Source organism: Camelus dromedarius, chromosome 31 (genome assembly GCF_036321535.1).
Source record: "Camelus dromedarius isolate mCamDro1 chromosome 31, mCamDro1.pat, whole genome shotgun sequence".
In the NCBI taxonomy this organism is placed as follows: Eukaryota; Metazoa; Chordata; class Mammalia; order Artiodactyla; family Camelidae; genus Camelus; species Camelus dromedarius.
Genome location: NC_087466.1, coordinates 5,768,112 through 5,829,059, shown reverse-complemented (window position 1 = coordinate 5,829,059; position 60,948 = coordinate 5,768,112). Strand labels below are relative to the sequence as shown.

The following is a 60,948-nucleotide window of genomic DNA, read 5'->3' as shown; positions in this document are numbered from 1 at the left end:
CAGTTCAAGTCCTTGACCCTGGACCCCAGGGGACCTGGGATCCTGCCCAGAAGAGCCTCAGGACCTGACACACTGGCCAGGGACACGCTTGATGTCATCATTTTATTCACTTTCTCTTTTTGAAAATAAGAGTAAACATACAATATATAGCTCTATTTATATATATCAGACATCATTCCTGCAGGGCTCAAGAAAACCATCCTCAACCACTTGGAGGCAGTTTTTAATCCTGACATTTGGTGGAGGGGGAAAAAAGTGTCCGTGATTGCCAAAAGCAGAATCTTTCTTTATTATTAAACAGCAATAACAGGAAAACCTAATGCTCCGTCAGACACAACTGCAACTTGGGAGGCCCAGAGGTGGGTAGCAGACGCTAAGGAGAAACCCCAGACAGGAAGCAGCCCCTTGCCCACGTGCTCCTCCCTCAGGCCTGTCTCTGCTCTGGGAACCCAGGGGACACGGAGGAATGTATCCAAGGCAGTGACCGTCCTCACAGGCAAGATGGGGAGCGGGTGTGCGCGAAACTGCCAGGGGAGCCGGAGCCCGCGCAGAGCCCTGGGAGCTTCTGCCTGGTCTTCCTCGTGCAGGTCAGCGCTCGGGAGGGTGGGGGTGCAGGCCCCGGGAGCCCCAGACCTGTCAGAGCAGCTCTCCCAGGACCAAGGGGACCCTCCATGCACACCACAACAGCCTGCCAGGGCCCATCCCACAAGAGGGGTGGGGGGGGCCTACAACACCAACCCAACAGAGGCTGTGGGGGGCTTCCCAGGCTGCACGCTCATCCTCGGGCACTGGCAAAAGCAAGAGAAGAACCTGGGTCTCCCCGTCCAGCTCCTGCTGCAGCTCTGGCTCTGGCTACTTTGGTCCCCTCCTCACCTGACCCCCAACGTCAGCAGCAATGGAAAGAGGAGAGTCCCGAGCACAGGAGGACACTGAGGTTTCACTCTAGGAGGGCTGCTGCCCCACCCCGAGGACCCAGGTGGGCCCTGAAGTCAGGACCAGGGGCCTTGCCCCGCCCCTCTTGGGAGAAGGAGGTGCTGCCACCTCCCAGGGGGCTCCCGGACAAGGCTGGCAGAAGGCGGGGGCGGATGCTGGACGGGACCTCAGTTCTTGAGGATGGTCTCGTAGGCCTGGTACACGTGCTGTGACACCTCTGGTGCTCGACACTTCAGAGACAGCTGCAGGGAGAGTGGGTGGGGGGACAGGGAGCGCTCATTCCCGGGGCTCCTCCCCGGGGCTGAACACTGGGGGAGGGAAGACAAGGCGGAAACCAGATGGGAGAGTGTGGTGCGCACATGTGGCCTGGTGGCAGCCGCGCGGCTAGGGCAGATGTGCGGTAAAGGAGAGGGGGCGGCCATCTCAGCCAGCCCGGCGCCGACCAAAAATACCCGCAGCCCACACACCCGCTGTCCCGCCAGCCGTCACGGCACCCAGCGGGCAGCGTGAATCACAAGTGGAGGCTGCAGGCAGTGCCAGCCCCACCCTGTAGGCTGCTGGGCCCCCACGGCCCAGGGAGGGCGAGGTCCCTGAGGAGGTACGGGGGCCTGGGGGTGGGACAGTGTGGGCGCCAGGGGTTCTTTCTGATTTCCTGCACTGGAAGCAGGCACATCAGACTTGGCTCATCTCTAACTGCAGTAAGAGCCCAGAGAGCACAGGCAGGAGAGACAAGCGCCAAAATCACTGCAATTTTGGCAGAAGGGATGCGATCAAGAAGGGGGAAGGGCACGTGGCACTCCGGAAGCCAGGGCCCTTGGTCTCTGGAGGCCTCTGTGCACTGTGTGTGGGAAGTCGGGCACCAGCACCTCAACTGGGGCCACCAAGGGGGTCGGCAGGGGCAGCCTGTCCTCTGGCCTGCAGCCTGCGTGCGTGTCTGCCCAACTCTGGGGAGCAGCAGGGGGAGGTGAGGCCAGGAGAGCCAGGCCAGGAGACAGGTGTGCGAGGTGTGGCCAGGGAGGGTGGAGGGGAAGAGGAAGAGAAAAGCAGTCCGCTAACCTCCAAGTCCTGCACCATGGGCACCAGCAGGGAAGGTGGACATGCAGGGAAGGTGGACATGCAGCGACCAAACACAGGGAGACGCAAATTACCACCACTGGAGCCTCTGCCACAGCCCCACCCAACCGCGGGGCCCATGCACCCTGGCCGCCAGCGTGGCCGGGGAGCAGCGTCCGGAGGCTCATGCCTGCCCAAGACTTGGCTCGGGTGCAGGCTGAAGCAAAGCCTGGGCTCTCTGGGCCTGGGAGAGCAGCACGGCCTTAGGGACAAGCTCATGCTCTGCAGAATCCATGTCCTGACCAGGGTCAGACAAGCTGCTCAGAACCCACGTCCTCCGGGGAGGGCTCTCAGGCAGGGAGGAGTGGCAGGCGCGGGGGCCCAGCAGGGCCACTTCCCAGTCAGGCAGGCCTCTGGTCGACTGTGCCACCCCACAGAGCCCAATTTTACAGAATCTTCTAGTCCAACTCACTGTTCTGAGATCCAATTTGGTATCTTATCTGGGTAACTTCATGGGATTGTGCTGGAAGCTTTCTAAGATCAGATTTCTGGTGTGCATTCATACTAGGCTCAAAAGGACCCCAGTCCAACTGGGCTAGAGTGTTCCCCTCAGAGCTGACCCCTGGCCTGGGAAGGAGGGGGCAGGAGAGGCTGCCCAGGACAGGAAGGCAGAGGCCCCAGGGTGGGCAGGCAGGAGTGGGGGCCTCACCGTGAAGCTGGGGTTGCCAGGCTGGACGCGCAGCTCTGCCAGCACCCAGATGCCATTAGTCAGCTTGAGGGACTGGTAGAGCATGTCCTGGCCCTCCACGTTCCTCTTGGCAACTGTGAAGATGTTGCTGCTCTGCAGCCTGCTGCTCACAGCCTCTGAGGGTCAGAAGGCCCCCCAGTCAGTGATGAGAGAGGCCTGGGGTACAGGTGAGGGGCAGAGTGGACTAGGGGCAGGCTCGGGAGCCCTACCGGCATTCAAGGGGCAGTCTCTGATCTGGAACTGGGCTTCATTCTCGTTGGGAATGTCCTTCCACGTGGCCAGGAACATCTGCCGGTCTGGAGAGGGTAAAGGTGTGACCGCGATAAACCTGTGGCCCGGCTCGGTAACCCTCAGCAGAAGTGGGTCGGGGGCGGTGTCACCTTGCAGCTGAGGACAGAACTAGCTCTGCCATGGTCCCTCCCGCTTCCCTGAGCAAAGCCTGAGCCCTGGGAGGGTGGCCAGCGGTGCTGTTCCCAAAAGACCCCAGCTTCCCACCTCTGGGCCTTAGATCTCTCCCCACCACGACCCACATCCACCCTCCTCCTGCTCTGGCCCCAGGCAGCCTGCTCATGAGTCAGTCTGCTTTACAGGGCTTCTGTGGGGACAGAGATGATGTGGGCAGGAGTGAGCCCTCTGGGCGTTGGGTGTCTTCTCAAGGGTTCCAGCCGGGGCATAGAGGATGGGCATCAGGTGTGAGGCATGGCCTGGGTTCCCTGCCTCGGAGGGGCCTGTGAGATGACTGTCTAGAGGCTGCAGGCAAGGCTGAGGGGCAGAGCAGAACCCAGGATGAGATAGCTCCCACATGGCATGGTCACCGGTGGGCAGAGCTGGCCAGACAAGACCCCGGGGGCCCCGGTGAGGGTATGACCCTCACTCCAGGCTCTGCAGGGGAGCCAGTGATTATGGAGTCCATCATGGGGCAAAGCCAATCCATCCATTCTACAGACCCCAAGGGCGCCCTCATGACTCACCCATCTTCCCGTCCTCCACAAAGAGGATGTGCAGCGGGTACAAGGTGCTGAAGTAGAAGACGTCAATGTTGTTCTTTACGGCCACCTAGGAATAAGGGGGTCCCCAGTTAGCCCCTGATGCTCAGCACCATGTGTGAGGCCCCAGGAAGCACCTGTCCCCTGTGAGCCCACGGGAGCCAGTTCCCTCACGCAGCTTCCCTGGTAGCCACGACCCTCCACCCCGTAACCTGGCCTCCCCTGCCAGGTCTGTGTCCAAGAGTGCGACTCCACAGCCCAGCCCAGCCCAGCCCAGCCAGGCCCCAGACTGCTCCCCGAGGCTCCTCCTCAGGGCAGACCGTTAAGGACTGTGGTGCTTGGTCTTGCCCGGAACACACCTGCAGGTTGTTCAGAGGCTCCATCTTCATGACCGAGCCCACCGTGTTGAGAGGCAGGGAGATCTCCACAGTCTGGTTGGGGCTGAGCGGTGCATGGACCTGGAGGGGGGCGGCGGGGGCCAGGCCAAAGCTGGGGAGAGAGAAGCCCCCGTGGGGACGGTGGGGGAGCAGATGCTGACACAGGACAGGTGGGCTCTGGAGCCTGGGCAGCAGCTGGCAGCAAGCCTCTCCAGTAAGCTGGCCTCATCCTAGGCCTTGACCCAGGCCAGGAGGACAAGCTCCTAACCCTCCCTCCACCCTCAGCGGCCACATGGACAGAAAGTCAGCCCTGGGCTGGCTGCAGGCCTAAAGCCCATCTCTGCTCCTCTGTGTCCTCTGGGTGGCTCAGGTAAGTGCGGCCCAGCCCTGACCTGCCCTCAAGGAGCTCCACGTAATACCAGGGGCCTATAAGCTTCTTCTAACTTGAAAGCTCTGTGACCACTCAAGACTCGGGAGCAAACCCCCACCTCCCAGGAGGGATCCGACCGTCCCAAGCGAGATGCTGGTTTTACTGACTAGGCCAGAGCACATCATAAGATGACCACAGAGAGATTCAGGAAGCCCTACTTCTCGGTAAAGCAGCAGGTGGACACATCAGGAAACTGCCCAAGAGGGTGTGGGTGAGAAACACCCCAGCCACAGGCTCTGGGAAGGTTAAGTCTCCATAGTATTGACTGAGACCATGAACTGAGTGTTCACTGGGCCCAGGCTGGGCATTTGATATTAGAATAGTTCCTGTCATCATAAAAACAGCAGGAGGTATACAATCTCCCACCATCCAGGACACGGAGACTCAGGGAGGGGCAGGCCTATGCCCAGACCCTACAGGGTAAGTGGCACTGCTGAGATTCAGCACTTGAGCTGCCTGATCCCAGCCTGTGCTATGCCCATGACAGCGATCAGGCCTGCCTAGGACACAGCAGGAGATGACCTGCTGTGGGGGTGGGGGAACCCCAGGCCATCATGGTGGCCCAGTGCCCCAGGCTTTCCTGGGAGCTCTACCACTGCCCACTGTGTGACCTTGGGCAAGGCATTTGCCCTCTCTGAGCCCAGGTGTCATCACCTACTAAAAGGGAGGTAATGGCATCGACCTCACTGGGTTGTCAAGGTCTCAGCACAGGGCCTGGTACCCAGACAGTTTTCAACACACAGTAAGTTTGTTATGAGCGATAATCAGGACCACCCCTTGGAGCCTGGAGTGTTTTGTGGCCTCTAGGGTCACCTGAGGGTAAGTAGCAGAGCTGCCACCACCCTCCTCGGTCTGACAGAGGGTCGGGAACCACTAGCCCACAGGCTCTCCCTGAGGAAGCAGCCCCTTCAGTCAACTTCTTAGAGGCTCAGTTTGCTCATCACTAGAGCCGCTCAGGAAGAAGGATCATCAGGAGAGGCTGCTTGGGTTCCCCAGAGCCCTGACCTAGCTGGCCTGGTCCACGAAGACCCTGGGTGCCAAGCAGGAGACCTTCCCCACGACACTGGGAGCCTGGAGCAGCCACCACTCCCAGGGGCCCTGCCTGACGGTTTAATCCTGTCATGTAGGGGAGGCTGGCAGGCAGGCCTGCTCCACATCAGCCTTCTCGGAGCTGATGCAAGCCACTCAGGCCTTCAGAGGAGGCTCTGAGCTCCTGGTATGTGGGGTGCTTACAAAAGGTAGATTCCTAAGCTGGAGCTGGGGATTTTGTCAGTAAAATACCCCTCTGGGCACTGGGGGAAGGCAAAAATAAAGGTACTCTGTTGTCCACATAAAGAGGTCATAGGGGTGTGGAGGGTATCACTGCTTTAGAGAATTTTGACCTGAGATGTGGTTGTGAGGAACATTCTTCTTCATGAGAAAAGAGGCACTGGGCCCCGGCAGCCCTCAGCCCCTGCCTGCTCTCACTGGCATGGGCTCCAGACAGGCAGCCTCGGGGAGCTCACCTATTGCGGTTGAACTGGATGGCGAAGTCGGTCATGACCTGCAAGGCTTTGTTGGTCAGCTGTAGGTCCATGGAGATGGAGCCCACCTGGCGAGTGAAGGTGCCCGAGATCTCCAACCCTTTGGCCTTCATAGCCGGGAGCCAGACCTGCAGAGAAGACAATGGGGAAGGGGTGGTGTTCACCATGTCCCCAAACTCGACAGCCCATCTGAGAGTCCCTCCCCTGCCCCCTTCTTCTTCCACCTAAAAGGGCCTCTCAGGTCGACCACATCTGCCTTTACCATTAGGGAATGACTGTGTGACTCCTGGGATGGGAGGGAGGACTCTGCATGGCCCGCCCAGGGCCCCCACCCCCGTGTGGCTGGAGCAGCGCTGGGTAGGGAGGCGCTTGGCATGCCCGAGGGCTGACCTGAGTCTCCGGAGGTCAAAAAAGGAACACTCAGAAGTAGGGCGGAGGGAGGCGATGAGACAAGCGGGCCCCTGCCAGCCTCCTGACGAGCCAAGGAGAGTCGAGAGCCCAACGGCACCCTGGGCCTCAGGCTCTGGCTGCCACAGCCTTTCCTTCCTCGCAGAAGGCAGGGCTGGCCTTTTAACTGCACAAACTGGTCTGGCCGAGGACAGTACCTAAGGGGACCCCTCACCTGGCAGGCCTTCTGCTGTGTGCTTTGCTGCCCTTGTCATTTGAGTCTCAGCTCAAGAGCCACCTCCTCTGGGAAGCCCGTCCCCAGGCTCCTTCCCTGGGCTCCCACCTCAATGACGTTTTGGCAGATACACGGTCTCCTCTGTGCCCAGACAGCTCTTTGAGGGAAGGGCTCTGCTTTTCTGTCCTTGGATCCCTGCTCGGAGCTTGGTGTGGGACTGGTATTCAGGGGCTGGTATTCAGGAATGTTTGCTGAGCGAACAGCATGTGTTAGAGCCCTGCCCATGAGAGACACCCACGGGGCATCATCCTGTGGATGCGAAATGCCTCTCAGGCTGTGATTCTCACCTGGACGGTTTGCAGGCCCTCTCTGGTCAAAATGCTCAGGCCCCCAACGGCTTCACCAGGGTGCCCCCTGTCGGTGAATGTGCCACTGTCTCTCAAGTTGCCCACGTCAGGAACCAGAGCATCTGGGCACCAGTCCTCAGCCCACCTGGACCCCCACACCACAATCACATAGCCCTGGTCCTGTCAACGCCACCTCCTCCCATCTGCCACCAAATCCTCCGCTCTCCCCTCTCCACAGGCGCCACCATCAGAGTTCTCCAGGTGAGAAGGCAGCTACCCATGCAGCTGCCCAATTCTTCTGCCCCAAATTTCCACAGTAGTGAAAGCCATCTTCTAAAACGCAAATCCGATCATGGTGCCTTTAACTCGCCCACCCCCAATCCTGCAAGGCTTCCACTGCCCATGGCCTCCTGGCCTGGTGCCCTGCCCTCCCCAGGCTCAGTGTGAACCAGCTCCTCTGGCCCCCTCTCATACACTGTTCCCTCTGCTGGGAAAGGACTTCCCCACCCTCGCCCCGTCACACTTGGTAACCCTGATCATCCTTGGCTTCCCCCAGACAAATCTGTGAGGGCAGAATCTCATGGCCTTAGTTCTGAGCTGTGACTTGGCACACAGACAGCACTCAGGCTCCCATGGTGACGTCCCTGCTTCCTGCCCCTCCACCAGGCTTCCTTTCCCAGGTTCTTGCAGAACTGGCTCTTTCTGGCACTGTGACCATCATGACTGCTGAAGGTCGGGACCTTGACTCTCTCAGTCACTGTAGGTTTATGGAGTCTAGAACTGTCAGCACCCGCTGGCCCAGATGCTTGAGGAACTCCAAGTTCTTATACAGAGAGCCTCATCCAACCTCCACCAGGGGGGTGGAGAATGACAGGTGGGTGGGGAATACACTTGCAACAAATGATTAGAGGTAGTCACTGCACCATGAGGAAAATGTGGCCCACATAACTACTGCTTCTGGACACACCCACATCCCAGAACCCTCCTGTAACTACAGTAGCGGGAGACAGTCCTGTCCATGTTGTAAGGACTCCTCCTCCAGGCAGCCTGCCCTGATTACTCCTAACCTGGCGATCCCCTCACCTCTTCCAGTCAGTACACTCATCTGGCCCTCCACTAAGACAAAGCAGGGATATACCTGTTAAAATGAACACACAAGCAGAGGGCCAGCTGATTCTGACAACCCACGACATTAAGGCAGGCTCATGGAGGTTCTCAAACACTTTGAGAGGTGATCACGTAAGGGTCAGGGGCAGAGGCTTTGGTGCCACAGTCCTACATTCAGTTCCAGACTCTGTCACTTACCAGCCACGTGACCTTAGGCAAAAGCACTCAGTTTTCTTAACTGCAACAGCACCATAAGCTGCTGGGAGAACTTGGTGGGAAGGTGGCTGTGCCTGGCCCTTGCAGTCCCCGGCACAGAAGTGTGTGGCTGCAAGCACTAGACTCGCCATCTGCTGGGTGCTCCTCAGGCCCAGATCCTGCCAGGAGGCCTGCCTGGGGGCTTGGGCTACCACCACTGCAGGGGTAGCAGGCACACCCGGGGAGGCTAGGCCAGGGCAGGTGCTGGCTCACAGCTCCCTAGTCATGAGGGAGATGTCACTGTGCTCCTGAAGCCCTGCTGTGTCCTGCTCTGGGGAGGGGACCGCAGAAGAGAGAGAGGCTCACTCTGGTCGGGAACGAAGCGGCAGATGTGGGGTCTGACCTGAGGGTTTGCGAGGGGATCACGCAGCTTGCTCGATGCTGAGGACACAGCCTACGCTGTGCTATCTTTTGTGCCAGGCCTGCGTGCTCTCACACCCTGGACTCAGCCTCCCTTCCTTTGCCCCGCCCCACCCAGCGAACAGCACTCCCCTTGCCCACTGCTCAAACCAGACGCCCCTCCCCACCAGCCCTACATCCTGCCCTTCCTACCTCCAGTCCAGCCTCTTATCTCCATCCCTAAAAGTCCCTTCCTTCCTTCCTTCCTTCCTTCTCCGGGCTGCCATCAGCCCTCGTTAGGGGAGAAGGGGTGCTGCCCTGGGTGGCCCAATGGGCAATGCGGGGCATCTTCACGCAGCCCAGTGTGGGGAAGGCACTGCATTTAGCCAGCCAGGGTCAGGGATGCTGGACATGCTGTCTTGGACAACAGTCTTCACAATGAGCCACTGTCCTGTAGCCCTTGAGTATTTTCTGCATGGTTTCAACATGCCCTGAAATTTCCAGGAAACTAAAGATAGTGAAAATGAAGCAAAGCCTGTTCTTTGTTTTGTTTGGAACTTTACTGGGAGTCAGTCACCATTTCAGAAACTAATGGCACCTCTGGCCACACCACTCCTGACACCCGAGCCACAAACGCTCCCTGTAGCTGTGGCATCAAAGTGACTCTGCACTTCTGCCCACACCCGACAACGTCATCAGGTCTTCTGGGGTGGGCGGGCCCAAGCCTTCACAGCACTGAAATACGTAATTCTAGTCTCTTTTATGTCTCCTTTACACAGTGACAGCATCTTATCATTTTTGAAATTCTATGTGTAGGTAGGATACATAGTCCACACATCTTATTTAATAGGAAAGGAGAGGGTGTTATAAAATGCTTATTATCAATAAGGGGCATTGGGTCAGACAGCACCGAGAACCACTGACCCAACTAGCTGAGACTTCCACCAGTTTTCTGGAAGGTGCAGGCTGTCTCTCAACCCAGGCCTGGAGCCCTCTCCCCATTTCTGCCTCACTAATTTTGACTTCATCAGCAGGCCTGAGCTTCAGTGACAGCCCCTCTGGGAAGCCTTCCTCAGGCCGCCACTCCTGACTCAGCACTCCTTCCCTGGGCTCCCACAGCCTGTGCCGCCCTCGGCATCGCACTGGCCAACAGCTGCTCCAGGAGCCCGTCCCCGCCGGCCTGAGCCGATTCCCCAGGGTGGGCCACTTAAGGAGCCCACATGTCAGCCTCTAACTTCTCTCTGCTCCTGCCACGAGAGGAGCATAGTACTTACTGCTTTGGGAGCCACATACGATCCTGACAAGGTGCCCACACCACTGGTCAAGTCAAAGAGGTCACTCAGGCCACTGCCCATGGGTGCTCCTAAGTTGGCTGGTACTGTTGCTGCTGGGGGTGCCACGAAGTTGGGGGCCCCGATCTGGAAAGGAAGGGGAAAGCATCAGAGGCAGACAGCAAAGGCAGGGACATTAGGGGCCTGGGATGAGTATGGCCACCTGGCCCTCTAGAAAATGGGTAGGGCAGAAGGGGGTACCACAGGGCTGCATTCATATCAACTCTAAGTCGCAGAAACAAGACAGAGTGGGGTGGGTGGAGAGGAGAGACTGAGCCCTCCTGTGCCCTGCAGGCCTCGAGCCTTTGGGGTGACCTCTGGGAAAGGGCTGGCGACACCCACAAACTAACATTCAGCCCACAGATAAAAGGGGTACCTGAGACACTGCTTGGAGGGGTTGTGCTCAGCAGACTGGAGCATGCCCTCCAGGATGTCAGAGACGGGGTATGGGGACTGAGAGGGCCGGCAAGCCTCAGGATGACAAGGCAACTTTGTCATAGGGTAGTGAGGACAGGGTGAGGAATTAATGGATATGGGGGCCCGGTGGCAGCTGGACGCCAGGCAGTCAAAGCAGAGGCTTCCAGGACACTGGACAGAGGCCAGGGCTAGCAGGGAGGGACTGCGTTGACATAACCCGACCCTTGGGATGCTGGGTGGGGGATTAGGAGCAGGGCCGAAGGCTTGGTGACACAAGGGTTGAACCGTACCCCTTCAGGCTCATCCCCCATCTCCAAGCAGAAGCAGGCAGGGTGAAGAGAACAGGCAGCCACATGCAGAGAGAAAAGTCAAGAAAGAAGACACAGAGAGATAAGAGAGGGAAAGAGGGAAAAGATTAGTCACTGCTGCTCCACCCAAAAGGGGCCTGGAGCAAGGCTGTGCGGGGCCAGGGGGGCCCAGACCGTCTGTCTCTGTGTAGGACTCTACCCCCGGGCCTCACTCAACCATCTCTGTCCTGTGTCAAAGCCCTTCCTACCCTTTTCTGTGCTGCAGCCTTGGGGACCTGAGCCAGGCATGGCCAAGTGACAAGGGACCTGCTGCCCCCTCCACCTGGCTCTACTGGCTGCCCGAAGAAGTCCCAGGGCAACACCCAGGCCAGTCTTACCACCCTCTTCACAGGGGAGGAGAGACTGGCTCTGATCTCTCATGAGCCCCTCAGACCTGCTGGGCTGCTGCCTCCCACCGCTGCAGGGTGCGGGGCGAGTGGACACAGGTATGGCTCTTCCAGCCTTACAGGGCCAAGGTGCCTGTGGGGCTGGACTTGGGGGAAGAGGGTAGGACAGGCCCTACCCTGTCCCAGGTCTCTTGCACTTCAGCAGCCAGGCAAGGGGCTAAATCCTGTGTCTGCCATTTAGCAGCTGTGTGCTCTTAAAGGGAAGGACATGACCCCTATAAGCTGCAGCGTCTCACCTACGTGTAGAGAGCTACATGACCACATCGAAGGCAAATGTACCTGAAACCCATGGTTGGCGTCTGGCAGAGAGGGTGTTCAATGATCACTTGCTCCTCTGAAGACCATTATCAACCTCACCCAGAGGGGGCCCCGGGACGTACCAGGCTGTCTAGGCCACCGCCAAGAAGGTCCACAGCTCCCATCTGGACCGAGGAGGTGGCCAGGGGTGGGCCACTCACTGGCGGGCCGAGGTCTAGGTTGAGGAGGTCGCCCAGCAGGTCACCCTGGGTGGGGATGACATCCAGCTGCTCACCAGGGGGCGCTCCAGCAGGGGCCGTCTCAGGGCTCTCTGTGCTCTCACTCCTGCCAGGACACGGGGGAGAGGTTCAGCAGGGTAGGGGGTCATGCTGTCCCAGGGAGGCCAGAGTTCCCAGTCTCCAGGATCCACCCCCAGGACAGGCACCTGGTCTCCTCACTGTCCCAGAAGTCTGTGTCCCCCTTCCTCCCTACTTCCCTGCCTGATTCATCTTTTCGGCTCTCCGAGAGCCAGCTTCAAGGGCTGAGTGAAGGGAGAGCCGTCTGTATTCCCAGCACTCAGCCCACTCTAAAGAGAAGGCTAGATGCTGGTCCCTGGAGGCCTGGACAACCAGGCCAATGACCCCCAGAGTGGCAGGAGGAAGACGTGAAGAACAGGGCTCTAGAATCAGACAGAATGGGGCCTGAGCCCAGCTCTGCTGCACCGGACACCGGTGCTCTCCATGCCTGTTGTCCCCGTCTGTTAAGTGGGGACATCTCTCAGAGCTGCTGTCCCCTAGTCAACACCTGGTGTGTAGTAAGCAGTCACTGAAAGGTCGCTAGAATTGTAACGTTTCTCAGAGTTGGGCCTCACAGGGACATCACGTGAGGCCTGAGTGCCCATGCTCTTGAACGGAGGCACAGGGGAGGCTCTGTCCAGCGCCCAGCCCGCTGCACTCACGAGGCGGTGCGGGGTGGCAGGCTCTTGTGCACAACGCCCCGGCCTCCCTCCACGAAGGCGCTGGGCGGCTTGTGGTAGACAGAGGCCAGCGTGCCGATGTAGCAGATGAGCTCGTCCAGCAGCGTGGGCTCGATGAGGTCCGTCTCCTCAGAGATGAGTGGCTTCTCGGCCAGCACCACCTCCTTGGCAGCCACAGGGTCCGTGGAGAGCAGGCGCCAGTAGATGTAGCCGCGGTCCCGCAGGTCCGGGTTATCTGAGTCCTGGGAGGTGACGAGAAGACCATGAAACTCAGGACAAGCGGGTGAAAGGAAGCGGAGCGCCCTTCCTGTAGTCCCATGACACTGGCAGGATCACAGGGCCTCTGATGACAGCAACCTGAGCACTCCTGGGAGCCTGTCCCTAAGCTGCTTGAACAGACACAGCCCAGCCAGTTTCCACTCCAGCCCGGCTGCGAGCAGGCCAGCCCACCTGTCTCCATGTCCTACCCTCTCCACTGTCTGCCTTCCCTGCTTCTCACCCACTTCTCTCTCCTCCCTCGTTTATGGTCTGGCTCAGTGTCACCACCTGCCCCTGCTCCGCCTTGATTTGTTTGTGACTGAGCTTCCTGAGCAGGGATCTGGGGTTGCTCTGGGGACAAACCCCAGTGGTGCCAGTTTTAGGGGCAGGATCAGCCAGGTCTGGCTCCTTGGACCAAAGCTGCCTCCGTGGAGCAGGGGCTGCGCTGGGCACAGGGGGGAGGCTGTGCACCCACCTGAGTGGCCAAGCTGAGGACCTGCTGCACCAGCTCCTGGGTCTCTGTTGGTTTCTTCAGAAATAGTTTCACAATGGCTGTTAGCAGCTGCAGCTGGACCTGCGGGAAGACAGAGAGGAGATGGGGAAGAAGGAGTGTGAGTTTCCCGTGGGGTCAGTAGGAAACCAAATGAGGACCTCAAAAAGGGAAAAGGGTGTTCAAGGGCAGAAAATTACTTTTCTGGGCTTGGGGTTGGCCAGGCAAACAGGCCAAGGCCAGCAGGGGTGTTGGTTGTGTTGAGTAGCCTGGACCTTGGCGTCACCACTCAGGAAGCTGGCCTTGGTACTATCTGGCAACCCCAGGCAGGCTGGGGGCTGCTGCCCAGCCCCAGGGTCCCAAGAATCTGCCACAGCTCTGGGACCCATAGTGCCTTCAGGAGCTCACAGCTTACAAAGGCAACAAGTGTGGTGTGCCTGATACACTTATAAAAGACCCTTGGTCAGCAAGTGGAGAGAGTGCCAGGGAGCCCAGTGGACGGGTCAGCAGGGCCCGCCCACCAGCTGGTGACTGAGGAACTGTGCTGTCACCTGTATGTCCCTCCTGTTGCCCCCCGCCCCACTTCTGCAGCCTGCTGCACCCCCTCATTGGCGCCACCCCACGGTACTGGAAATGCTTTCCAGCCACTGGACTGTCCCATGGAGAGACAGGGACTGTGCCTGTCACTGCTGCATCCCTGGTTACTGTTCATTCCAGTGCCTTGTGCAGAACAGGCACTTGAGAAAAACTTGCTGACTGGGAAAATTCCTCTGAAAGAACAATTCTCTGTACATAGCCCTTCCTTAGCCTCGTCTCATTTTTGTCAGCCCTGGGACAGGAGGACAGCCTGAGGCTCCTGAGCCTGGACTGTGCCAGGGACAGGCCTGGGCAGGGTGGAAATGGGGCTGATGGCACCTCCTGGGCCTGTCCAGCAGGAGGGCACTTACAAAACAAATGGCTTAACTGCCCTGATAACATGGGGTGGGCCGACAGAGGGAGGCAGGACTGAGGGGACTGAGCATCCAGAGTCCCTGCGATTGGTGACACCCAGGCCAATGGCAGAGGAGCAGGCTGGCTGTTTCCAAGGCAGGAGGTGGCTCAGGGACTGGCTTCCAGACCTGACAGGGTGGCCGAGGAAAAGCCATTTACCCACAGTCAGTGAGGGAGCTGCAGGGCCTACCTTGGGGGGTTCTTGTGAGCTGAGAAGATGGCAACTCATGGCACCTTACTTGGAGCCAGAGTTAGCTCACGCCGCATCTGAACTCTGATCTACCGCTTCCCCGCTGGTGACTCCGGACATGTTATATAACTCCTGAGTCTGTTTCCTCATCTATAAAATGGGTGTAGCACCTCACACGTTGACGGGAGAAGTCAGTGAAGAACCTATCATGTCCCCTGCCCAGGGCACAGCAGCTGTCATCATCAATGTCACCACAACCACCACTCGGGGACACTCTACCAGGTTTTCCCCAACCCCAGGCAGCCACTGTGCTGCCTGGGAACAGGCCGCGCTCAGCTCCCTCCCCGGCTCTCTCACCCCAGAGCCAGTTCAGGGCACCCCCCTGCAAAGATGCCGCCGCCCCTGCCCTCCAGACAGGCCAGACAGTGCTCCCTGCCCCATGGCTGGAGAGGACGACCGGGCTCAAACAGACAACCTAAAATAAGTTCTCCAATTTATTATCTTACAAAAGCTCTGAACTCTGCTGTGAACCCAAGAGGCAAAGGAAGCAGGCCACCTAATTAAAACATCACCACCCAACTGCTAAGCACTGGAGCGGGCAGTTTACATACATCATCCAATAAGCTTTGCTAGAACCCTGTGTGAGAAACAAGGAAATGGGCCTAGTGGGTTTAACGCTCCAGGACCCAGAGCAGGGGAGGAGCCACGGCTAGAAATGCCCCCAGAGGGCATCCTCTGCAGCCAACCCGACAGGACTTGATTGCAGGAGCAAAACCAGCCCAGGTGGGGCTTTGCTTCTCAGAGACAAGGGAGGGAGGCTGGTGGGTGGAAGTGGAGGCGGCCCTGGGGGAGCCTGGCAGCTGGACTTGGCAGGTGGCAGTGGGAATCGGTGGGAATTACTACTCCTATTTTGTGATGGACACCTGTTGTTTTTGCCCACCCAGCATCCAGTGAATCTTCTGGTAACAAAAATGCTGGCTTTCCTTCATCCCTCTCTATGCCCCTTAATCCACGGAGACCGGATATGCATCTGACAGACCTGGCCATCCCAAAGTCACAGTGACTGGCTCAGGGTAATGCGAACAGGCCTGGACTGCTGCTGGAACTTCGGAGGCGAAAGCAGTTACAGGGCCCACTAAGCGGTAAGAACACAGCCTGCAACAATGACCCTTCATAGGCCCCACTGGTTGGAGCCTGACCAAGGGAGATGCCACCCAAGGGAGGCTGCCACCATCCAAGCACCTTTCACCCAGGGGTGCAGGAGAGAGTGCACTCCTTGGACTTAGCTACAGTAACGTGTCAGTCCCCTTTTCTGCCTGGGCAAGTATGCTTTTAAACCAATTCTGACCAACACCACCATTAATGAGTGCTTATTATGGGCTGTGCATGTGCTGGGGACATTACACAAAGCATCCCACTTAACTTTCAGAGCACAAGATGAGGGAAAGTCTTATGATCCTCATTTTGTAAATGAGGAATCCAAGGCTCAGAGAGGCAAAGGGTTAGCATAGAGTCACCGAGCCAAGGGGCAGAAGCAGGGTCTGGACTCTAAGGTCCCTGATTCAGAGTCCAGGCTCTGATCCCCTGGGTTCCACTGCTCCAGCTGGGCAGCTGAGAAGTCTGTGCTCACAGACATTTTAAAGGCCCCCATGCACAAGCAGACAGTTCACGGGAAGAGGGATGCAAATGAAAAGATGCTCAACCCCACTTGAAACAAAAATGTAAACAAAACTATCCTGAGGTCCCGCCTGCTATTGATCTGATTGGCAAAAATAAAGTTTGAGGATGCACTTGGCTGGGAAGGAGGTGAGGAGAGCGCTATCCCACCTCTGAGAAAGGAGTGTAAACTAGAGTAATCCCTGAAATCTGCTTGCAGCCACCCGACCTCCAGCGTGCAGGCCCTCTCCTGCTGCTCCTCCTCCTTAGACTGCCCTCCAGCTGAACCTGCGGGTGTGCTTCATGCACGTTATTCACAGCAGTGCCGCTTAAAAGCGTAGGAGGGCTGGGCACCTAACTACCCACTGGGAGTGTAGTGCCGAAGAGCTGGCTAGTGTTCCTAAGCGTGAGAAGGCTGTGATGTGCCTTTTGGAGAAAACACACATTAGATAAGTTATGTTCGGGCATGAGTTACAGTGCTGTGGCCGTGAGTTCAATGCTAGTGACTCAATGGTATATATCGAACACAATGTCCCTGAACAGAGACACACACAAAACAAGGTTATATATTGACCAGCTAACAAAAATGCTGTGACCAGGGGCTTGTAGGAACCCAACTCTATTTCTGCTGAGAGCGCTGGTTTAGTACTTACCAAGTCAGCATTTGTGGTGACTTCATAGAACGTAAGTACCATAAATGATGAAAACTGACCATTTATGTCTATGTGGAGGACCAGGCTGGTGCGTTCCTAAACTATCTCTGCAGGTATCCCCTAGAAACCAGTAAATAACACTGGTGTTCTCTGGCGGGAGAACTCGTAACCAGGAAAGTGGTAGGAAAACAAAATTTTCGAATTTTCGACATGTCCTTTTGTATCTTTTCAATTTTGAGCCAATTCAATGTATTACCCATCCAAAGGTAAACACAAAATTAAAACGAACCAAAGACTTGCCTGCCTTCAGTGTACACCATCACAGACTGTCCTCACGTGTTCCCTTAGGTCCTGTAGCGTGGGAGGAAAGGGGGCTACACCTGTCACCTGTACATCACTTACCTGTCTGTCCACACTGTCAGTGCAGTCTCAGGAGGGCAGGGCCCTAAGGTCGGCTGGCTGAGGGGAGGGTTTCAGGGCAGGATGGACAGCAGCGAGCCCGAGCTGCCGGTCACGACCCCGAGCCGGCCTGCTCGACAGCTCACCTGGGTGCTCTCGTCATGGAAGCCCTCGAGGAAGCTCTCCAGCAGCTCGTCCGCGTTATCTATCCTCTCGGCGTACTCGCCCACAATCCAGATCATGGCAGCCCGGGCCTCGGGCTCGTCCAGGGAGTCCAGGTTCTCACACAGTGTGGCGATCACGCTCTCGTACCTGGAGACCGGGCACAGCTGGCGTGTGAGCACTGAGGGAGCCTAGGCAACCAGGGAGGTCCAGGAGGGGCTGGGACAGACAGGCGCTGCCCCACAAGACCTCGAGAGGATCTGAGTTCTACCTGTTACATTTTAGTACTTATTTGGCTCTGGGAGCAGAGCAGTGGCAACTCAGGAGAAGTAAGAAAAACCAAAGGGTTTCCGTTGAGAATACTATTTGGGGCGGAGCAGTAAGAAACAGGGGAGAGGCTCCTTGCTTTCCCGTCTGCCATCCCCATCCCCAGTAGCCACATCACCCTGACGGGCAGGGCGGCCACGTACTTGTTGGGGTACTTGCGGAAGATGTCCTTGATGACCACGATGGCTTCCTGGACCACATAGTTGACCTTGGTCTGGATGAGATCGAGCAGTGTGCTCACGCAGCGCTCGGCAGATTGCTGTGTGGGAAGAGGAGCATGTGGGCAGAGCCTTGCACCCATTTCTAACAGAATCTCTGCCCAACATGGGCTCAGTCACACCTTGTCCACCTGCCTTTTCAATAGCAGGAAAACAGGGGAACACTAACAGGTGGGAGAATGAGTATAAAATTATGGTCTTGGGATGGCAGGAGCACAGGGAGATAGAATTAGACTGAGCAGAAGGCCAGCAGAGCTTCTGAGAGCAGGAGCATCTTTGGAGCTCTTTCAGGCCAAGACCTGAGGGCAGTGGGACAATGCTCCAGCCTGCCCCACCTCACAGCTACTCGCTCCACAAAATGGGCTCCTGTGACAAAAACACTTAGGAAGTCTCTGCTTGACTAGCCCTCCCCATACCCCGTCACTCCAACATGCTGCACTAATGCTCTGTGGGAGAGATTTCTCAGACTGCCATCACGGGAAGACATCTCAGGGGCTGGGCTGAAGTGACCAGCCATCCCAGATCCCCTACCCTGCCGTGGACCCATTTAAGGAACGTCAGATCAGTGGTCAAGGAACATCTCCACAGGCAGAGGATGGGAGGGCTGAAATGTCAGGACACAGGGGTCTGAATGACCCCCAGAAATTTGGAGACAAGGGCATCTGGACAGCTGAATCATATTTGCCAAAACGCAAAGCCCCTGCCCCAAAGCTCCAAGAAGTGAAAGCTAAGTCTACCAGGGCCACCGCCAGCTTGAAGCTGCCCCTCTGCTGTAGCTAATGCTGCAGGAGAACCCATCATCTGCAGCAACTCAAAGGCCTAAGGGAGATTACAGATGAGAAGGCGCCCAACCAAATCTGCACCGTGGGTGTCTTAGGGGCTCCAGTGGTGATCCTCAGGCCTTCCTGGACCACAAGCAGCTGGCAGATTCTGCTTGAATCAGACTGGTTTCCAAGTTTCAGCTTCCTTTCCCTTCTTTCTCCCCCCAGGCCAAGAACAGAGCCTCACCTCCACCTTGATGGCGCAACGGCCAATGGCTCGCACAGCTTTCCGTACAAAGTCCACATCCACCTCTGTTGCGTACTCTTTCAGCTCCGCCAGCACCTGTAGCCCAAAGAAGATGGAGCTAGGAGGATCTCGCTGGGCAACCTCCTGAACACCCCTGGGCTGTGGGTATGCACAGACTCCTAGAAGGATGGGGTTTTGCCTCTTGTTCGAGGTGGACGTCCTAAGGGAGGGAGACAGCTGACAGGTGGCCCCAGAAGAAAGCAGGAAGGACTAGTTGGCCAGGCTAGACAGCCCTTGTTTCGGCTGATCTAGCTAACACATCCACCTCACCACCACTTTTCGATGGGTGGATGACAGTAACAACAGAGAACAAACTCCTTAATCACAGAAACATCAGTTATTGTTTGCTAAGTGCTGGGCCCCTGGCCACCACCCCCTGCCGACCTGGGCGATGTTGGCCTGGGAGGCCAGGCGGATCATGATGTCCAGCTTCTCCAGCTTCACATAGATGGGGTCGTTGTACTTCACAAAGAACACCTTCATCTCGTGCTTCAGGATCTCAGGCCTGGTAGTGGGGCACGAGTGCCCGAAGAGCAAAGAGCAAGTCATAAACCCTGTGAGAAAACCCCTTCCATGTCCGCTGGCACATTTCTGGGGTCTGACGTGGAGCCTGACACCTGTGAAGGTGGGCACCCCTACGGCCACACGCTCCTGGGCAGAGGACCTGCTGACCAAGGTTCTGACTGGCCCCTGCGTGTCCAACCACATCCCAGGAAGGGAAGAGGAAACATGAGCAACAGACAGTTCATGTTCAAGAGGCTGCAGGCACCAGGTGACGGGCTTGGGGATCAGGTCTCAGTTTCAGTCCTAGCTTGTGACCCCAGGCCTGTTCCTCACTCGCGAAATGGGAAGTGTTCTGTTTCGGAAGCATAACCACTGCAGGCCTGGGTCTCTGGTCTTAGAAAGGCCTGGTGTCTGGACATTCAGCTTCCAGGAGCTCTCTCACCATTCCCTAAATGACAAAGGTGGTTATCCATGCCTTGACCATTTGTATACACAACATGATTTATGCTGCACACCTTCTTTCCTTCCAGGAGCCTGGGATTTTGGTGGGTGCCAGGCAGAGGGTGCTTATATGACTTGCCCCCAGTAAAAACCCAGGGTGCTAAATCTCGAACAGGCATCTCTGGGCAGAAACACTATGCACATGTTGCTGCATTTTGTTGCTGGGGAGGGGTGTGCTCTGTGTGCCCCACCAGGGGAGGGAGGGAACACAAGGAAGCCCACACGAGGATTCCTCCAGACTCCACCTATCTGTCTCCCTCATGACCCAGCTAGGCAACCCCACTAGGTCAATAAATCACGGCTGTGAGAATGATGTGCCGACTCCCGTGAGTCCTTCCAGTGAATCTTTGAACGTGGGGGTCCTGGGAACCCCAACAGACACCTACACAACAGGGCCGCTGTGAGAGGTGGACAGGAGGCATCTAGCACCATCCATGCCTACCTCAGAGAAGGCACTTGCCAGGCAGGAGCTGTCTCAGCGCCACTGCTGCTCCAGGCACTACCCACCTCATTTTCCATAGCTGAGGAACCTGAGCGGGGAGGGGCTGGCGCTCGGTCACACATCTACTGCTAACGAGGGTGGGCGGAAGCAAGATGAGAGTTACTGTCCCCACCTGACTCCTACTCCCATGCCCATTCCAGGACAGAAAGGAGGAACAAGAAGAATGAGGACAGATGGCGAAGGGGAGAAGATGCTGCAGAGAGAAAGGAGGGACTCCGCCCAGGGTGGTACCCAGCGCTGCTGAGCAAGCTGCTGGGAGGTCCCGGCCCAGCCAGGAGCCTCTGTTGTGCCCGGTGCGGAGCAGGATCCTGAGCGGGGAAGCAGGAGGACGTGGTTTCTGCAATCAGGACTCATCACAGCTGCCCAAGCACATGTTGGGCCTGGGCCTGGTGGCGCCTCAGCAACACGCACAACGTCTCAGGAGGTTTGCCATGCTGAATACGGCACAGGGAGCCCTTCCTGCTGGGCAGACCCACAGGCCACTGCACCTTACTAACCCCACGCTGCAGCTGGGATCCCTGGTCTCATCCCTTCGCCTAGGCACTCGGAAAGCTTTTCCAAATGTACACCCGAACCTTCACAAATGTCCCAATTCCACTGATGTTTCTGGGCCCTGACGCGTGTGCCAAGAACCAGGCTGATGTTACAGGGACAGGGAGCAGGCGCCATCTTCCAAGAGAGAACGTCTGTGAGGGGCCCTGGGTCAGCTGGTGAGTCAGTCACTGAGTGAGCCATCTGACCAAAGAGGCTGGAGGCTGGCCCCACTCCAGGGAGCTGCCGGGCCCCTCACGGGATCGTTCCTGAGAACCTCTTCTGCTCTGCACCCTTACTTTTTAGCCCCATCCATGCTGGGTATTAGGCCCTTCCCTTAGGAGCAGTGGGGTTCTGCTGGGGTCATTCCCTACAGGTGGACAGAAACAGGCTGCACAGCATTCTGAATGGCCCCAAGGCTGATGTAAAGTCCATTGGGCCTCACCTTGGAGTCCTCCAGCCTCAGGGAATTTGACTTGAGCTACAAACTCTTTTCCCAGGAAAAACACACAGAGTCTTATAGCCCATTTCAGGAGGGCTCTGTGGACTGTGGAGCCACCCACTGTCTGTGGTTAAGAAGCACCATGCTAGCCTTTACCCAGCCTGCTACCTGGTAAGGCTAAGTCAAGGTTTCTCAGCCTCAGCACTACTGACATTTGGGGATGGATGGTTCTGTGGGGGCAGAACTGTCCTGTGCTTTGTAGGACGCTGAGCAGCATCCCTGCCTTTCACTCACTAGATGCCAGTAGCATCCCCCACAGTGACAACCAAAAATGTCTCTAGATATTGCCAAATGTCCCCTGCAGGACGAAGATGCCCATGGCGAACAAACCGTGGGTTAAACTGTGGAGATGTCCTGCATGGTGACAGGCTGGCTTCCCTTCAGAGCCCCTGTTCCTGGCAGGAGACCCCCCCGGGTGCACACCGCCCGTATGTGGCAGTCCCCGTACCTTTTCTGCACGATGAGGTTGATGTTTCGCAGGGCCACGTACTGCAGCTCAGGCTCGGCCGACAGCAGCGTGACCAGGGGTGGGGCAAGCTTCTTTAGTAGCGTGCCATAGTAGTCCAGGTCCTTGGACAACATCTCCATGAACTTCATCAGCACCTTCACAGCGGACAGCACCACAGCAGAGTTGGCGTGGGAGAGCCTGGGGGTGACCCGCTCACAGATGCTGTGGTCCATTCCAAGGGGGGCAAATAGGAGAGACAGACAAGGGGAAACACTGTTTTTAGTTATGAAGATAGCATGTCTTCTGCAGGAGGAAGATCTGGATCCTGGTTCTGTTTCCTGCTAACTGACCCCAAACAGGTTAAAAACCACTCTGGGCCTCAGTTTCCTCATCTAAAAAATGGAGATGATTAAGCCAACTTTACAGGGTTGCTGGGGGCTTAAATGAGACAACACAAGTACCGTACTGAGCAAGGTGCCTGGCCATCAGTAAATACTGGATAAACGCCAACTCCCTCCTTCTCCTGCTGCAAGGGCATTCAAAAGGGGCAGGATAGCATGTTGGTTAGGATCAAGAGTCAGAAGAGACCCAGCTGGGTAGCCTATGTGATTTCCTCCACCTCCCTGAGTTTCCTTATCTGTAAAGTGGGGATGATGGGGCTGCCTTCACAGAGTTGCTTTAAAGATTATCTGATGCATAGGAAGCACCCAACAGAGCCCCAGGGACCCAATGAGAATTCAGCCAGTGGTGGCTCTGACGCTGTCCGCCTCCTTACTCAGCCCGAGGTGACCGAGGTCTCTGTCAGCTCCCAGGTCAGGCCCTGGCTTCTGTTCTGTGCCCTCGGCAAGCAGGGAGCTGACTGCCCAAAGGAACACCACTGTCAGCCTGGCTCTGTCTGAGGATGGCCTGTGAGGCAAGGCCCTGGAAAGCAGCCCACTAGGGGCCTAGGGCCCAGCTCCCTGCCTTCCCCCTCAACCCCAAGGGCCAAGCCAGAGGCAGCCTCTCACCTCTGGGCCTCGCGGTCATCCTTGGGCGTGTAGTTGGCCAGGCAGTCCAGGATGAAGATCTGGCCCCACTCAGTGCACTCGTTCAGGGCTGTCAGCAGCTTGTTAATGGACTGTGGGTTCAGGTCGAGCAGGTTGCTGCTGGGGTGAGACTCAGCGATCTCTGAGAGGGCAGCCACTGCATTTGCCACCACCTGGTTGAGAGGGTGGAAGGGGCAGAGGCTGGGGCACTGCTCACAGGCCAGGGTGGCAGTGGGGCTAATGATGCTGGCCAGCCTGAGCTCAAATATCCTGACAGGAATGTGACCAGATGGGCAGCGTCTGGAGCAGAGACCCACTCCAGCACTCACTCTACTGACTCCTGTATAAGCTGAAACTAAAGTGCACCCACCATTAAAGAAAAACACAAAACCAGAAAGATCTAGCTCCGAGTTCCTGGCAACAGAAAGCACTCCCTGCTACCTAACACACAGTCCTGGTCCACCTGCTACAGCAGCTCACTTTGGGGGTTGACAGCTGTGCTTCTCAGAGCTAGAAGATTTCTGCAGAGCCCCTTGGGGCTGCTGGGGACAGACAGGGGCTGGAGCACACAGGGATAGCCAGGTGAAACTGGGCCTGCAACCCACTTCCACCAGAGAAGCTGTATTTATATGTGTTCTGCATGGTTTTCAACCTTCCCCTAACCAAGCAGTGCACCAATGGCCATCCCTATACCGGTCACTTGGCAGCCCCATGTGATCAGTGTTTCAGCAGGACACAGAAAGGGATGGCTGGGTGGTTGAACACTTCATTTTAAGCACGGCCCTACTGAACTGCCCTCCAAACTGCTGCCATCAACAGCCCTGAGGAGACCAGTTCCCCTCCCAGCGCATCCTGGTGCTGTCCTCCAGGCTACACTACTTCAGGCATGACCCTCCACAACCTGCAAAGAAGTGGGGGAAGGGTGAAGCACTTCACATTCAGAACTCACTGATGGTCTCGAGGAGAGGATGGTGACAATGACAGTGACAGGAAGGGGAAGGAGGGCACTAGTCTTGGGTGCACACGGACTGTGCCAGGCACATTATCTTCACCACTTAAACCTCACAGCATTCCTGGCAGCCGTGTAGAATTAGTTCCATTTTACTAATGAAGAAAAGAAGGCTCTGGAAGGCTAGGCACCTTGCCCAGGGTCACAAAGCCCATTAGAGAGGGCTACGCAGAGGAGGGAATTCAGGTCCAACTCACACCAAAGATGGCGTCAAACCACTGCACCCACAAGAACAGTTAGCTGCCCAGCAGGGCTCTGACTTCCAGGAACTCGGGCTGCCTGGTGAGGGTCAAGCCAAGGTCTTCCCAAGCAACCCTGGAGGTGGTGGAGGTGGCATGGTGGGTGGCAGCGGCTTACCATGGGGTTAGAGTCAGAGATGAGGTCTTTAAGGGTGTCTAGGAAGCCCTGGTCCTCCACCAGCTGGGCGTTGATGTCATGGAGCTTGGCCACGCACACGGCCGCCGTCTTGCGCACATATGGGTCCTCGTCCTTCAGGCACTTCCGGAGTGGCTCGCACAGGTACTCCGTGATCTTGTCAACGCGGATGCAGCCCATGGTCCGCACAGCCAGGGCCCGGATCAGGGGGTTGGGGTCCTCGCAGTCCTGAGGGGAACCAGCCATTGGCCAGGACGGGGGCGGGCTGAGCAACATCAGACAGCCGCTGTGGGATCTCCCACCAACAATGGCCAACAGCACCACAACTAAGTGCCACATATGCCAGACACTGCGCTGGGGCTTTGCCCTGTTCCCTCTGATCCTCACAGTAGACACACAGCACCATTCCCATTTACAGGTGAGGGAGCTGAGGCTCTCAGGAAGGTCAGGAGCTCACCTAGTCACAGCAGAGCCACGATTCAAGCCACTCCACCCAGCACCACACTCCTCAGTCTCTCCACTGGACCATAGAACCCTCATGTCTGAGCATTAATGGGGCTTGGGGAGCTAAGGTTCTAAAGGTGCACAGAGCTGTCAATGCAAGTCCCTGCCTCTCCTCAATCTGGAGGAAAGAAAATGCAAAAAGGAGCTTAGTCTAGAAGGGAAACGCAGAAGCTCTCAGACGCCAGCTGCATCCTGCACTGGCCAAGGACGCAGAGCAATGGCTCACCCCAGGGCACAGGGGATCAACAGGCCTGGGGCGACCTCACATGGAATGAGTTAGCAGAGTCTATAGCATCTGATTTTCTGGAAAGAGTGGGAGCCCTCTGCTGGAGGAAGAGGCCCCCAAGCTGGGAGTCAGAGGACCTGGAAAGGAGCCTCTGTGTTTCTACTCAGGGCCGCAGTGCCCCACCCCGGGGGACCAAGGGGAGATGGAGCAGTGGGCACCCACACCCCTCCTCCCACCAAGGTCCTACTCACCTTCACAAAGGTGTTGACGGCCATGATGGCCATGTCAGGTTGACTCTTGGCGTAGTTCATCAGGTACAGGTACACCAGTTTCTTCAGCTCCAGGTTGTCTGTCTGCATACAGTTCACCACGTCAGGAAAGAGGGCACTGGAAGGTCAAAGTGCGTCAGTGTGGGGAAGGCCAAAGAAAAGAGGACGACTAGGAGGTGGGGAGAGGGCAAGAGGGAAGGAGAAAGGTTACAGGACCTCCTAGTAAAAGGCAGGGCGACAGCTCTGTGACCATGAACATCTACTGGTAGAAATGGAATTCCAAAGGGTGATTGTAACAGCCAGAAGACTCCTCTGTTTTTTTCACAGGGTTCAAACATGAGCTCTAGAGCCCATCAGAGCTGGCTCAAAGCCAGCTCTGCCTCCTGCGGGCTGTATGAAATTGGGAAAACTCCTTTATCCCTAGAGTTCCAGTTTCCTCATTTGCAGGGAAGACGTAACAAAGCCCCATCTCACAGGGCCCTGTGGCAATTAAAAGAGACAACATACTTCAGGCATCCAGCCCTTGACGTCTAGGAGGTGCTACATAAATGAAAACGATTGTTTTTCCTTCTCTGATACTTGACCTGGCCACTTATATTGGGGTGCTGGTTCCAGAGGGTTGTCGGGAAGCAGGGAGGGGCTGTGCTGCTTTCAGTACAAGGTGTCCGCTGAGAAGCAGCCCAGCATGTACAGAGCACCTGCTATACGCAAGGCTTGGCGCTAAGAGCTTTACATACTTGTTCTCATTTAACAGCCCTGAAAAGCCAGGGGATTATCCTCCATTCACAGAAGACAATGCTGAGGATCACAAACATCAAATAACCTGCCTAAGTGCCACGTCTGAGTCCAAAGCCTGTGCTCAGGACAGCTGTTATCCTGGGTAGAACCAACATGGTACCCCACAGTCCCAGAGTCACAGGCCCCTCGAGATGTGATATATGGTTAGTGATCAAATTTCCGTCTCTGGAATTATCACCTTCCCTCTCAATTGCCGCTCTGTTCTCAGCACGTTTCTCTGCAGAACTGTTTCTCCTGTGGTGCTGTCAGAATGTCCCTTGCTGAGCATGACAATGGGTTATGGCAGTCCATGGAGAGGTCTGGAGCGGTGGAGTCCTGCCAAGGGACCCGGAAGGGGAGCGGCCCCACATCAGCACCCAGGCCTACAAGGCACATGACTGGGCACAGACGAGAGGGCACGTGAAGAAGCACCCTGGGTCTGGGTTTCAGAAGGGCTGAGTAGAGTCCGGGTTCTGCCAAGAATCATGTGACCACTGGGCAGTCTTCATTTCTGGTTTCTTTGGCAGGAAAAACATCCTTACGTACAGTATGGGAATGATAAGGAACTGCCAGGAAAACATAGCTAAAAGCGTTCTGCCAACTCTCAAACACTGCGCGAGTGTTAAGTTGTTACAAAATCCAGCCCTGCCCTTGGGGACTTGACAGTGTGGTGGGCAGGTGAGTGTAAGTACACATAAGAGGACCATTTAGAATAAGTGTAAATGCTGCGTGTTCAGGGCAGTGGGCTGGAGTGATGAGGGAGGCAACCGGGCACGTGGAAAAGGGGAAGGGATATTCCAGGCTGGGGAGATGCATGAGCAAAAACCAGTGGCCACAATTCAGCACGTGATCCGCTCTGCAACAGATGCAAACCAGAGGCTGCATTGAATTTGATGACAAATTCAACATGCCCAGCCTGCAGGTGTGTTTTACCTGCACAGTGTTTGTTTAGTATCATCTGACAATCTAAAACAGGGAGGATTAAAATGAAAAAAATCCAGATTCCCTGTTCTTTTTAAAAACCAAAAGGCCTGGCACCACTGGGTCATTCTCCCCTGTGGGCAGCACCCTCCTCAGTTTCTAATCCATTCATGCTGCATCTCCTTCACTGCCTGTTGCCTTTTTGACCCAGTCCACTTCACTTGCTCCATTACTGCCTGACCCCTTCAGCATCTGAGCGCGTGACTATTCTGCAAACAAAACCTTCCGTTTAGAAGGCAGGTTTGTGAAGGGAGCCGTACGAGGGGAGACATGGGTCCCTAGGGATACCTTAAAGGAGAGATCTGACCTGGACCCAAGCTATAAAGCCGCTTCCAGCTGCCACCCAGCCTCCTGCACACCTGACGTCCTTGCCCACGGTCATTGATGCGATCACTTTCTTCACCGCCTCCTTCTTCTTCTCCTTCTTGTCACTGTTCAGCTCTGCCTTCAGCTCGAAGATCTCCCCTAAAAAGGGAGGCAGCATGAGTGATGCACCTCTGCCCTGCCAGGGGGCGAGTCTCAGTCCCTAACTTTCAAAAGAATGGGAGGGAGGCAGGGAAGACATTCCGTGCTGCCTGCTGAGGGCATCTTTAGGGCCCTCGCCTTGGGGGGACAGGCAGCAGAGGGGAACAACTGTTAGGGGAGGAATTATCAGGATGGAAGCTTGGAGGTCACTCTGGATTGAGGGGAGAGGAACCGTGGAAGCTACAAGGTTCTGAGGGAAACAAAAAACATGCAGACAGTTCCTGCTCAGCAGGACGGCTAAAACATACAGAGGGAAGCAAAGTTCTCCTTGGCCACCCTCACCCAAGGCCCTCAAGGCAGCATGGGATGGAACCTGGGGACTTAAGGTTTGAGGGGAAAGGGCAGGATTTGCTCAATTCCCATACATAGGCTCTTCCTGTTTTCCTAGACCCTCCAGTTAAAAGAGCTCACTCAGGGTTTCACTTCCTGAGCTACAAGTGGTTGCTCAGCTCTGAAAATGGGAATTCAGCTGTGTCATGAGGGCTCTAGCACTTACTGAACTGTTCTTAAGAACTTGATGATCTGGAAAAAGTAAATGAGGAAGTGGAGCTGTTCAGGGCCCAGCCAGGGAGAGGTAGTCAGAACCCTGATAAGCCCAATAACAGGCAAAGAGGGCAGACTGGAGTCAGACAGGCCTCCCACCTTCAAAACAGCCACAGCTAGCCTTTCCTGAGCCTTTCTCTAAGCCAGTGCCTCACTGACTTCTTCCCACGCCTTTTCTTATTTCATCCTCACAACAACTCTACACTTCCGCCCATTTTGCAGATGAGCAAATGGAGGCTACAAGGTTTGGGAACTTGTCTAGGGACACAGCTCCAAGCAGGTAAGCCAAGATTCAACACCAGGTCCACGAGCTCCAAAGCCCACGTGCTCTGGCTGATCTGACTGACATTCACTCTGCTTCTCTGAACCTATTTCCTCATCTGGATGCTACCTTGGCTGGGGCACTGAATTTTCTCATGTAACAGACACAAAATGCTCAGCACGGTGCCTGGTGCTCAGTGGCCTGTGTTAGAGGTGGCTGCTGTTATTATTAATTTGCCACATGACCCTCTGGCTTGGATTCTTCTTTTGTAGGAAAGACCCAGGCTTTCCCCTCAAGTTAGCTGGGGTGAGGGTGAAACAGTAACTACCATGTGGGGGCAGTGCTAGACGAAGTTCTAGATGGATTTGCAGTGAGAAAAAGAAAACAGGTCGTTTTTTGTTTTTATTGTTTTTTGACTGAACAACATGATGTTCAGCAAAGAACTTAAGATGAGAGACAGTTAACAGGTTAATTAAGAACAATCATGCAGCACAGCCCGGCCACACTGAGGATATTGCTCAACAGAGCCAGGAGGAATCTGCAGACCTTGCAGTTCAAATCTATGGCTCTGCAGAGCTGAAGGAACACATGTCCTTCTCTTCCAAGAGATTGAGGGGGCTTGTGTCCCTGCTATGGGATCCAACAGACCACATGACTGACCCTGGGCCCTGTTGCCAGGCTGCCCCTGCCTTGCTTGAGGTCTTTAGCCAGATTCAGGACAACTGGCAGTCAACTGATGGATCTAAGCCTGAGTCACCTTGGCCCCAAGAAGGCTGGGGTGAACCTGATTCTGAAATATCATTCCTGTAATGGGCCCCAAATAGAATCAGTCACCAAGCCTATCTCCTCAGTCACATATGAAGCATCCAATTCTATCCCCAACACCCCCCACCTTCCTCCCTAGCTCAGGTACCATCATCTCTCATGTGAGCTGTGGTTCTGGCCTCCCTGCCTGCCCCCAGCCTCACCCATTTCGACCCTTGATTAAAATCTGCCTGACTTTTCCTTGCCTAAAACCACTGATGTCAGATTTGGTCCCAGACATTTCTCTAGACATCTTCCTCAGAAAACGCACAAAACCCCCACTACTGACACCCAAATACACTCAGTGCTAAATTCACCTCTCTCCAACCTTCCTTCGATCACATTCTTTAGTAATTTGTGCCCAACGGCTTTCCGTCTGGAGGACCAGGGGCCGAGGACGCGGTCCTCTCCCTTTCCCTCCCCTCCCCTCCCCATCTTTATCAGGCCAGCTCCACCCAGGCCTCCCATGGACCCCTCCCTTATCATAGCACCCACTGCCCGTTAGAGTGATTACTACTTAATAAACTGTCTTCTCTGCTCAACAGCAAGCAAAGCCAGCTCAGAGACTCCGTTTGTCTCCTCTACTGCACATGGAGGATACTCTGAAAAACTGGCTGGACTGATAAATGAAATGCCTGATGAGGGGACTGCAGGTTCTGGTTCAGCTGATTCAGTAACACACTCTCCTCATCTGGTCAGTAGGCGTGTGTCAATCTCACTTGGAGGGAAGGAGGGAGGAAGGAAGACAGGGAGGAAGGAAGGGCCAGTCAGAAAGATGCTTCCACACTTGTCAGCCTCTATAACACCATTTCCGAAAAGCAGGAAAAAATCACAATACCCAACAATACATGACTAGCTTAGCAAATTTCAATAGTGCAACTCAACAGATTGAGTCTTCAGAACTGGGGGGAAACATTAAAGATAATGTCAAATGAAAAACAGGATATACACTCTGACTTCAACTAAGTAAAACATGTGCCCAAGGACAAGGACTGGACACACACAGATACCATTGTGGGACTGCTGACAGAATGTGTACTTTCTTTCCTGGCGAGGGGAGACCATCATTTTTAACAATTTAAAGCCATGGAGAACAAAAGAGAGCTTTTTTTCTATACTTGAACTAACATTCCTCCCTTCTGAAGTTCTAGAAGAAGTGGTCAATTTCTTACTCCATCAGCAGTTCAATTTTCTGCATCCACAAGGTTAAAAATGCTCTGGGTGATTCCTATCACTGGCTTCCAGGCTCCACCCACCCCTCAACTCCCCACTCCATCAGGGAGCAAGCAGAAGGGCCAGCAGGGAAAGAGGAGGATAAGACCCCACAATGAAACAAACAGTACCTTTCTTGGTCGTGGTGAAATATTTTGAGTCCGTCATCTTGGTCCCTTATCTGTGGCCAGACTCTGCAAGACAAAAGAGACGGTGACTCGCCCTTGCGTTCCGTTCCTCTTCACTTCAGTAGAGGAGAGAGGGCTCCAGCGCGCACCTGGTGAGCGGAGACAGCTTCTCTTCTCTTTACTGGAGAAATGAACTACAATTTAATGGCTGATGGGATTTTGGAGGGTAATTCCAAAGGATCTTTTAAATTTTTGAATGTACATATTCTCTGATCCAGCAATTTTATTTCTAGGAATCTCTCCCACAGAAATACCTGCACAGGATATAAGGGTTTTATATCTACAGTACTGTCCACAACAATGCACCACTGGAAATAACTTAAATGCCCATCAATAAGGGAATGGCTCAATACTTTGGGAGAGTCCACAGATTAAAAAGCACTGAGCCATTATGCTGTACACCAGAAATTGACACGTTGTAGCTAACTATACTTCAATTTAAATAAACAAACAAACAAACAAACAAACCATAAATAAATAAAGTTACTACAAAATGATGGCAAAAGAAAAACAAAAAAAGAAGCACTCAACCATGGTTACAGCAGCCCCTTTGTGGTGCTCACTCTGCCCAGCACTAAGTGCTTTGCACACGTTAACTCATTAAAGCCTCATCACAGCCTCACGGAGATAACAGAGGTACTATCATTGCCTACACAGTCAAAGGAGCTTGGAAAATGCTGAGTTTAAAAAGCTAGGGAGATTTCTTCTCTCCCCAACTTTTCTAAGCTTCTCTAGCAGTGACAGGCATCACTCATCTCTAGAGAGGGCTAGAATCTGCACACTGCAGACCCTGCAGCACTCCCCAAATCTAACTGGCCAGTTTTCTCAAAGTACCTTTCAGGACTTCTAGTGTAAAACTCACAGTGTAAACTGCTTGTCTAAGGCAACAGGGCAAAGAAGGTACGAAGGCCCCCTCATTCATTCAACAATTTGCTGACCATTTACCGTGTAATCTCAATAGTTCCTAGCCAACAGATGAGAGATAAAAAGCTACTACACAGGAGCCAAGTACGCTGGGTGCCTGGCAGAGGCTTCTGGAGCTGTTCTAACATGGATTAAGAAGCTACAATGTACTGAACCCCTAGTAAAGCCAGGGGCTTTACACATTATCTCATTTAATCTTACCAATTTTATAGATAAGGAAACCGAGGTCCAGAGATGTTAGGTAACTTGCCCAAGGTCACATAGCCTGTAAGTGGCTGGACTGAGAGACCATTTCAGGTCCATCTGAGCTCAGCACCTGTGCTTTACTGATGAGGGAATTCTGCTTCCCCCATCTGAGAGGAAGGACAGAACCCTGACAAGTGGACTAAGGACTCAGTCCAAAAACCCATGAGACTCTCAAGTGCAACCTTCCAGTCCTACCTGAGGTTTCAATTGGTCCAGAAAACCACACAACCCACACTACAAACATTTGAATGGAGAAAACTCACTTTGTCCCTCTGTTGCCTCTATGGAAGAGACTCAAGCATGTAAACTATTAACATCTTCTTTCAATTCATCACTACATGGGGGTGAGACAAAGGTTACTGGTAGGACAGATGTGAGGAGTCGAGGATCATTTCAAATGTCTCTGGAAACAAAGCCAACATAGCTCCCCTCCAGCCCAACTGTATTTTTCCGGTTAAGCTTGTATTTAAGACAGGATGGCATTAGGGCTGTTCCCCAACGGACACGCCCATAGATTTTGTTCCAGTCATCAGCGGGAGACCAATGCATACTGTCTCAGGGCTGCCTTAAAGCCTTTGTGGATCCTCTTAGGATAAAGGAATAAAGGCTTCGCTGACAAAAGTATAAAGAAGAAGACACAATTCCACATTCCTTTTGCTTTGCCAGGTTGAAAAAGGATGACAGCGCTTTTCTAAGGAAGCTGCAGGGACGAACAGAAGGGACTGCTGCGTCCGAAGAAGCCAGTGCTGCAGCAGGGGCTCCAACTGCCGGTCCCGGCAGCAGGAGTCAGGGCTGTAGACCGATCCACAAATGGAGGACCCACGTCGGCCTGGTCCACGGCTGCATCCGTCCTCCGCACATGGCCAGTGTCCAGTCAGTATTTGTTGAAAGAAATAAAATGTAGCCGCTGAAAATCCCAGGGAGCCTCAGCCTGCTCTCTGACAGCTTTGTTAGGTAACAATTTAAGCATTTGTTTCCTATAGGAGTTTACGTACATTAAAAATAATTTCCTTTTGTAGGGGGTAGGGTATAGCTCAGTGGTAGAGTGGATGCATGAGGTCCTGGGTTCTTTACCCAATGCCTCCATTAATAATAATAATAATCATAACAACAACAGCAGCAGCAACAACAACAATAATAATAAATAAACCTAATTACCTCCCCCATCAAACTTTTTTTTTAAATTTCCTTTTGAGCACACAGAAAGCAATTTTCTCAGAGAAACCTCACCAACTTAGAAGTTCTTTCTGGAGCTGTGAGAATGAGCAGGTAAAGAAGATAATGGCATGTCACACAACAAAGGGCGGTATGGCTTCAGAAGTCAGTCCTGAGAGCATAATCGCAGAGGTACCCATAGTAGAGTACCCTGCTTCCCAAGGTTAAGTTCAGTCAAAGAAGAGGGATCAATGAAGGCAAGAGGAGCTAAAAATCACAGGTCAAAAGAATCACAGAAAGTAATGTACAAACCCCTTCACTGTTAAATCTACAAGGAAATCAAAATGAACAAAGCAAAACTACCTTAGATGTCTAACTTCGGTGCAGCCCAGAAATTCTTCCTTCTCTGGAAGAGGACGCTGACATGTGCTTTCTCCTTATCCGCAGGCACACCACCCCATCCCAGGGCCCTGAATTTCCAGGACACAACCTGACAGGTCTGTGTTGGATGCAACCACCCAGGTAGAGGAAAAGGTGGGAAAGCTTCTCTTTGAAGAATTAAAAAAAGCAACAGAGCTGCAGAGTCAGCTAGTGAAGCCACCACAGAGGCTGATGTCCCTACAGCCGAAGCTTTTGATGACACTCTTCCTTACACAGGTGCTAAGAACTACTCACAAACTTAAACTGCCACCCTGTGTGCCGGCTGAGGCTGGCGGCCTCTTTCCTCCGCAGTATCTATTTCGCATATCCCTCTGCAGAGGGCCCAATGGGACTGGTGATGCAGAAATTGTTTCCCTCTGAAGCTGTTTCATACACAGGAAATTAAAGTAGAGGAGGAAGGGGACATGGGGAGAAGTGAAAACGCTTTGCAAAGCCACCCCAGAGCACCAATTAAAAAAACCTCACCTCCCCGTGAGAGATCACCTGCGCCCGCGGACCTACTGAGGGGGCTAGCTCCTTGTGTCCTGACACCGCAGCTGCCTCTTGGATGTCAGCGCACAAGAGATTTTTCGTTCTCTCTGCAGGAATGGAAAAAACCGTACGGTTCAGGCAGACTTTGAGCTCAGACTTGTAGATGACACAGGAAAGACTGGTGATTTCCCTGGCCCACCTCAGCTGTCACCATGCATTGCAACCCCGCTAATGGAGGCCACAGGGGCCAAGACCCTGATCATGTACATGAGCCACAACTGAAAGCAAGCAGCCAATTTAGGAAAGAAAAAGCTTAGGGTTTGGATTCCATCTTTGGAAGTGGCGGGGCGCATTTAAAAAAGCAATAATTGGAGGGAATTTTTGTTTCAGAAGCTGCTCTGGTAAGTGTGATGAGTCACTTTTGCTAAGGAGATGGCATCCTGGGCTGGGATATTCCTCAATTTCAGCATTTACAGGCCAAGGAATGCCTCCAGGGGATGGCACAGCCCAAACTCAAGGAGGGCCACAACTGGAAGGACCGGTTTGTCTTTGAGGAGCCACTACTACTGTCCCCACCTCAAGCTCCCCCTCCCCACACCCATCCTCGGAAGATGGCTTTGATGCCACAATCCCAGGGCCAGTTCCTATTAATCTCACTTTTTTTTGGTTTTAAATCCTATTGACAAGGCTGTTTCCCCTGCCGCTAGACTTAAAGAAAAGGAACTGAGTAATAAAACCTGAAACAGAGTAGTTTTCACTTATGTTTTCTAGAATTAAAAAGAAGTCTTTGGTGAGAATTGCTAATATACTGGCCAGGGACAAAGCTGTAATTTAATTTAAGAGTGGAAAAATGAGGTCCTAGGAAAAAAAAAGAAAGGGAAAAAACCCATAAAAAATTTCCCAGCTAAAGACTTTGGATTTAAGCCACTGGAGTTAGAGTTAGGTTTAAGAAAAACACAGTTCTCTACACTTCAAAATTTTCAATCCTCACAAATCTAAATGTAATTTTATGAACAGGAGATTTAAAATACCCTTTCATGTTTTAAGCTTAAAAGATGAATTTAAATCTATAAGAAATAAGAAAATATTGAATATATGTTAACTTTTCTCTAAGGTCTCAAGATTGCTAATAATAATTAAAAAGTACTGAGCTAAGATTAGTTTACTTCATCTCTACAATTCAACTTTCTCTTTAAGAAATGGGGAATTCACCACTGACAGGGGACAACATGAGAATGAAAAGACACTAAGAAATGTAAACATCAACATGGTAAATACGAAATTCCAGAATAAGAAGAGGCAAAATTAACCAATGGTGGCAGAAGTCAGATCAGTGGATGCTCCTAGGTGGGAAGGACTGACTTAAGGGGGCACAAAATAATTCCAAGGGTGACGGATCTGTCCTGTTTAACGCTGTCAACCCAGTGACTGGCACAATGCCTGGCGCATTCTAAGAGTTCACCAAATGTCCACTGGCCAAATGAAAAGACAGGTTCCCAGAGAAGCTAGAAAACCAAGGGCCCGTAACAGATCAAAACAATAGGACTCCTTGATGACTGCCAGACAGCAACGACTGGGCAAACTGAGAACATAAGGCTCTCCGGTTAACTTTCAACAAACATGGCAAGGCCAATCTAATGCCAAGATGGCTGCCAGGAAATCCGGCTTTGCTACCAACAGCTGTGTGACCCTGGGAAAATCCCCCCCATCTCTGGGCCGTATTTTCTCCAATTGTCAAACAAGAGAATTCAATGGCTTTTCAAGCCACCACCCTCCCCACTTTTAGTTTAAAATATAAGTGGAACTGCTCTGGTTGAAGTACAGATTGGGACGCAGACCCTGACTCATTCCCCTATGCCCACTTCTCCCCTCCTCACCAAGGGCCCTTCAGACAACCCATAGTTCCATGGAACAAAGTTTGAAAACCAGTCTATCAAATGACAACATCCCTCCCACATCTCAGCATCTATGATTCCCTGCTAGATGAGAAACCACCTCCTCGCCAATGAGTGTTCCACCTGGGTATCAAACAAGAGGAAATGGAGCATGATCATTCACAGAGCAGAACAGAAGACGTTTCCAAGGGGACAAAAAGGAAAACAAATTCAGAATGCAGCCAGAGCCAGTAAACCTTATTAGGTCTTCCGTAGGAGGGAAAACAGTAACAAGCCAAGCAATTCCCCAAATGGCCAGCCAGTGGCCAGGGGGAGGGCTCTCCTAGTCTCAGGGCAGTGATTCATGCAGAGCAGCCCATTCTGTGCAATCGGACAAGACCGTGGAGTGGGCACCCCTAGCACAGCGCCCTGCACACCGTCGGCACCCAGTGAATCAAGCAGGGAGACAGTCCCTGGTGCAGTGAGACCAGCCAGAGGAGAAGCTTAGGAAAGGAAAGGGGGAAAGAAACATTTGACAAGGTCTGATTCAGTTGCCAAGACATCTCTGAATTCAAGGATATCTGGGCGGGGAAAACTGATCTTTAAAAGTCTTCCAACTTCAGTGCTGAAATTGTCACTGTTAAACCCTTGCCTGATGAATAGATTTTAGAAACCTCCAAGGCAAGGGTTAGCCAAAGGACAGTAAGGACTAAGCTAGGAAGAGTGAATAAAAGGGGAAGGGTAGTGGCATGGTTTCTTCTTCACTTGGAACACAAAAGCCAAACTGTAACCAGCTCACGTGTTTTTCTGTCTTCAGTTCTGTCTCAAGGGCCAAGGTTGATTCATTTCATAAATATCCCCCTACTCTTTGCCATGCTCTGGACTGCATCCCTGACCCCATTTAATATGGACAATGTTTAATAGAAACGATGATTTTATTCACCACCTAGTAATTTTACTCACTGCTCCTGACCTGACAGTCTCCTTTTAAAAGGGAAAAGTTCCTCACACGTAAGTAATAAAGTTCACGTACAGACAGGGAAACAGGTAAGGCCACCTCGAAGATTACAAGGTGAGTCAGTAGTAGAGAAACCAGATTTCAGACTTCCTCTCTGAGACAATGTGGTCACCAAACTCAGACAGGCTCCTTCAAGTTAGTTCAATTACTATGAGAAAATAAGCTGCGTTCTTATTTGGGTTTGGCACAATATTTGAAACAGAAGTGGCAGTGGCTGTGGTTAACGACAAATGGATGTGCATTATGGGCCAGAAATTACAAAAAGAGTTTTAAAATTAACCCTCACAGTAATCTGTGAAGAAGGTAATGATAATATCATGTTTACAAATGAGCAAATTGAAGCCCAGAGAGGTCAAGCCATTTGTCTGGAGTCACACAGCTAGAAAATGGGAGTGCTGACACTCTCTACCCTTGCCCCGTAATGAGGTCACACACGTCCCACTGTGTCCGGCAAGGCAGCTCCTTTCTGGTGAAGCCCTGGCAGAAGCACACACTCCAGGCTAAACAGTATGCGAAGTATGTTGCCACACATCCCTGCCGAGTCCTTCGAAGGCTGAATTACAGGTTATTTTAGAGCCAGTCTGGACAGCAGGAATGTCAAGTTTGGTAATGGGCCTAGTGAAAGCCTGTCTGGATGAGCTCACCGAGGTACGGGCCTCCTGGGATGTGAGTAAAAACTGATTAGTCGAAGTCAGTCTTCTGAGACCCACTAGCAATTAAAGTCTCAAAATGAAAAGGAACTAAAGGCAGGCAAATGGCACGTGCAAATGTTCCTCTATCAGCACCGAGTCTCCAGGACTGAATTCTAGCATCAAGTGCCAGTTCTCAACTAATCTATGAGCAGTAATGCGTGGAAAGATCTGCTGCCAAGAAAAAGAAAAAGTTCCTTAAAAAAAGAAAACAATAATAGGGCCTTCTTCTGAACAATCCTTAAATTAATGAAGATGAGAAAGACGCCCAAGACTACAGAACGAGGCTCCTCGAGACCTCGGTTTTCCGGCCTACACAGTGGGAACACTCTGAAAATCTGTCCAGTTTTAGAGTCACTTGTATATATAGCATGGGTAACAGTGTGGAGCACTGTCAGCCCCAAGCATGGGACTGTGCCCCACACAGGAGCACACACAGCGTAGACAAAGAACAGTCAGTGCCTGCTGGCTTTCACAGATCCTGAGGCCAGGTGAAGGACTTCAGGTGAACAGCAGAGTAATCACGCCCTCCAGATATCTGCCCCAAAGCTCAGAGGAGGAGGGTTTAGATGGGTGGGGCATCAAAGGAAGCCTTCCTGGATTAAAAGGGGCTTGTCTGGACATGAAAAGATGTGTCAGAGTTGAAAAGGGAGGGGTGAGGGTAACATGGAGAAGACCCCCAAGATGCCTGCAAAACAGGGAGCGAATGAGAATAACTAAAGCAGCACAAACACTCACTGGGGCAGAGGCTCTGTGCTAAGTAATTTATAGCCCCTGTATCATTTAATTCTCGAGAAACCTATTTAAAAATGAGGAGTTAGAGATGCTGAGAGGAGTGACGTATCCAAGGCCAAAACAAGCTCACAACACATGTTTAGGAGTCTGATAGACCCCTGCCTGGCTGAAGACAAGATCCTGGCAGGGAAAGGAGCCGGGGAGGTTAGGCAGGGAAGGATGAGATTCAAAGTCAGTGCTGGATGCCAGGGTGAGTCGGACCCTGCCGGCAGAAGATGCAGCGATCGTATCAAATGACAAGTCTCATGCCGACAAGCATCTGACACTACTGATCACTTCCTTCTCCTTGAAACACTCTCTCCCTTGGATTCCAGGATGCCATGCTCTCTGCTTTCCCTCCTACCCCCTTGTCTAGTTCCTCTGTTCCCCCTCCACTCCTCCAACACTTAGAGTGCCCCAGGGCTCAGGCCTGGTTTCTCTGCCCCTTTCCAGAGACCCTCTTCCCTTCTCCAGCTGTGTTATCTTGCCTCCTCCAGTGTCATGGCTTTAAGCACCATCCATGTGTTACAACTCACAACTTTATATCCCCAGGCCCAACCTCTCCCCTGAACTCCCAGCTCATATATTTAAACTGCCTGACATCTCCACTTGAACATCTATATGGCAGCTCAAACTTAACATGATAAAAAAACTACCACCTGCTTCCTCCTAGCCCCCAACTGGCTCATTCTTCAGCCTTCATGACCTTAGTTACTGCCATTACCATCTTTAACAGGTTCTCAGGCCTCCAAAACCTCAGTTACTCCTGACAGCACACTTTCTCTCACCTCCCATATCTAATCCATCAGCAACTCCTGTTGGGTCTACCTTCACAATTAACTTTGAATCCATGAAGGTGCTTCCCACCAGCTCCATCACAACCACCTAGCCCCAGGCCACCATCCTCTCCCATTCTAGGAGGGGAGACAGACAAGGAAGACATAGAAAACAAATGTAATAATTAGAAAACCAGAAACATCGTGAGGGAAATGGAGTATAGCAGCTAGCACCTGTTAAAATGTAAGCCAGGCAAGTAGGACCTGCTCAAAAAATACTTGCAGGACTAGTGCTCAACTCTCCTCGAAGGGAAATTTCATGTTTTGTAAACCAACCTCAGCTAGAGAACAGCTTCCCAATGTTCATTTCAAGGGTTTGCCAGGGTCAGAGCTGCATCTGTTCTGGCTGTCAAGCTATTTTGACAAAACTGAAATTGAGAATGCCGAACACCCTAGCCCATTTCACAGCCAATAAATAGAAGGTAAGTAAATAAATGATAAGAGAGAGAAGAAAGGGCAAAGGGTAGAAGATCAGGTGGCACCATCTCCGATGGAAGAAATGTTCAGGCGCTTCCCTCACTGAGGCCAGATCACCATCCCCTACTCTGGGCATCAGCTCAGAGTGACCAGAGCTGCAGGAGGTGGCGGGTACAATGCTGGGGAAGGCGTGCGGAGGGGGGCCTCTGACACACGCTACTATCTGAGCTCAGCTAGGCCCCCCCTCCACCTATAAGCCTCCAGGCCCACAGGCCTTCTGTGTTCCTCTAACTGCCAAGCCCTCCACTACCTTCACACTTGCTGATCCTTCTGCCTGGATTACCTCTCCGGCTTCTAGAGTGGCTGCTCCAACTTATCCTTTATATCTCAGCTTAGATGGCATCACTGCAAAGACATCATCCCTGCACACACTAGGTAGGTATTTTTCTGTCCTCACAGCCCAGTATTCCTGTTCATACACTTACACTCAGCCATAAACAGGTCTACATGCTGGAGATGCAGCACTAAATGAAACAGATAAAAACCCTTCCCTTCTTAGAGCTTACGTCCTAATGGCAGAAGGGGACTATAGGCAAGATAAGTAAATTAAATATATAGTGTCTCAGATAGTGATAACAGCTATGGAGAAAAAAAAGCAGGAAAGGAGGATAGGGAGCATGGGGGAAGGCGGGTGGGAAGTTGAAATTTAACCACAAAAGGCCTCCTTGAGAAGGTGGCAGGTGACACTGCCTGGAGAAGAGCCTTCCAGGCGTAAAAAATAGTGCAAAGGTGGGAGTGTACCTGGCCTGTCTGAGGAACAGCAGGGAGGCGATGCGGCTTGAACAAAGTGAGCTATGAGGGGGGGCTGTGGGTTGAATGGTCAGAGGAGAATGAAGGGGGGCCTTACAGGTCAAGGTAAGGACTCTGGCTTTTACTCTGAATGAGCTGGGAGCACTGGAGCATTTCAAAGCAAGAGTCCTGAGATCTGGCTTACATTTTAACAGGTGCTAGCTGCTATGCTCCATTTCCCTCATAATTTATCTGGTTTTCTAATTATTACATTTGTTTTCTATTTCTTCTTTGTCTCTCTCCCCTGCTAGAATGTGGTAAGAGACCCAAAGGCAGAAACTGTCAGGCTTGTTTACCTGTCATCACATTTAGCCCAGTGCCAGGCACACAGCAGGGCTCAGTAAATACTGAATGAATGAACCAAGGCTGGACATATGAAGGCTCTGTCCTCAGCATCTCAACATCCAGCCACCCAGCCCTTAGAGATCAGAGAACGAAGACCACAGAAACAGACTCAACAGCCAGCTAAAACAAAATTTTGTCATTCCACTGTCAGTATGCTCAGGATCCTAAAAGCAATTAGAGAGTGATAAGAATTATGTGCCAACCAAGTCTAGTCCTCTACAGAGTCCAGCTGTAATGAACACTGAAAATCAACACTGAAGGGTTGGTTTTAAAGTTTTTGAGACATGACTTCCAAACCTACCATCCTGCGGCTCAAGCCCACAGAGGAGAGAGTGCATCAGTGACTAAGGCACTCTCGCTGAGGATGAACTCTGGGCATTCTGCAGTCAGCCAGCCACACTGTAACCTTAACTAGAAGGGGCCCAACTTCAGGGAGATCCTCTTAATGGAAGTCAGAGGTCAAGCCCAAGGCTAAAGATCCCAAAAGCATGAGGCTTGGGGGTCTAGAACCATGGCCAAACTCCTCCTCAGCTCCATTAAATAACAGGAGAGAATTCAAAAACAAGGGCTTGGGAAAGGAAAGGTGGCCACGGCAGGGATGTGCCTGGGCTCTCAAGGGGTCTACACAACCGAACCGGCACAACCATACCACAACTGTAAAATGAGAATTACAGCATCACATACCTGAGGGGTTTGTGAGGCTAAAAGAAGTGAATACATACAAAGCCTTCTGCAGCGCCCAGCCCACCAAGTTAGCCACTGTCACTACTACACAGGGAGAGCTGTTAGCATCGGCACCTCCCTGGTGCTCCCCAACCCCCAGGTCTCTGGAGGCCAGAAGCTCTCTGGCGGCTGGCTGGCTGGGAGCATGAGTAGTTGGAGAGTAGTTAATCCCACCATCGGTCAGATTTCTCCCTACCCCTCTTGGGTGACATGAGGATGGACAGATCATCTGGAAAGTGCTTCGAATTCCTCAGGAGTCAAGGAATCCTAACAATTCAATGCGATATTCATTCACTTATTCACTGAACATTTACTGAGCACCTACTATGTGCCAGATATTTCACTAGGTGCTGGAGACACAGACATTTAAGTCCTCTCCAAGGATTAAGAGCTGTTTACTTATACGACAGCCAAGTAAACAGTCAATGACAACCTGCTGTGATCAATGCCCCAGGACTTCCAGTTCAGGCCAGCAAGGTGGGGGAGATGGTCAGATAGGAAGCACCAAGTAGCGGCCTAGCAAAGAAGGGGGTGTGACAGGAAATGTGTTCAGTGGCGTTTACACAGAGGTAAACAGTTGGGGCTTGCAGAAGTGACAAAGCAGGTGAGTTCACCCAGAGCTTGGAAGAGAGTGGGAAAGATGAGGCAGGAGAACGTGGCAGGGGTCGGAGCTCAAAAGGCCTTGAAGGCCATGATAAGCAATGTGAGTTTTAGCCTGAAAGCAATGAGGATCTGCTGATGGATAGTCAAGCAGAATTGCTGTAAAGGATGCCCCTCCTGCTCAACAGTATTTTCTCTCTGGGCTTATTTGTTCCTCTCTGTGTGAAGAGAAAAAGAACACAAAAACCCTTTCTGGCCTGTGACAATTTGTCAGTGACCTATCTTAGGCAAAAAGACCTGTTCAGAAAAAGAAATACCTACAAGAAACAGAGGGCCCTTCAGCTTCTGGAAATACACCAAAGAGCAGAACTCACACCCAAGCCAGGTTGGCTCACTGTCAGCACATCAGCTTTGGTGCCAGACGTGAGGGTTTTCGGGAAGTCAGCAGTCAAGAATGCAGTTTCAGAGGATGACAAGAAAAACATGAAAGTTCAAGCCCCAAGCCTGCAGGACCAATGGACTGAACTTGTTCTGAAACGCTTTTAGGAAGTGAAACAAGGATGGGAGAAGTTCTGTGTACATAAAGGTCTCTGTTTGCACATGAAAGTAACACCCCCAAAACCAGGGGGTAAAAGCCTTCCTAACAGCCTTCCTCAGACACAGGCCCCCAGTGGGCATCAACTGCCTGGGGTCAAGGCACCCATCACCACAGTAGTGGGCTCTGCACAAATGTCCCTGTCCAATCCCCGAATGCAGCAGTGCTCGGCGGGGGAGGGGAAAGTGGTGGTCAGTACCATTTTAGAGCTGAGGTAGAGAAGGCTCAGCCTAAGCACATCATCCAGGTCACACCACACAAAGCTGCTGAGCTGGGACTGGAACCCAGGGCTGACTGACAGGGAGCCAAGCAGTGCTTTTTTTTAACACCCGCTGAGCTCTTCAAGCCACTCAGGTGAAGCCTCTTCTCAAACCACATTCAACAGATACTCTCTAGACAACCTCGGAGGGATCTGATTCTGTGAAAACTAGTGAAGCTGCTCTAAGAGGTCGAAGGAGCCCAGTGGGCTCAACGTGGGACAGGGAGCCAGCTGCTCTGAGCTCTGCTCATGTTCCCACCATCTGTGACAAGTCACCTCATCTTAAATCCTCCCATGGAAGGATGGGGATAAGGTGACAATATTAAGTTTCCATGAATTCAGTGCAACTAGGAGAACAGATCATAGAGATTAAAAACGGGTACTACAGTAATATTTATATCACAGCTTTCTTCAGAAGCACATGGAAAATCTTACAGGCTCATTAAGTCTTCATTAACACCCAGGAGTGGGCAGAAGTCAGCAGGTCTGTGCTGCTCTCCGGGAAACTGAGGCAGAACTGGAGCAAGTCAATGTCTGCAAAGAAATAAGGTTCAGACTCACAGAGCCTAAACCTCCGGCCATCAATCTACTGCACCATTTCCTAGGCAAGATGTGTGCTCCCCAGCCTAGATGCAATAGGACCCACACTTTTCTCAGAGAGACACAGACCCTTCCCCTGAGAATGTTCTTTAAGAACCTAGAGCCAAAAGATCCCGTAGGAGTCATGTGGTTCCTCTCTTTACTCCAAAAAGAATGCAGTTCAACCACTCTCAAGAGAGGTTCTTGATATTCTTACATTAGCTTTGTGGATAGCCTGTTTTATGTTTCACAGTTCCCAACAATCAGGAAAACTTCCTGACTTGCCCTGGGAGGTAATCACTCAGAGCAACAGCCTGCAGGACTGTTTCATCCTAAAGAAAGTGAGTCAAATACTTCTTATGAGGATGAGACGAGAAGCAATAAGGCTACATCTTTACTCCAGTCTCTTTTGTCTCTGCACTTTACAGGTCCCTGAGAGACTGGGTAGGAACCCCGGCGCTTGCCAAAACTACCTTATTGACCTTACAGGTGTGATTTAACCTCTCTGTGCCTCGGTTTCCTCATGCATAAAGTGGGGGTGACAACAGCAGGTATCTTACAAGGGTTACTGGGAAGTTTAAAAATCGGCATTATAAGTGCTTAGCACAGTGCCTGGAAGACAGCAGTAGCTCAATAACCAGTAGCTAACATTTTTATCAGTATTTTTGGCATGATTACAGGTGTCCTCGGTTAACTTATTCGTGAGGCGCCAACGGACAGACCAAGCCCAATCCTACCCCAGAGTAGGCGGCACCGGGTTGTTTCTTAATTTTTCTTTTTTTCCCTTTTCGAACCTTGGCAAAGAGATAAGGCCCTCAACGATGAGGATGGTCATGGGGGTGAGTGTGCAGGGGGAACCAAGACCCGAAGAGAAGTTTCCTGTCTGGCCAGGAGTAGGCTCCCCGGGGCCTAAGTCCAGGAGTCTCTCCTGGAGGGCGTCCAGGGAGGGGCTGAGGACCTGGGACGCCTAGGGTGCAGGCCGGCGGCCAAGGGGGCGCGAATGAATGAACCCACAGCCCTTCTGCCTCGCCCGGGCCTGGGAAGCCACTCTAGCCGCTCTAGCGCCCCGTCCTCTCCGTGACCTCTGACCCTAGAAACCGCTCACCTCAGACCCTCGACCCCCAGCCCCACTTCTTTTCCAGCCTCGCCAGGCTCCCCACTTCCTCACCCGCAGGTCTGAACGGCTCCCGGCGCCACGGCGTGGCTCGGCTCGGCAGTAAAAATGTCCGCGGCCTTGTCCTACTGCTCTCCCGGTGCGTCCGTGCCGCTGGCCGCTCGGAGCCCCGCGGCTGTCACCTGCCGGGCGGAAGTGAGCTGCCCGCGCGCGGGCACTTCCGGTGGACGCACGGCCTGGGGGCGGGGTCAAGGGTGCCACCAGGGCGGGGGGTGGGGCCCGCGGGGCGGGGCCAGGAGGGGCGGGGTCAGTCGGAATTAACCCCTCCCCCGACGCGGCGCTGCTCCGCCACCGCCTCCCGTACAAGGCTTGGGAAAACTAGCCGGCTGTTAAGTCATTAACATAATGGAGATGGAAAAGGTCGTAGAGGCTTTGAGGTCCATCTCCCTTCTGTGTTACAGACGGGAAAACTGAGGCTCTGAGAGGGGCAGGTGTTACCTTATGAATGGAAGAGTTAAACTAGAGCTTTAAGTCTAGTCTAGCGGTTACTGCCCTTCAGTGCAGCCCTTTGGGGAATTCCGCGTTGTAGGGGAAAACCTCAGACCCTCCAGAAGAACTTCATAATGTCCATTTCCCTTTTCACTGGGTCGGCCAGGACCTCAGCGGCTCTAGCCCTCTTACTCCCAACTCTGGTACTATTAACTTTCTCCTCCTTTGAGATAATTTCTAAACATCCTCTTTAAAATAATAATTTATCGCACTCTTTAAAAATGTTTATGGGGCAAATAATATTTGCATTGTAGAAAAATGGAAATATACTAGTAAGCAAAGAAGATTAAAGATCATCTGCAATCCCACCGCCCTGAGATAATCATTTTTAACATTTTGGTTTTTATCCTTACAGACGCGACATATCATTCGATATTTTTAACTCACCAAGATATTGGTAAAAACTTTTCCGAAACAATAAATACATTTCTATTTGGTGCTTGCCAATAACTGCACAGAATTCTACTGTATGGATGGCATCACTGTTCTCAAAACAACCCCCTACAGTTGTACACTTAGGTTGTCACCAATCTTTTAGTATTATTTTTTATTTTTCTTTTTCGTATTCTTTTCCATTAGTTTATTACAAGACCTTGAATATAGTTCCCTGTGCTATACAGCAGGATCTTGTTGTTTATCTATTTTATATATAGTAATTTGTATCTACTAATCCCAAACTCCTAATTTATCCCTCCCCCTTCCCCTTTGGTAACCATAAGTTTGTTTTCTATGTCTGAGTCTGCTTTGTAAATAAGCAAAAAAAAAAAAAAAGTAAATACAAAAAAAGAGCCAGGTCTCTTGACTCCCTGGTTAATCTTATATATATATTTACATATATATATATATATATACCAAGAAATTGAGAGGAGGGAGGGATAAATTAGGAGTTTGGGATTAACAGATACACACTACTACAGATAAAATAGATAAACAACAAGGACCTACAGTACCTACTGTATAGCACAGGGAACTATATTCAATATCTTGTAATAACTTATAAGGGAAAGGAATCTGAAAAAGAATATATATAACTGAATCACTTTGTTGTACAACTGAAACTAACACAAAATTGTAAATCAACACCACTTCCATTAAAAAAAAACCAGGACACTGGCATTGGTACAATACCATTAACTAAATTTACAGACCTTATTCCATTTTTAAATCCTTTTCCGAAGTAGACAGGAAACAAGTAGAATTTTATATGGATGTGCCATGTTCCACGTGCTATGCACAGCTGCCTGGAGGAAACACCTTTCGCTAATGATAAATGTTGGCAAATGCCATCAGCCTCATTGGAAAACAAAATTCCATCAGGAATATGACATGGAAAGAGAAGAACTGTCCAACAAAACAAACCAAGCAAGCTGGACAGCTTACGTCAAAGTGACAAATTATTGGCAGAAGCAGTCGGGGCTTGAAGATTTCCAAGGAGACACAGTCACAGCGTCAGTTTGCTCACGAAGGACATCTGGGGGAAGGTGACAATTGTGCCAGGCTTTGTCCAATAAGAACACAGTTGCATAGGCTGAGACAGAAGGAAAAGGTGATCCAGGGACAATAGTACAGAGGCAGGAAGGCAAGGGAGCCAGGCATCTGGGTCCTTCAGAAAGCGCTTCCCAAGCCCTTGCTCTGAACATTTCCTGGGCTGGGTGTTGGACAGTCACATGGCTGAGGCAAAGGCCCTGCTCTTGCTGGCCCTACAGTTTGTCTGGGGAGGGTGACAGAGGGGCAGACATCCGTGTGATTGGTGGATTGGTGCTGTGATGGGGGCTATGGGAGTCCAGAGTAAGACAAGTAATGTTTACGGAGCACCTGTGGTGGGCCAGGCGGTGTGCAGAGGGTCTCACTTCATTCCCACATCAGCCCCACTTTTTCGGGGAGGGGGATTGTTGCAACTCCAAGAGCTTAAGCCACACAGCGTGTTAGTGGCAGAGCTGAGAAATTGGTCCCAGAGTCCCAGGATCCATGCTCTCATAAGCCCCACTTGTTCACCTAAAATATATTTGTCACTAAGCCAGGTGTATCGGGGATACAATAGTGAGCGAAAGGTGGCCTAACCCCTCCTTGGGCTACTGTTGAATGTGGGAGAGAGACAAACACCACTCAGGGTTGGCTTCCTGGAAGGGGTGACATCCTGAGCTGTGAAGGATGATGTTCCTGCTACGAATAGTTACCGTGAACCAGTCCCTTTGTGAGGCTCTTTCACGTATTCACCCACTAAATTCTCCCAGCCACTCGATTCCATGACTGTTCCCAAGTAAAGATGAGAAAACTTAGGCCAGGGGGCGGAGCCGATTTCTCCCCGACTTCCCTGTGGGCCTGGGCCTTCTCTGCCACAGCTCAGCCTGGCTAGTAAGAGGAGGCCCAGCTTGCAGAGGGGGGAGACAGAAGTAGGGAAAAGGGGCCTCTTAGGGGCTTCCCTCTCCACCCCAGCACCAAAGAGAACTGGCTGCAATCACCAGTAAACGCTGACAGCTGTGGCTAGAACACGTGGCCCACCCTGGTCCTTGCTCTAGGATGGGTGGAGCAGAGCCAGTGATGGCCAAGGCAACCTGGAGAGAACCAACTTCTCCCAACAAATATGCCGTTACTATCAATAATATCCCCTCCTGCTTGGAGGAGGAAGCTTTTAAACACTTCTCCAAGCCCTATTCATTTCCTTTTATTCTTTTTTTTAATCAAACATTTTTTGAAGTTTTTATTATTTTTTGAAATTTTATTTTTGTGGAGGTAATTAGTGGAGGTACTGGGGATTGAACCCAGGACCTTGCACATGCTTGGCAGGCACAGTACCACTGAACTATCTTATACCTACCCCACCTTGACATTCATTTTCTACCCTGCCCTACTGAGCTGGCTGATGATGGACAGGACTGTCCGCCTTTTTGGGCCTCAATTTCTCCTCCCTCTGAACCCATCATGGGCTAAGTACCTTTCAATATGCTTGACCTTCATCACTTTATTTAACCCTTGCCATTCTCAAGAGGTGGGTGCTTCGATAACCTCCACTTTACAGATGTGCACACTGAGGCCCTGAGAGGCTGAGGAACTTTCCCAGCTTCACAAGACTCCAGGCCAGGGCTGAGCACCCCTGGGCCCCCACCCCTCGCCCCAACCCTTAATCTACCTATGAGGTTTCATCCAGTCAGAGGATAGTTGGAAGTTTTTATGGTGTCAAGAAATCATCAGGACCTGCTGCTGGTGCTGTGTAATCCTCAGCAAGTCCCTTCCTCTGACACACTGACTCTCGGAGCCCTACCCACCCTCCCTCCACGCTGCCGCAGAATAAATACACCAATTGAACAAATTTAAATAGTCTTTCCATCCATGCCCACAAGAGGGCGCACCGGTGCCATTAACAGCCACCCTTCCCTTCCAATGTCACTGTACAGGCCGCCCCACATCGCGCCTTTCTAGGTCCTGATCTTCTTTCTAGATTCTTCTTCCTATGTGATTACTATTCCTCTACTTCAATTTCTGTGTGCTTGCTGTTTTTGTTGTTTTTATCATACACGTTTCTATAAGTTACAACAGATCCTGTCTGGAAGGAAGCGGGAGGTGACTGTCCACAGCCACACTGATGAGCCAGTGCCTGCCCTGCTGAGAGTGGGCTGCTTGGTACCCTTCCCGCCTGGGCCGGGACTCCCACAGCCCCCAGGGAAGAGGGGCCTGGGACCCCTCCTCAACCCTCTCCCTACTGCAAATATTCTCATGACACCATCCCTGGGCTTCCAGAAGCAAAATTCTGCTCACCCCTCCCTGATCCACCGCTTCCCCAGGCTGCTTCTCGAAGGGCCCTGCCCTCCTGCTTCTGGGAGGGCTGAACCACCCTCCGCTGGTGCCACCCAAAAGGCCCAGGCTCTGAGCCACACCTGGGTTCAAATCCCCAGGTGGACCTCACTTTCCAATTTGGAAATGGGGCTGATTGGGCCTCCATGCAAAGTTGTTTCAGAGATTAAATTGTAGGACTTGCATCTGGTGCCTGGCAACCTATAAACCCTCCTTCAACGGTAGCTGTTATTGGCATTAATATTAGTTCAGTTCAGCCACTTCTTGGCTATGCCAGTAAGCACATAACTTAGCTTCTCTGAGCCTCAGCTTCCCCATCTGGAAAATGGGACTAATACCCTACTTTATACAGATGTCAAGAAAATTACAGTAATCTTGTAGGTAATGTTCTGAGAGCAACACCTAATAGGCACTAAGCAAGCATAGAGATTATGATTATGAAAGGCCATAGATTAGGGCACAGAGAAAATATAAACTCCAATACAGAACTGGAGTTCATACATCATGTTTTGATCACAATCTACAAAACTCAAAATTAATAATAAAACCAGAGAACCACTCCTACACCTGGCAAATAAAACCCTTTCTTTAAAAAAATTATTTTAATTGAAGTAAAATCAGTTACAATGTGTCAATTTCTGGTGTACAGCATAATGTAAAACCCTCTCTTTTAATTAACTTCTGAGACTTCGGGGTCAGGTAGTGGGTTTAACACGGGCCTGTAACTCTGCTTCCTTCTGAAATCCCACCAAAACGAAAGCAAGGGAATTTTAAAATTTAGATAAAATATATATAATATAAAATTTGTCATTTAAACGATTTTAGGTATACATTTCAGTGGGATTAAGTATACTCACATTTTTGTGCAACCATTGTGAAGGAAAAGCCGGGCTGGGCCTAACTTGTAAATCTAAGTTTAACAAGTGTCGGATTACTGATCTGAGTTCTGCCAGGCTAACTCGTAAATCTAAGTTAATAAGTGTTGGTTTGCTGATTCCCTGCGTTTTTGTTTTTTGTTTTTTTTTTTTTGCTAGCCAGCTGGATTTTCAGAGAGACGAATCTGGCCTTGGGATGTCAGTTTGCTGCCTCCCTGCCTCTGCTTTTGTGGTAATGATGCTGCTAAAGCTGTTCCATGCCTATTGCCCGTATACCCCAAGCTTGTAATTAACCCTATAAAAACCTCATGCACACAATATGGAGGTGCTCAGAGCTTCAGAGCAGAAGCCCCTCTGAGTCCACCGGCATAATAAATCTGAGTACTCCAACCCTCCAAGTGGTGCTTGTTTCTTGGCTGGCCTGTCGTTTCCATAACACCATTACCACCATCCATCTCCAGAACTTTTTCATCTTCCCAAACTGACACTCTAAATCCATTTAGTGCTAAGCTCCCCACTTACCCTTCCCTCAAGCCCTCACAACCATGATTCTATCTCTGTCTCTATGGACTTGACTATTCAAGGTACCTCATATAGGTGGAATCATACAGTATTTGTCCTTTGTGTCTGGCTTCATTCACTTAGCGTCACGTCCTCAAGGTTCATCCATGTTGTGGCATGTCTCTGAATTTCATCCCTTTTTAGGAATGAAATTGAATAACATTCCATTATATGGAGAGACCATATTTTATTTATCCAGGCATCCATTGATGGACATTTGGGTTGTGTCCACTTTTTGGCTATTGTGATAATGCTGTAGAAATATCTTGGTGTACAAATATGTGCTCAAGTCCCTGCTTTCAATCCTTTAGGGTATACACCTAGACGTGGAACTGCTAAATGATATGGTAATTCTATGTTTAAGTTTTTGAGGAACCACTGTCCTGTTTTCCACAGCAGCTGCACCATTTTCCATTTCCACCAGCAACATACAAGGGTTCTAATTTCTCCACATCCTTACCAACACTTGTTTTCTGTTTTGTTTTGTTTTGTTTTACTTTTTAAAATAATAGCCATCCTAATGGGTATCTCATTGTGGTTAAGGGGATTTTTTTTTCTCCAAAAGTGTAAATCTACAGGAACCATGAGAATAAGAGAGGAGACAATGCTGACTACACTAGAAGCAGGAAGCAAGTGGCTAAAAGGTTACTGACTTAGCTGAATCCTAAGCCACAAGGAGGGAAGCCAAGAAGCAATCCAGCTTATACAACAGAACCCTGAAGATTCAGGAACTGGTGGCACCAGAAACTTCTGGAAGTGGGAATGAAGAATGAACTAAAATTTGGAGGATTGACCCAAAGTCCACAGAATCGTTAGACACCCCTAGATTTTCCTCCAACTCTGTCAGACTTACGTGCCCCTCACCCAGCAGAAGACTGAGATTTACTCTCAGAAGAGTAAAACAGAGCGTCCTGGACTACAGAGCGCCCCCTAGTGGAATGGAGGTATTACAGCAAAACCAGCACGGAAACAGGATCGCAGACAGTGGCGACCACAGTGGACAAGCCCGCTCAGGACAGAGCTGTAACCCCGTGCTCAGTGCCTCACTTAAGACTGAGGAAGCAGCCAAGGTTCACCAGGCACTTGAAGAATGTGGGTGTCAGAAGCCAAGAAGACAAACAAATAAAACAACACAGATACAACCTAGTTTAGGTGCTGCGGACACGTAGATTATTCTGGAAAGAAACATTAAGAAACTGGTAACAATGATTCCTGTGGGGAAGGGACCTGAGTAGCTGAGGGACACGGGAGGGAAGGAGATTTTTCCACGGAACTTCCTTAACTGCCTTTTGAACCTGTAAGGTTATTTTAAACTTTTCATTTTGAAGTGCTTCTGGACTTACACAGAAGTTACAAAAATGAGAGAGTTCCCACTTATCCTTCACCTGGCTTCCTCTCATGTTAACATTTCACCTAACTGGAGTACCAGGAGCAAAACCAGAAATCAAAACTGTTCACGTGATGCTATAATGAAACTATAGACTTGGTTCAAATCTCACCAGTTTCCCCACTAATGTCTTTTCTGTGTTCTACTCCTCTGATCTGTGACAGTTTCTCAGTCTTTCCCTTGATTTATCAACAGTAAGCGTTATGTACGTTTGGCAATAACCACAGAAGTGATGTGCGCTTCTTGGTACGTTCTGTCAGAGCTATACGGTACGTGATTTCCATATGTCTTATTACTGGTGATGGCCACCTGGGTCACCTGGTTGAGGTTCTGTCTGTCATGTTTCTCCACTGTAAAGTTACTATTTTCTCTTTGTAATTAATAAATACCTTGTGGGGAAATACTGTGAGACTATGCAAAATCCTATTTCGTATCACACTTTTGTCCACCAGCTAGCATCCCTCAGTGGTTCCTGCATGCAACAATTATTACTATGGTGTTTGCCTAAGGATTTTATATTTCCCTCCTGTCTTCTACATTTTTTTAAATTTATTTTTTAATCTTTCTTTGTTTGTTAATGGAGGTACTAGGGATTGAACCCAGGATCTCATGCATGCTAAGCACATGCTCTACCACCGAGCTATCCCCACCCCCAACTCCCCATTTCTACATTTATTAATTGGAATGTTGTGGTAGGGAGAGCTGCCCTTGCTTCACCATTAATTTATTTATTCAATCATTTATTTCTATCTATATTCAATTACTTATTTGATTAAACTCAATTACCTATTTTCCCTAGGAACTCATGAACATTTCATTCTGAGTTATAATCCAGTTCTCTCGTTATTTATTTTGTGGATCATTTTATTCCAGCTTTGGCCCTTGGGAATTCCTTCAGGTTGGCTCCTGTTAACAGCCCTGATCATATTTTCTCCCCAGCACTTCCTTACTTTCTGGTACCTCAAGAAATTTCCAGGCTCTTCTTCAACAGATGAATGGATAAAGATGTGGTATGTGTGTGTGTGTATATATACATATACACACAATGAAATACTACTCAGCCATAAAAAAAGAATGAAATTTTGCCCACTGTAACAACATAGATGGACCTGGAGAGAATTATGCTTAGTGAAATAAGTCAGACAGAAGAAAGACAAATACTGTATAATATCACTTATATGTAGAATCTAAAAAATACAGCAAACTACTAAATATAACAAAAAAGAAGCAGACCCACAGATATAGAGGACAAACTAGTGGTTACCCATGGGGACATGGGCAAGATAAGGGTAGGAGATTAAGAGGTACAATTATGTATAAAATAAGCTACAAGAATATATTGTATAACACAAGGAATATAGCCAATATTTTATAATAATTATAAATGGAGTATAACTTAAAAATTGTGAATCACTATATTGTACACCTATAACATATAAAACTGTACATCAACTACATTTCAATTTTTAAAAATAGGGTTATAAAAGGAGTCCTTGTTCATGGACGATGCAGTGCTCCAATAAAGTGAAATACAATTAATTCAATGGATTAAAAGATCTGAAATGGTGTCTCGTCCCCATTGGCCACAAACTGAGCTTTGAGATTAGAGTTACCACCTTTCCCTGGCAAACCCTTCAGGTACCTAGCCACCATTTGAAAGAAAAACTGTTCTAAATGTAATGTTATTCATTTTGGTAAGGTTAAACATTTCTTCTGTTAAAAAAAAAAAAAGCAGTTTCCAGGCCCATCTTGTATTTTCTCTGCCCCAGCACTGGAATCAATGGTTTCTCCAAATTACCCTGGGATCACCATTTTATTAACCACAGGTTAAATGTGTTCATTGTGCTTCCTTCAGGTTAATATTAACTAGGTTACCTGAACCCAGCATCCTGTGTGTGTTATGACCTCTGCAGGCTGTGTACCATCATTATTCCTGTGTCACAGATGGAGAGACTGAGGCTTGGGCTTATTTGGTACATGGCGGGTTGAGAGTTTGAGCCCAGGTCTGTGGGCCTCCAAAGTCCAGGCTCTTTTTCCTGGTAGAGACTGGGAGTTAGAGAGGACATGAGAGATCCAACAAATACATATCAACGTCTAGAAGGATCTAGAAGGATTGTGATGGATGCCTTGGAGGCCACGATGGATCTGTGATGTGGCAGTCTGGCTAGGCTGGACAGCATGTCCCAGAGTTCCCTGCCCTGGGCGGGCCACTGGAGAGGTTCTCGCACAAGATTTGGAGGGTAGAAGCACTCAATAGTACTTTTTGTAGCTCACACCCTTAGAGGCAGATTAGCTGGCTCGCTTTGTCTGTGAGAGGCAGGCGCAGGCCTGCTACTGCCCACCTTCCCTAGAGCTGGGCTTTCGGCTTCGACTTCCAACTCCTGAGTGTGTATGTTCAGGTCTATGAGGAAGACCCGTGGCTTCTCCAAAACCCCCACACCCACTATCAGGGTGGGCAGCAGTCAGAACTGACCTGGGTTTCAGTCTGTCTGCTGGGGCTTGTGCTTGTGAATCCCAGCGTGTTCTTGCTGGGAAGGCCGGAGGCTCATTATGCAGGGGGGCAGGCTGGGGGTGGTGTGAGGATTTCTGTTATTCCTTCGCTGCTTACTAATCATGTGACCCACCAACCCCCTGGTCAGTCTTCGGTTTCCACATCTGTACAATAAGGGGGTGGCCTGGATGACCATTCAGGTGGCTTCCAGCTTACCAGTGATGATAGTGACAGTGGTGGCAATGATGACAGCGGCACCATTGGCCAAGAATTCATCAAGTGCCAGACTCTACACAAAGATCGGTTAACTGGAGGAGGGCACAGCTCTGGTAGAGCACATGCTTAGCATGCATGAGCTCCTGGGTTCAATCCCCAGTACCTCCATTAAAAAATAAATAAGTAAATAAACCTAATTACCTCCCCAAATTAAAAAAAATCATTTAATTGAACTGTGTCCCTTAATCTGCACAACAATCCTTATTTCCTAGGTGAGGACATAGAGTCTCACACAGCTGGAAAGGAGCAGAGCTGGGAGACAGCACGGCCAGGAAGAGCCTGGCCCAGAATTGCATGGCCCTGGGCTTGGACCCAGGTTCTGCCGTTTCTATCTGTGTGACCCTGAGCAAGTCACAGCCCTCTCTGTGCCTCTGTCTCCTCTGAGGTCCACTCCACAGGGCTGCCGCGAGGACCAAAGGAGGTAATGCCCAATACCTGGGCAGTGGAAGGAGCAGGTGAGCATCTGGGGGGACACTGTGGACATCAATCATTGTTCCAGACTAAATGCATCATTATCTGTGGTTGGGGTTGAACCACAGTTCATTTGATCCTACAGCCCTGGCCCTCCACCCTCTGGGTAAACCCCTGCAGAAGCTGGATGTGAGATGCCGCCTGGCTTAGGTGGAGGACTCTGATTTTATGACAGGTTCAGGTCATCCCCTAGGGAAGTCAGGTCACCACAGCTGCACATCAGGCCAGCCAGGCACTCAGAAAGCTGCCTGCCCAGCTCCCCAGCCAAGTGGGGCTGCCCCTGGGGCTGCAGAGGCATCCTATACTGGCAGGCTCATAGCCAGCCTCTGCCCCCAGGAACCCACCAGACTCTCAGCCCCCTCTGCAAGGCCCAGCTCACATCCTGTCTCTGCCAGGTCCTGGGAAGCCCTATGACCAGACCCCCAACAGTTACTCCATCCTCAGAGCTGCTGACCCCAGATTGCCAGCACAGGTTGGGAGGTACATATACCAATCTTCTGTGGTTCTCAGAGAATGAAAAAGACTTGGTAGAAGCTGAGGAATAAAAGGAGGCACGTTTAGTATTGGATTCAGCGAAGTTAGAAACCTGAAGTTTTTCCGCTCAGGGTGTCTTTTGTACTCAGTCCTGGGATCCACTCCACGTTCACTGCTTTTGACCACAGCTGGGTGTTCACACAGTATGAGAATGTGATTCTTCTTATGCAGTGCATATATCTTCCCTTGCCTAATTTAACATGCCCAATAAATGAGTTCATTGAATAAAATTGCTTCTTTCATACTTAAAAAAATGGTAAATGCTATGGTATATGAACTGTATCTCAATTTTTAAAAAAGAGAAAGAGGACTCGGGCTGCAGTGCTGGCTCTAGCTGTGTGGCCTCAGGTGAGTTTCTTCCCTTTCTGGGGCCTCCTTTCCATCCCCTATAAAGTGGGGACAAAAACATTTCCCTTTGGAAGTCACTGAGAGGATTTACCTTGTAACGAATGTGGGGCGCTCAGCACGGGGCCTCACCTGCGGCAGGTCCCCAGTGGTGGACGTGGCCGCTGTGGTGGTGGTGAGCGCCAGGGTGACAGCTCCTGCCAAGCCACAGCGTGAAGGCCAGAAAGAGCACACTTTCTTGGGCCACTCACTGTACAGCAGGATGTCAGAAGCCAGATGACTGGGCCTGGCTGTGTGATTTGGGGCAAGTCACTTGCCTTCTCTGAGTCTCTCTTTCCCCATTTGCTCAATAGGGATAAAAACAGCGCCCTCCCACCTGCTTTATGAGACAATGTGGACAGAAACCCAGAGTGAAACTGCCAAGTAATGCATAGATACCTCCACTGAAAACAGCTGTGGTCACAGCTGTGAACGCTGAGGGGAAAAGTCGGCTCCTGGCCACACTGCTGGCCCAGTTCTCAAGCCTGTCCCCCCAGATGCTCACCTGCTCCTTCCACTGCCCAATTTCAGCCCACAGGGCTGCTCTCTGCCCACAGGCAGACACTGGTTTTGCTGGCCATACTCTGGACAGATGGGGGGGACTGCACTTGGGGCCACAGCACTGGGGACATGCGGCAGATGCTCCAGAGGCCTGGAGAGCAAGACAGGAGAGCATCTCCCAAGCCTTGCTGGGGTGGCAGAGTGACCTGAATTCAGGCCAGGGTTGGAAGTACCCATGGCACCCCTGCTTTGTTGGGTGTCTAAGGTGAGGAGGCACTTGCCTGCCAGAGCCTCAGTGTCTTGTTTCCCAAACCTACAAATAATGGAACCCCTCGCAACCTCTCACGGGCTGCCCTTTGGAAGGTATCGCTTTGGTATCCCCCCAGCCTTGGCTCCTACCTGATTCCTCACCCAGTGACCCCCAAACTGGCTGACCCCCCTGCCCCAACTTGGCTTACCTGCCTAGGTACCGAGCAGACACTGTTCTTAAAGAGGACGTTGCTGGTGGCTGTGTCGGGTCCCTCAGCAGTAGCGTCTGGTGGATGCCGTCAAGGGGTGGGGCTGGCGGTAGCCCTGGTTTCCTGGGTCCCCACCACCTGGCTGCTGCTGAAGCTCCTTTGCACACAGAGTTAGGGTAGCCCCTTGGAAGTGCAGGGGCTGCTGCCTGTGTCCCTCCTGCTGCCTCCCCAGTGCCTGGCAGAGCAGCTGGGGCTCATGAGTGTTGATGAAGGAAAGCACAGCCATGCAAGATGTTTGGCCTTTGGATTTCGGGGACTCAGGGGCACTCAATGGAAGTGGGACCCTGGATTTGGGTCCTGGCTCTCCTGGCCACAACTTAGTGGCTGTAGGACGTTGGCCAAGGTTCTCAACCTCCCCAAGCTTCAGTCTCCTTTTCTAGAGAACCAGTAGTTCTAGAGAGGGTCCAGGCTGGGTCTGAGGACAGTGGTGCCTGGGAAGGGTGCCCGGGAAGGGTGCCCACGGGCAGGAGGCCTGTGGTATCCAGACTCAGTGGGTCTTTATTGAGCCCCACATGTAAGGCACTTAAGCTAAGATATTTGCTGATCATTTCAGAAATACAGATTTTAAAAAAATGTTTTCCCCTTAAGTACAAAAGTAACATGTGCCTGTGATAAAAAAAAAAGTTTACACAAAACAAAAATGCCTCCACCTTCACCTCGAAAGGGTCACTTCTGCGCCAGGATGAGCAACCCCACCCCCACCCCGGGAGGGCAGAGGAAAGAGGCAATGGTGGAGGACGGGCTCAGGCATTGGGCACACGAGACTCAAATCTGCACGGCGCCACTGCTGACCCCACTGCTGACAGCACTGGCCTCAGGCAGGCTCTTGGCCTCGCTGAGCCACTGTAAGGTGAAGGGAATAACGGGACCTCCTCCTCGGGGGCGGGTTGAAGGCTGAAGTGCGTGCAGCCTTGCGCACTCGAAGCAGGGCCCACATAGGAGATGCGCCTGAGGGATGGCGGCCGTCGTTATTGGTGGTATCAGGCCCTCCCGCGGCAGCTAGAAAAGTCCTGAGCTGCCAAGCTCCACAGAGCCCGCTCGCTGCACAGATAATACACCGCAGTAGCAGGAGCCCGGCCAGGCCCTGTGCTCAGCGCCCTCCCCAGGGTCTGGGACGCCGCGCCAGCAGCATGCGCATGCGCGTGTCTGATCCCAACAGCGCCCTCTGACCCCTGCCCCTTGCCCACCCCGACATCTGCGCTTTGGAGGACTTTTCTGAGCCTGGAGGAGCCAGTCTGGACCAGAAGCCGACCCACTGCAGGCCCTGCAGGCAGCACCCTTCCGAAGTGCCGCACCGGCTTTTCCTCTGTAACCTCCCCGAGCTCCTGGAGACCGTAAATCTTCTCCCCGCAGGGACTGCAGAGGCCCCGCCTGGCAGCTCAGGCCAGGCTGACTCCCTTGCTCTCCTCCTGGCTCCGCAGGGCACAGCTCCTCTTGGGGGCCAGGGCATGACGCCCAGGACCAGGCGACTGCAGCTTCCTCGTCCTCATCCTTCAAGGCCATCCCGAGGGGCTGGGCTCCCCACTTACCGCACCCTTCCCGCCCAGCCTCGCTTTCTCCAGCTGAAACGCAAGAGGCTTGGGTCTGAATCTTTTTTAAGATTCTGATGAGAGTCATGATCACTACCCCTAAAAAGTGCTCACAGACACTACACACAATTGTACATAAAACCCCCACAGCCACTCCCCTGAACCAGATCCACCAGGACTCTGGACTCTGCCTGGTTAGGAACCTCTGTGTTTCCAGAACTACTGTTATTTCCAAAAAGCAAGTTTCAAAACAGAATGTATCATGTAATCCTTTTAAAATATAAATATTAACACTTAATTGTAAATGAATAGAAAAATCTAGAGGAATATATATAATAAATGGTTCCAGAGCTTGTCTCTAGGGAGTGGGGTTTCAGGGGCTTTCACCTTGTCCCCCCAGATATTTTTGTAACAAGCGTGTGCTACTTTTAGGGATTTCTTTAATTCCTATATAAAATATGATCCTATAATATTATCACCAACAACCCCACATCCACCAGGCCGTTGATTCTTTTGCTGAGCACATCAAGTCAACCAGCGACTGGGATGGTAATGAGGACTCAGGCTTCTGAAGTGCCATTGGCAATAGATCAACAGGATTAAGACCATGACTTGACACTTAACACTGGGTTCCCACGGGAAAGGCAATTAACAAGTCTAGGCCTCAGCTTACCTTCCAAAATGGGGTTTACCCTTAGTTTACTCCTCAAAGGGTTTCTTACTTTGGTAAGAAGAAAAAATAATGCTTTTCTTTTTTTTAAAGAAAAGAGTCTTGAATGAGGCAGGCTCATAAAGACCCTGCCCAGGTCCCCTGGGGAGTGGAGGCACTAGGTCTTGGTACTGCTTTCATTGGTCCCTCTCCGCTAAGCTCTTCCCAGCTGTTGGGTCTCAAGCTGTACCCCGAGAAGGTCCCCACAGGACCAGGAGTCCAGAGGATGAAGGCAACTAATGGAGTCTGGCCTGGACTCCAGTGTCTGGCACCAGTTCAGCAATGGGATATAAAAAACCCAGACATCACCTCATCGCTGTTTCATCAAAAAAGGAGACTATCTCCCTGCACATCCCTGCAGAGGACAAATTCCTGCTGGCTGTGGGGCCTGGGAGGGAGCAGGAAAGCACAGGAGGGGATCTGGGGAGTTCTCCACATCTGGGGGGGAGGTCAGAGGGCAACCCTGGGACTGGCCCCTGAGTAACCATGACAACCCTGCTCCTGACAAGCACGAGCCCTTCTAACCCCTCCCCACACCCCCGAAAGAGGGGCTTGTCTCCCCTCCTAACAAGAATCGAGGAGGCTTGTCGGAGGCCACTGAGCTACACTCAGGATTTGCCCCTGCTCTGACTGACTCCGGAGCCAGTGTTCTCTGCTTCCTGGGAGCCGAGGGGCCTGTGGTCCAAGCACATCTCTCTTCAACAGCCAGCCATGTGTGACTTTGGGCAGGTCTGAGACCCTTCCTGGGAGTGTCAGTAGCCCCCTTGGGGATTTTCAGAGGAAAACTCCAGGCCACCCAATCTCCTCCTCCAAGATAGCTCTACCAAGAGTTTACATGTTGGTCTTTCCTGGAAGATTTGATCTGAGCACAGGGCCTGACAGCCTCAGAAAGAAAACTAACACAACTACCAACCAACCAACCAACCAAACAGAACCCCCACAGGACCAGACAGTGTCCAGGAGGCACGACAGGAAGGTTCCCGCGGCCCAGATACCTGATGCGCTCTTTCTAGGGGCCGGTCCTGCCTGGTCGGCTCCCTTGGCCTTGCCTGCTCAGTCCACCTGTTTCAGTGTCCTCATGCTCCTCCCCCATCCCTGCTCTAGAGGACCTGGGTTCCCCTCAAGCCTCACCGAGTGCAAGTTAGAACACTGGGGGTGTGGGCTTCCCGGGACTCCTCGGCAGGAGCCCCCCCTCCAAGGCCAATGCCCCAGCATGACTAGGCAGAGGTGGGCCTCACCACCCCCCACCCCTGTCTTCCTTTCCTTTCCCAGGCTTCAGAGTGACTGCTCGGACAGGGGCCCCAAGGGTGTTTCGGGAGAAGCTATGAATCCAGATTTTTATGCTAAATCACCCAGTTGTTAAGTGTAGACCACTGCCCCAGTCATTTGTTATGTGATCTCAGACTTATTTCCTGCCCTTTGCCTGCTCTGCTTGGCCTCCCATTGGTTAGGGGTGGGGGGCAGGGAGGGGGTGACCCCCATGAACTACATTTCCCAAGCTCCTTTGCCAACCGGCTCTGGTTAGGTTCCGCCAGTGGGAGGCACCAAAGGAAGACTGGCAGGTGGGAAAAGGCCAGGGTATTTCCCCCTCTCTGTGCAGTGACTGGGTCCCCTCCCAAGCTCCACCGCCCCCCAGGCAGCCCATTCTCCATGATTCCAGGCCATGAATTCAGGTAAAGCTCCCCCACTTCCTAATTGGCTTTTCAAAACTGCCACTATGGAACCCCCTAAAATGGGCTCTTTTTCTGACTGATACAGTAACTTAAATCCTCCTTGTTCCCCTACATTAAAAAAAAATTGTGGTAAAATATACATCACATAAAATTTACCATTTTAACCATTTTTAAATTTACAGTTCAGTGGCTTTAATTACATTCACGTTGTGCAACCATGACGACTATCCATTTCCAAATTAAATTCTTTTAACA

General features: G+C 51.7%; 1 protein-coding gene and 1 non-coding gene across 4 annotated transcripts; both read right to left on the bottom strand.

Annotated features, from left to right (window-relative positions):
* Positions 1-265: 265 nt before the first annotated feature.
* AP1B1 (adaptor related protein complex 1 subunit beta 1) lies at positions 266-44,651 on the bottom strand. Of its 3 annotated transcripts, XM_064481101.1 has the most exons (23): positions 44,498-44,649; positions 43,186-43,284; positions 30,478-30,540; positions 27,360-27,465; positions 25,225-25,360; positions 24,226-24,471; positions 22,842-23,032; positions 21,835-22,056; positions 19,231-19,351; positions 18,787-18,882; positions 17,704-17,819; positions 17,218-17,383; positions 13,169-13,267; positions 12,418-12,677; positions 11,603-11,804; positions 10,759-10,779; positions 9,995-10,138; positions 6,033-6,178; positions 4,080-4,209; positions 3,706-3,790; positions 2,944-3,030; positions 2,696-2,850; positions 266-1,175 (listed from the first exon to the last, which is right to left on the bottom strand). In XM_064481101.1, exons 3-23 carry the CDS (start codon positions 30,512-30,514, stop codon positions 1,101-1,103), a joined length of 2,841 nt encoding a protein of 946 aa, XP_064337171.1. In that variant the 5' UTR covers positions 30,515-30,540; positions 43,186-43,284; positions 44,498-44,649; the 3' UTR covers positions 266-1,100. The 3 variants fall into 3 exon arrangements, with proteins under 3 accessions (XP_064337171.1, XP_031298853.2, XP_031298855.2); XM_031442993.2 differs by lacking the exon at positions 43,186-43,284 and having other exon boundaries at positions 44,498-44,651; XM_031442995.2 differs by lacking the exons at positions 10,759-10,779; positions 43,186-43,284 and having other exon boundaries at positions 44,498-44,651.
* Positions 5,421-5,517, bottom strand: LOC116150092 (small nucleolar RNA SNORD125). Its single transcript, XR_004133765.1, has one exon. It is a non-coding gene; the product is annotated as a small nucleolar RNA SNORD125 (small nucleolar RNA).
* Positions 44,652-60,948: the final 16,297 nt, after the last annotated feature.

Excerpts from the sequence above, each read along its gene's own strand:
- AP1B1 (XM_031442993.2), bottom strand. The coding sequence starts at position 30,514 with ATGACGGACTCAAAATATTTCACCACGACCAAGAAAG. Across the intron at positions 24,472-25,224 it reads CCGTCAACACCTTTGTGAAG|GACTGCGAGGACCCCAACCC; the intron begins GTGAGTAGGACC and ends GGTTCCCCTCAG. Across the intron at positions 22,057-22,841 it reads GATGACCGCGAGGCCCAGAG|CATCTGTGAGCGGGTCACCC; the intron begins GTGAGAGGCTGC and ends AATGGACCACAG.